This window comes from Ammospiza nelsoni, chromosome Z (genome assembly GCF_027579445.1).
Source record: "Ammospiza nelsoni isolate bAmmNel1 chromosome Z, bAmmNel1.pri, whole genome shotgun sequence".
Lineage (NCBI taxonomy): Eukaryota > Metazoa > Chordata > Aves > Passeriformes > Passerellidae > Ammospiza > Ammospiza nelsoni.
Window position 1 is genome coordinate 71,792,867 of NC_080669.1, and position 72,089 is coordinate 71,864,955.

The following is a 72,089-nucleotide window of genomic DNA, read 5'->3' on the forward strand; positions in this document are numbered from 1 at the left end:
GTCTCTCTTCCACTCACAATGTAAAGCAACCCCACAGAATGAAATACTAAAACCACTAATAATGAGAAAGCCTTCAGCATCCTCAGAAAATTTTCACTCCTGACAGAACAAGGAATCATTATTAAGGTCTATATGCGATGTAAACATCCCTCTACATTTTAGGGAACAAGGCTGCATAGTTCTTACAACTCTAATTTACTCCAACACCTCTTGAAAAACTCCCCAAGCTCTAACATATCTTTAAACTCAATTTCTTCACTTTTTCTATAAAAAATCATACATTTTCTGAGGAATATCCAGAGTTTTCTTATTATGAAATGCTAACAACCAATGAACTAAAATTTCTGTGTAAATCAATATTTCAAGATAGATCAAGCCCAGCTGGTAGGAAAAATCTCATTAGGAAAAAGCTTCTTAAAAGCATGAAAGTATTGCCATACTGGGTTTCATGCTTAGCTTCAGTAAGAAAACTGGCAACCTTTTGTTTCTGGGCTAGAGACATATGCAGTTTAAAAACAAATCCCATTAGAAAAATTACCAGTTAATAAACAGTTTGAATTGCTATATTTGTTCCACGAGTCTGAAGTTCATAGAAGAGGAGAAAGGTGAAACAACTTGCAGTGCACTTATCTGTACTCTCTCTGACTTAAAATAAAAGACTCACAGCACCCCAGTTGCAGATACATCTAATATCTGCTCATAGAAGCAGTACAACAGCCAAGTATAAACTGAACTTTCTTTTGTTTAATTCTTCCAAGCTCTGGCAATTGATTTAAAGACTGCTTGAGCTGGAAGTTGGATCACTGTGGTTTATGGGGATACACAGACTATGCTGAGGGGGTTTGTAAGCCTTTTTTAAACAAAATCCACAATTTAATTAGATGGAGGTTGTTTTGTGATGTCACAGACTTGTTTTATACAAGGATATGGTTAAGATTTTTCTATTACACTAAATGAATCTCTGTTTTACAGAAGGCCCTCAAAGGAATTACATGTCTTTTTTTGGAAGACAGTAAGTTGATAAATTTTGTTACTATTAAGCTTGTGAGTCTCAAAATAATTATTAAGATCAATGTTCTGAAAAAAGAAATAAGATCAAAATAAAAAAAATCAACTTATCTTATTGAATTAGGTGACATCAACTTGCCCCTGGGCTTATATCTATCCTGTGCTTCCACAAGACGTGTCAGGAAAATAACCTGTTCCACCTCAGACTACTTAGAGACCAATACAGGTATCCAGTCATAAATTCACAGACAAGATTATGCAATACATACTTTTATACAATGTTAAATGTCTCTATACTACTAGGGTATTTAGGAGAAATTACTCAATAATTGTCTTATCTCTATTCCCCAAATATCTTTTCCTGCACAGGAGATACTCCTTTGCCACTTTGATTTTTAACATGTATTTCTAGTCTTCAAGAATGTGATGAGACTAGTACTAGCTGAAAGTGGTAGTGTAATAGAAGTTAAATTTTCTTCATAGTTACAGGTGAACCACTGCTTTTCTTTTTCTTTTTTAACCCTTTTACAGAGACTTTAGATGGAATCATGCAGATTTCTCTAGTTTTGGTCCTAGTTTCCCCATGTACAATCTGAAATCTTTGGCTAAGCATATTTGAGATGCAGAGGACAAGATACATGCAAGGTTTACCTGACTCTCATAGGCTTTATACAAAGCTGTGCTTTCAGTGAAATGTTCTTCTTTGGAAAAGGAAAAGATATTAGGGACAAAATTTCAAGCTTTTAAAAAAAGTCAGCTGAATACAAATTGTTTTCCACTATTCTAACAAGTATCCCCAATAAAAACCTGTAATTTTAGCAATTTATTGATACAGACAACACATTTTCACAATGCCTTCAAATGCAAGAAGATATATGCCATGTTTTCTTCTGATGCTCCCATACTGCAGAAAACTGAAGCACATGGGCCTCTTCTATGCGCATGAAGACTTATGACAAACATAGCAAGGTTCTGCTCTTACAGGAGGGTGGTGGGTTTAGGGCCACACTTCTATCCTTCAGTGTTTTCTTATATGTTCTTAAGGCTCCTTATCTGTACATGGGAGGGCCCCTAGGCATTCCTGGCTGCATCCCTGGAAGGCAAGGATTTCCAGGTGGATAGCCTGGCATTCTAGGCCCTCTGGGCCCGGGTGGTCTTGTCACAGCTATGGATGGTGGAGGAAGGTTTCCTCCTCGGCTCTGTGGAGGATAGTGGCCGTTCAGCACAGGGCCAGGATGCTGAGAGGAGCTGGTTTCTTGTGGCTGGCCTGTCTTTGATCCATTGCCATCCTGTCCTTTCTTGTTGTCTGAAATATGTTTGGAGGACAGAATTAACAAATGATCATGCAAATCCGAAGCTCCCTGACAGGGAAATCCAGCAGCTGCCTGACTATCCTAGATTGCAGTAGAAAGTCTGGGCTTCCCCTACCAAACCTGGGCTAATGCTCCTTCATGACCTTTTGCTGTATTTTCCATCCATTTTTTCTGCAAGGCTCCCATGTGGGTATGTGGGCAATTTGTCAAAATGCACTTCATCTATCAATGAAGGCAGTAATTACACCTGGCTCTTCCAAAGACAATCATCTCTCACCTGGGTTTCCCTCCTAGGCTTGACGCTGTTTAGTGGCTGTAGGGCATGTGTGCACGAAGAAGGAAAAGAAACAGCCAGCAAAATCCCTCAGGACAGACTGACACCCACCTGCCCCAGCCAGGCTTTCTGATAAGAGTTGCTTAATATGTTCTTACCACATCTTCTCCAGATGAACCTGGCACTGGTGATAAATACTTTCCTACATAGTTCTGCATCGACAAAACACAACAGAAATGTAGAAGATGTAGACTTTGACTGGTGTGTGATAGATAAGAAGGATCACTGGCACTTAGACCAGGCTTTTTTCAGCAGGATTGTGATTTTCAGTTCAATATAGTTCAACTTTTTACTTTAATGTTGCTAGGTACGGAATAATGTTGCAGTATTTCTTAAACAAGCCAAAGAAAGAAATAGGCTAATACTTGTGATTCAGTATCGTGAAGGTGTTTCAGGAGATTATAGCAAAGGATCACACATGCATGAATTACTCATTATGAGACATTCAGACCAATTCTTACCATTGTTTGGAGTGGACTCATCTTGCTTGTCTCCTTTAGGCTTTGCTGGTGGCGGTTCGGTCTCAAATGGATTTTCCTCTTGTTCATTTGATTTTTGCGCTTTTTGTTTATTTCTTCTTTTATTTTCTTCTGCTTGCTAATGATAGGGAGAGAGATGACATTTTTCAGTGACCCCAACAGTCCCTCTAGTATTTAGTAAAATACAAAGAAATAAGTAATTCTCTATTCTTACACTTTGTAACTTCTTTTTAAGTTCCAAGTTAGCTTCCTTGTAGGATTTGGATGTTGCGTTGAGATAATAAAGGCTCAGGCTAAATTTAAAAAATAATAGTTTCTTGTTAGACAATGATTTAATTAGAAAGACTGAGAACATTCCTTTGGCAACCATTACAGTTGTGATAATATAAGGCCTGTATCTTTTTCTCATTTATTGTGCTTAATCAGTACTAGTATTTTGAAATATAATGAACAATGTGCTTCCTTACATTATTCCTTCTTCAGAAGGCACTGTTATTTCAGGGGGGAAAATGAAAGAAATTATTCAATCCATTAATATTCTACATTTAATCTTACAGTATTTAAGAAATATGTTTCATTAAGTAGTATTTAAGTCTGAAATTAATTCTATAGAATACCTTACAAAAGTTAACTAAGTCTCATGACATACCTTAAAAATTAGTAAATCATATTTATGAAAACTCCTCAACAAATATAGTAAACAATTGGAAATACTGTCAAGAAAACAACCAAAATCACATTCCTTTTGTTTTTTCCAGTTATTACTTGCTTCTTCTTCTAAGGAAAAACATAATATTTTCATTTTTCAGCGTATAGAATTAGTATTGTAACAACTTTATGAAATTAGTAGTTTTCACTATTCTGATTTAATAAGAAAACATCTGCTATGAAATCTTTAATTGACATAAGAAGTAAATAATTAATCAGCACATGCTGTTTCCTCTGCTTTGCCTGATTTTGCCTTGTATTTTTCCTCTTTCTTTTTTTTCTTCAGTTTATTTTTAGTGTCCTTATCCTTTACAGCTAAGGGTTAAAATAGAATATGGCATCAAGTGAACATTTACAAAATTTCATCTCAATATTTTATATTGCTTATATAAAATCCTTTTGTAATTTATATTGTGTTCTGTAATGTCTACATTTACTTGCAGTTCTGCAATGCATAGTTAAATCCCAGTGTATATTTGTATAGAATTAAATTTTAGTTCAGCAGTATGCTAAATACCCAATATAATAACCCTATCAAGCAAGTTAAATGCCATGATAAAATAGAACTCAATAATATCTCCAAGAGCAAATATTCCAGGGCCATTTTCTTTACCAATTACTGAATTATTCACAAAAACCTCTACTAGCCTTGTTTCACAGTCTCCAAAACTCTGTCTCATGTCCCTGTCCTAATAGTACAGAGTACGGTGTTTATCAATTAAAGGCACTGAAGATCAGGTTCGCTGAAAGTTACTGAGAATAACTTTGCTCCATGATGTTCATATTTCTATTGAAATTGCTAAGGATTTACAATGGGCTGTTCTGCATTCTGGACAAGATGATCAATGTCACAGCATTACAAATTCCCTATGGGCCTTTTGCATTTTAATAGTTTTCTATCTTTTGTGGTAGGAACAACATTTTTTAAAAGCATAACTAAACAAAAAAGACGCCATTAAAAAAAAGAGATATCAACCTTTCTGCAAATGCACATTAAGTGTGTTCAAAGAAAAGATTCATGAATTGTTCAAGTCTCTCATCACTGCACAATTAGTGCTGCATTTCTTAGATATTCAGGCAGTGATGATTCAGAGAGAAAGAAACTTATCGGACCTTAGACACAGCAAGCATTGAGTTAATATTCTGTACGTACACCATCAGCAATATAAAGGGTAGGATAAGTCCAGGGTTAGAGGCATAACCAAATACCTTCCCAAACCAGGAAGGAAAGTCGTGCTCCAGAGTTTCTGAAATGACTTCATACATTCTAGTCTTCCCACTATTAAACAGAAAAGTTGACAATATCATATACAATTATTATGGCAACCATGAATATATAAGCTAATCATGTCACATCAAACCTGGAAAAAGGATAATACAAGGTATGTTAACATTATTTAAACTTTACACTCTGGAGGGAATATTGTTTAAAGTAGTACTTATGTATTCTATGGGGTAAAAAAGACACCAAAATTCTTATTGTATGCTAATAGATTTTGCCAGGTTGCCACCCAAATTATTCCTCAGTGAATCAGTGTATGAGTTGTGAACTCCATACCACCAATCAACAAACAAAGCATTATTTGTGCTCTGTGAAGACATGGGGGAAAACATTCAAAACATTCAAATCAGCATATCAGGTGCTAATGCTTATTATAGAGGCACTTTTTCATTACTGCATCATTCACTGTGATGTGTGGAAGCAGGTCATTACAACAATTGCAAAAGATGGAGGTAAAATGCAAAGAACCTGAAAGGACCACAGTCAAAAGATGGTGGGATGGAGACAATGGTGTACACAGCAGGCAGTGTGGAGAGAAAAAGGATGAAAAGCAGCATGGCCATGTAGAAGTTATTGGATCTGGAAGCCTTGAAGACTCGTTCCTGGGGGACATTGCAGCACATCACTGCCCAGCACTGCAGATACATTGATGTGTGGAGGCGGAACACATTGATTGCTGGGAGACATGGAGCATAAAAAGATCCCATCCTAGAAGAGAAGCAAATAAATAAAATAACCACTATTTATAGGACTTCTGTCTTTCCAAGTATGCCACAGATTCCCTCTGTCAATATGCTTTGCACACTGTGCACTTAGAAATTCATATAGCCAACTTTATGGGGTTTTAAAACTGGTCTTTTCTCTTTTTTTAAAAAGGTTGAATGAGTACAAAGAGAATTATCTCTATGAACTTTGTTTCAAAGTTCTCTTTCTCTGCAAATTAAGTGAGGACTTGGTGAAATGTTATTCACTCTTAATTTTTCCAGGTAGTATCTTGCTTGTGTTGTGACAAAAAAGTATAGCCATTTTTTAAAAACTAGGTATGACCAATTCCTACAACTAGGTATAAACAAAATTATTTCATTCATAATTTATTATTTTTATTGATATACCAGCACTTTTTTTTTGAAGGATATTTTTTTGCTTAATTGAAATTTATTTTAGCTGCTGTTGCTGGGTTAATTTAGTGCTTCATGCCAACAATCTGTTTATTGACTCTGTTAAATATGGTTTTTTTCCTTATTATATATGGTTGCATGGTTATGACACCGAAATATTTGACAACTTTTTATTTCATCACACCTTGTTTCTTATGTCATGCTGACTGAAGAGCATCTAAATTAATTTTCCTGGCCAAATAGTACAGAATACAAGAGATTTGGAACCTGCTTCTTCCTTAGTCCTTGCTCTTGTGATGAGGTGACAAGGTGAGCAAGCTAAGCTACTTTGCCCCTGAGTGCCTCAGACATTCTATTTGGAAACAGGAAATATATTTACATTAGGGTTGGAAAGACCTTCTGAGTACAGAAGAATGACAGGTTTTATTATATTAATGTATCCTCTTCCTCTTTTCATGTATCTTAAATGAAAAGATAAAGGGCTTTACTGAAGGGACGGCTTTTACCACACAAAAGTCTGATCAGCCAAGTTATATTAAATGTAAAAAATTAGGCCTTAGCAAGAACTGAGAAGTCAAATGCTTGCAGAGAACAGTTCCTGAGGAAGACTGAGCATGCTACATGAGGACATTACATGCTGGTGTTCTTTACCAGTCAAGTAAAGTCCAAAAATAGAATGAAAATCTACACCTTTCCTCCTCTACATCTGAGGAGCAATGCTGCAGCAGTAGCATTTTTTAGATTCATGTGACTGCAGAGATAAGTATAAATACATTTGCTTTAAGGCCTTTTTGCATAGGAACAGGGGAAAAGAATGGTAAGGTTCACTGAAAGGCTAAATTTCAAGGCAGAATACTACAGCAAGCAGTCAGTGACCAAAAGCATAAATTTAATCTATGCAGATTTTTACTGGTTGGTCTTATCAACTCAGTGCAAAATCCTGATATATGTGGTCCAATAATCTCAGTCCATAACTAGTTTTGAATTGTTCCAACTGATTGCAATGTACCAGAGTTTGGTATATATTCCATATACTTCCATCAGATTAAAGAAATGGGATAGGGTCAGGATTTCAGAAAAATCCTTCACAGATACAGATAAATCCCTCCATTCTGCAGATACAACATGCTTTGCCACACCTACCAGATCATGCCTTGGTTAAAGATCAGTCCCAGCACGTTGCCACTTATATCAAACTCAGAGTATGATGGCTGAAAAAAATTATACAGATGTTTTCATTAGGTTTGCACAAAGTGTTTTGAAATGAGTTAGAGCAGATGAAGACTGTCACTTTGAGGAGTAGCGCCACACTGGCATCATGGTGCAAGGCTTCCTGTTGCATCTTATCAGTGAATCATGAAATAAATTATATAACTCAAGGCTACAAGGTAGTCTCTAATATAGTTTGCAACATTTTACTGAAAATCTTTCCAACATTTGTTCAGAGGCAGGTGTTAATGGAAAATTCAGAATCATTCTGGGTACTGGGTAAATTTTAAAGCAACAATTCAGAAAATTTCCATTGGAGTGGCCTCTGGTTGTCAAAACACTTTGTCCTCCAGTACAGCAGCAGCAGTGAAATTTCATGTGATGAATGTGATTTAATTGATTTAATACCCAATTGAACTCTTGCACTATGTTTTTCTTTTTCATATTCCAGCAATTGCACTTTAGTTTTCCTTTTAACATTGATAGAAGTTGCCAATCATTTTCTTTTATGGATACCTTATTTCTAGTTTGAGTATTTGATTCTAATTCTTCCTTTACGATTCAGAAGTTTAAGAACTTTATGGGGTCTCATTATCTCTTTCTTTGCTGAAGAAAGCCCTGTATCATACATTTTTATTTCCAGTGTGGACACATAAATACCATAAAAATTGTTTAGTCTTTTATTTCTGAACTAATAATTTGACCCTTCATTCTGGTTTCTCAAATCTTTAATCACTTACTAATCTCTTCTTCTACCTTAATTATTTATTTCTTATTTATTAATATTTCCAGCTGTAAACACTGGATACACTGAATTTAAGCAATGATTGAAAGGCAACAGATTTTATTCTGTGTCCATATGCACCAGATCAAAACTTCCTGCTAAGAAATTGATGGGTTTCAATGTTTTGTTTTTACCTGAATGTCTGTTTCAAATATATTTTTTATCTATTTATAAATATTATTTATATATTTATACATGGCAACAGGTGTCTTGCATGATTCATCACAATGATGGACAAAAAGACCATGAATAATACATATATTCCAGTTAATCATTATATTGATAACTGATAGAAGATAAGAGGGGCATGAGATGCAAAAATAACAATTTCCTTACAGCTGAAACAAGACAAAGTCATTCTACTGAAGTCTTCAATTAAAGCCACAATTTTGACTTGCACTGTGCTGTGCTGTTGGAATATCTGAAGTTTCTGCACTTTTTCTGTGTAATTTTATGCATATACACATATATATATGTTTACAGTGAGGTGATATATTTATATCACATGTATTTATGAATCTGCTAACATAAGGGGAACAATTAAAGAGATTACTAATATTACACTTGAAAAGCAGTTGACTAAAGAGATCTTTGTAGGTTAGAATATCAAACAAAACATGGAGATATTAATAAGATCATAGAGAATCAAATAATGTATGACTACTTTTTTTAACATAGGTGCTAGCATTAACATAGGTGCTAGATTAAATAATTTGAAATCCAACTTTTAAACAAATAAAAATAAGGTCTTCCCACACAACATGCAAGTTGATCTCTGGAATTCTTCACCGAAGGACATCTTGATCATCAAAAATATTTTTCTTGTAGCAAAAGGCTTAAAATTAATGGATATATATCCATGGCCACTAACCACAGAGACACAGGTATAGCTACTTCCTAAGGAAGATTTTCAAATGAGCTAGTTTCCAGAAATTAAGTGATTTGCAGTTTCAACTTCAACTTTGCAGTTTCAACTTCAACTTCCAGCTGTTGTTTCAGGCAGCTTACTGGACCTGGGGACCACAATGGACCAGAACATTACAGACATTCCTATATACTGCCAAATAAAAATGCCAATTATAGTAGTCTTTGTATCCATCCCCACACTAGTCCTGCTGGAAGGTAAAACATAAAAATAATGCTGAAATTTCATGGGAGTCAGCAAGAATGACATTGCTGCACCACAAGCAAGAGTTTTTTAACAGAAAACATGACAACTTTCACTTCCTCTGGAAAACTGGGATTTCCCAAGATGCAATTCCTAGCAATGTGAGAAATTTTTACATGTGTGAAAATAAAATTCTGACAAAAGAAGGTGAAAATTACAACTATGACTGCTTATGTAGAGATACCCTTGATAATCTTAAATTATGTAGCCTTTTTCTGTACTTCTCAGTAAGTACAAAACAGGCTCCAGGAGTTTCACAAGCTCTGACAATACCATGACTATTAAAAGATTAAAAACAGCACGAGACCCTGAAAGCATAAGTAGCTGACAAATTTAACTTGGATCAAGTCAGTGTGAGACAGCAAGTCTCAACTCCCATGTGAAGAGTTCTATGCCTGCTTATGTTATGGGCCTTACTAATTTTACATCAGCTAAACTAATTCTAATGAAATACAGATATATCTATGTATCTATATGTATATATATTTATACATATAATAATACTTCTGGAACAGGATCTTTCATATTTTTCTCCACAAGAACTATGTGCTTTAAGACCATATCCAATGAATGAGATTATATCCTGTGAAATATTCAAATAGTATATGTGTGGAAAAATGTGTGTTCTTACAAAGAAAATAAAATTTGCTCTTATAAAATAAAATAAATTACAGAAGTCCTAAAGTTACCAAAGTCTAAAGAAGAAGAAAAATATTAAGACATAAGCAAAATGCAAAAAAATTAACACCACGTAGTTCAGGGATTTTGAAGTTGGTGTATCTAACAAAAGTTAACTCTATAGCATTGAAAGGAAAATGAACTTTGTTACTAAATTGTGAAGTGATGAATAGCAAAGACATTTAAAATCAGATACTTACAAATCCGTACTCCAAATCCCAGCACCAGCAATAATTGAAAAACCTAACAAAGACAGCTCTCAAAAAATCGCCGATTAGAATTGTGATGTATGTTGTCATCATGTCAGAGACTGTCAGGCGCACAAATTCCTGTTAGAGCAATATTCTCTTTTAAGAATACATTTAAGCAATTAATAGTTACAATAATAATTAAATACTGTACTAGATCTTTAATTGTGTTTATCCTGCTCCAACATGGACAACTTTTCTGCATTCACTGATTCTAGCACTGAATGTGCTAGAACTACTGCCCCTCATTTTCTAGAATGCTTAAACTGCTTTTAACCTCTTTGAGAAGATTAAAAATGAAAAATAAAAAAGTGAATGGCTTCTTTCTCAAAGATTTTCTATGTCCAGTGGATATGGAGAGAAAGCAAGAAAATCCAAATGCAAATCCTCATATGATCCTCTACTTTTATTTTAGGCTTTTTATGTTTCACTAAAACTTCCTGTAACAGGCCTTACCCCGACAGCCCAGAAAGCTGTTACTCTCCCTGATATGAAAATAAGGGTAAAATTGTTTCAGTTATGAGCATTTGGTGTTTTAACTTCTTATTCAGCATCATTGAATATAGAGGGGCTGATTTTTCTGCCTTTATGGTCCCTGCTAGAGATTTATTCATTTAGGAGGACAGATTGTCAGAGTGGTAGAGAAATAACAAAATTTATTCAATATTGAGTTTGTTGTCATGGAAAAATCAACAGCAATGTAGTAGGATCAAATAGAGGAAAAGGGTAGGTTAGAAAACTGTTTGGAAACCGCATTTTAGATTAGTGGGTCAATAAGAATGAGTGTCAAACTGAATCCAACAAAATATTTGAGCAGATTTTCCACTAAACTTTTATTGTCCTTTGGCACTATTATATTTGGCTAAAGACATAGATGTCTTCTCAAAAGCATACTGTTGGAAGACCTGTCTTACATAAATGTCCCTTTTGAGTTACTCCTTTTTTTTTCAAAATTAGTAGACAAGCAAGGGCAAAGATGGCATCAGGAAGATGAAAAGAAATTAGGGGATGGAGAGGAGAGGAGAGGAGAGGAGAGGAGAGGAGAGGAGAGGAGAGGAGAGGAGAGGAGAGGAGAGGAGAGGAGAGGAGAGGAGAGGAGAGGAGAGGAGAGGAGAGGAGAGGAGAGGAGAGGAGAGGAGAGGAGAGGAGAGGAGAGGAGAGGAGAGGAGAGGAGAGGAGAGGAGAGGAGAGGAGAGGAGAGGAGAGGAGAGGAGAGGAGAGGAGAGGAGAGGAGAGGAGAGGAGAGGAGAGGAGAGGAGAGGAGAGGAGAGGAGAGGAGAGGAGAGGAGAGGAGAGGAGAGGAGAGGAGAGGAGAGGAGAGGAGAGGAGAGGAGAGGAGAGGAGAGGAGAGGAGAGGAGAGGAGAGGAGAGGAGAGGAGAGGAGAGGAGAGGAGAGGAGAGGAGAGGAGAGGAGAGGAGAGGAGAGGAGAGGAGAGGAGAGGAGAGGAGAGGAGAGGAGAGGAGAGGAGAGGAGAGGAGAGGAGAGGAGAGGAGAGGAGAGGAGAGGAGAGGGAAAAAATAAATGCTTTCCATTCTATCAAATAACAGAAGAAAGAATTTCCTCTTAGAGAGGATTCAAAGAAAATAAAATAATTTTTAAAAAAACTTTTAGATCAATAGAAAGTCCCACATCTGCTTCTCCTCACATTGTCTCACTTGTTAGTCAAAATAAAGAGGATTTAGATATCATATCCTGTAAGAGACTGTATGATCTATTTTCAAATCTGAGCTCCAAGCAGCTACATTACCTGTCCTACCATTGTTTCCCAACATGGTCCTCTGGGGACATCAGCAGGATCCACCTGTATTGGAGGAGCAGTTGAATTCTCTGGAATAGTACCATTGTACAGACTGGCTTCCCATATTGTCATGTTATATTTGACTATTTTTTCTTCTTCCAGCTAAGTAAAGAAATAAATTGGGGGAAAAGAATCAACATGAGCTTGTTACCAACCCTCAAGATTGTCTATCCCCAAATTCCCATTGCTAACTTAGGTAAATGTAATTTGCAGAACAGAAATAAAAGAATGCCTTTCACTGATGTGTCTGTGGCTGACTGGAGTGCTTCAGTGTTGCCCAGCAACCTGTCAAACATAGTGAAGGGAAGAAAATATCTTGCCTTGAGGTTGATTTCATCCATTAGGGCAATAATGAAAGTGTAGAGATTGCCAAGGAAAAGAGCAAAGATTCTTCCCAGCTGCCATCTTAGAGCTATTCGAGGGTGGTAATTTTCCAGAGAACTGATTACATCAAATAATGTTGGACAGAACATTCCTAAAAGTGACATAACTGTGTTCACCTGAGGAGGGGGAAAAAAGTTTACAATGAAATGTTAGAGACAAATTATTCTATTAATTCTGATTTGGGTAAAAAATATATTTCCATTACTACTTTTTATTTAGTATTTGATTTAATAAAAACCAAAATCCTCTCTGAGTATCACAAGTTGATGAAATCCACACACAGTCCCAGTCTGCCTCTTTCCACTAATTCCCTATTCCATGACTCACTAGACAATTGTATCTGAACTGTGTTCTGACAGAACTAGGAACTGCTGATATGGAGAGGGAGATAAAAAAATTTACAACATTAAAGAGAGAAGGGGAGTCAGAGAGAAAAATGTCTTTTCTACAAATTTATCAGCATCCCGCTATTTTGCTGTGAACTTCAGGAACACATGGCAAAAAATATATTTACTCAGGATTTCTCCATCACATATAAACTGTATTCAATTCCTTAATGACTCTAATGTAATGAAATTTTCTACAAAAGCAGATTAATACTTTCATGAAGAATTTAAATTTTTAGAGCTTGCTTCTTCCTTGTACATAGGAACTGCACTTTTTTAAAACTTAAAATTGTACATTAGGTGTTGGGGTTTTTTTCTGATCAAATCCTCAGTTCATATATTAATGATGCAAACATAAGAAAATTCGATCTATAGAACAAGAAAAATGTGTGGATTTCACCCAGAAATGAAATATATTTATGCAATTAAAATATTAATATCCAATCAAGGGCAATATTTTCTACTCACAAATATGTTAATTACCTGTCAATAGGAAAAATTTTTAGCCAAATAATGTCAGTATTGTTTTATCCACTCTGCTTTAGAGACACTGCTCCAGATCTTAGTTCTGTCACCTTAGAAGCATATTTTTATTACAGAAACAAAAGCAAAACTATGAACATAAAGACAAATATTACCTACTTTCCAGATTACAGCATAAACAAATATATAACAGCCTTTGGTAGCCCAGTTGCTGTTAGTACAAATCTGTTACCCCACCTTTAAACTGAGAGAAAGCTGAATTCCTCCAAGCTCTATTGTCTCAGAGCTTGTGTTGCCTTAAATCAAGTTTGTACACAATTTTTTCTTTTCTATCAAAATAAAATGTGATAACAACTAAATTAATCCACTCTCAACAGTCTTATTTCTCTGGATTCCAGAAGTGGATTATTTGATATTTTAATGTTACTTTCGCAGTCAGGCTTTGGTGTTGAAAATTCTGGATTGGTTTTCCTTGTTCCATCATCACCCATCTCACCAGCTTTGTGAGGCTAACACCTTTTTGCCTTACTTTAAGTCAGGAATGCACTTTACACTCCAGCTCAGAAGATAATCTTGAAGTAACAAACTAGTTTTACAACACACACAGTAGCATTTTTGCTAACAAAGTAAAACCTTCCCAGGTTTTCAAACAGCACGCTGCTGTAGCAAATAAAATCACCATCTTCACTATATACCCCTATCAGGCAGGGCGCATCTGCTTTTGAGGAAAGCATTAGGAACAGAAAAAATTTGCATGGGACACTAGGACAGGGCAAGTGGAACTGGAAGGCATTAGCTTCAACCTGTTGCTACACTGCAGAGCTGTATCCATGAAATCCCAAATTACTTTCTCTGTGCCCACAGATCAATCAGTCCATTTGGGCCAGTCTCAGGAGAAAAGCAAGAAGAGAGTGGGCTCCTTGAAGGGACCTCATGAATCCATAAAGTGTCTGGAAGACAATCCTAAGACCATCAAGGAGGAAATATAAAGGCCTCAAATGAGCTAAAGGTAAATACTGAGGGATATTTAAAAGAAGTGAAGTAGAAATTTTATGGAAGCAGAGAGACATAAGCAATTCTTATGTTAGACATTTCCCACCCACAGAGAGTATTTAAACTACTGGGGGAAAAAAGGCAACATGCAAAGCAGAAGAACACAATTTCAAACCACATCTATTATAGAAATAGCACGAACTTCATTTCTTTCCCACCACCCGTAGTTCTCCAGACCTTCCAAGGCAAATTGCTGGGATCTTCTGACAACAAAAAAGATGAGGTAGCCACTTCCAGCAAGTGTGCATAGGGCTAAGAAGTTGGCAAGAACCCTTAAGAATCGAGTCAAATGAATATTTTCTTCTTTTCGGCTCTCCTGCTCCTCCACAATTGCTTCCTGCACTTGTTAGAAAGAAAAGAATACTATCAATACTTTATTGGTCAAGGCCCCACATGGCTTCAGTAGTTAGAAGTCAGTTAAATTAATTACAAATATGCAAATGGACATCTGGTCTTCATGTTTTGAGATGAATGTGTATTGTCTCATAAAATCCTGTTCAGGTTCTGGAGGATTCTGGAGTTTTGCCTGGGTTTCCTTTGCCCCTGTTGTGTGCCCACAATGAGTCTTGTTACACTTGTACTCACACTTTCACATGGTGTCAAAAAACCTAGCACATTCTTTCAGCTTGCAAGGTGAAATGAAGTTGAGTGATACAGCAGGATAAATGTCTGTCAGAAAAGGAAATGTCATGTTTTTGAAATGCACGTTTGTGAGAAAAGAGGAAAATGTTTTACTCTGAAAGTCAGCAACTCAGAAAGAATGAAAAGATGTGGGAATCCCCCAAAAAACTGGACAGTGCAGAGCTTCAGACTGCACAACAAAATGTTTGCCCCACATTTACCCTTGATCATAACTGATAAATATTAAGACTCTAAGGCAACTATAATGTCCAGTTTTTACTCTTGCCAGGTGAAAGAGCTTTTGGTCTGGAGTGTCCTCATGAAAGGAAGTTTTGTTACAGCTTCTGACGTCATTTAGAGATCTGTTGCTCAGAGGGGAAGCTGATTGGCACTGTAATAATTGCCTTTCATGGCCCTGCTCCTTTTACAGCATGTGTTTGTCACATAAATGACAGGAGACTGCAACAGCTTTCAAACGAAACTCCCATGACCTCACCCAAGCCAAGATTTCATCCTTTCTCTCTGAGGTTCCTTGCTTGTTTGCAACAATTACAGTAAATCTTCCTGAGTTTATTTCTCAAAATTAAGCCTTTTTCTCAACAGATTTGTATTCTTTCCCAAATAGCTTTCAGCATCTGCTCTAATTTGGCAGGCAGGCAAGCTCAAGATTCAGCACTTTCAATGAGTATTTCTCCCGAACTTGCTTTCTTGGAATCTTCTCTCGATTGCTTACACTTGAGGGCAGTTCTCTGCTATGCCTGCAGCTGAGGGGGCAGGCAGGGTGAAGGGGATGTGCTGGCTGTGGCACTGCTGTGGACAGGAAGAGTGCAGCTGAGCAGAGCAGCCAGTGCTGCAGTGTCACACTTGTCAGTGCCAGCCTGGCACCTTCTTCAGTGTCTCACAACACTACACCTGTTTTTCCCCGTACATTACATTGAAAATTAAATCTTCTTTTGCATGCTACACTGGTGTGCCCCAGCCACCCCACAGCACAAACACATTCATTAGCATTCAATGTATAGAATATATCCCCTCCACTGTTTTCACAGCCCTGCATCTTACATCTTGCCCCAGATTCCTTACACACCTACTCTTGAAATCAATATACCCTATACACTGGAAAGAGGCCAGTGTATTGCATTGCATATTGGGCTATATTTTATAATTAATTTGAAACTAAGACTTTTTTTACCTAAAAGCAAGTAGAAACTCAAAATTCTGAAGTCAGTTCTTCTGATAAATAGCCCTATACAGATTATTCTATTATTTGTCTTATATCTCTTCTCTGTAACAAGAAAAGTTGACAATGTGAGGTTCCCAAAAGGGGAGCAACATTTTGAAAAAAGTTTCTCAGACAAACACCATAGAAACTGGAAGCCATCAGAGATGAGAAAAAAGAAAATATTATTTTTACAGTAGAATTAATTTTCTAAAACTGGTACCGTCAGCAGAGACAACACAAAAGATGCTGGTGTTGTTTGTTTCACAATTACAAAGAAAAAAATCTGATGGCAAGACATAGAGATCAAGAAGGGTGTACAGATGCCAATTTGAGTATGTTTCTGAGCCTCAGCACACCTTACTCTTGACCTTAATTCCACCTGATTCACACCAGTGTGAAAGCCAAATTGTATTGCCTCTCCTTAGTAAACTCTGTTTTACCTTAAAGCTTGTTGTGATGGAGGCAAACTTATTATCCGCTGTCTCAGGATTGCCAATCAGGTAGTCCCAGCTTGTGAACATTTTCCAGCTGAAATTAAAACTAGTATCATCCCCACCACCATCATCATTTGCATTCTTTGCCATTCTACAGAAAACACAAAGACACAGGAAGACCTTATTAGCACTAGTTCTGCTTTGTGGACATGACTTTTAAATTATTCCTAATTTCTAACTTTTTTTCTTGAAAAACTCTCTGTCATTCTTACTGTCAGTTATGCTTTACTAAATCTTCTTTTCTGAAACAAGTGAGCAATATGGAGATTTTCATGTTTAGACACTTTATGAGCTCACCACAAACATTTTGATGAGAAAGAATGAATGTATTTCATTAACCTCTCAGAGAAACTCTGCTGGATAAGAAGCTTAATAAAAAAACAATATTGAGAACATCTCTTGAATAGAAAGGTGCAGAGCATCCTGAATTGCAATAGACTTTATCAGAGAGTTTGCAAATGGAAAAAGAAGAAAAATGCACTAAGCAAAATATTCTAAAACAAATAAAATCAATGCATGAATAAAGAAAAACATATAACAAAGAATATAAGAAATATTCTAAAATAACAAGACAGAGGAAAAAGTGGTTTTAACATGTAAAATAGCACTCAAGCAATGATCTTCCCTATCATCTCCTATGCATTTATTAAAATATTTATTACAGTGTCCAGAAACATCAGATTATTTCTTCAGAGAAGTATTTCTCAAGATTAAACTTAATCTTGTCTTCAAAGCTCTCTGTTATAAAGGAGTTTCATTAATGTAAAAACCATAGTATTTCTTTGCATACTTTGTCACCTAATTCAAGAAGTTATTAAACACAAGGAAAGAGTGTGCTGATAAGATACACATAACTCAGTCATCAGTATTTCTGGTCAGGAAAATGTAACACTTTTAAATCCTAATAATCCACCTCAGCTATGCTATTAATAATAATGCATTCTATGTACTACATTGTACATATAGTGTGGCATTATTATTATTATTATTATTGTTGTTGTTGTTGTTGATTTGTTAATAATTATTAATTAATTAATAATTAATTCTTTATTATTAATATTAATACTACTATGTATAATAATACTGCTATGTGCTACTGTGCACTAGTGAACTTTTTAAAGTTCAGTAAAATACAGGCTGAGAAATCTAGATTGAGAATAGTAAGTAAATACAGAAAATCTTTCTGAGATGCCAAGAATCAGTACCAAGGTTGGTCTTACCCATAAGAGTCAGACATTACAAAAGGTTCTTGATAAAGTCTGCCCTGCTTCTGATTTACAGGCTACGGCATTTCCTTCTCAAGAGTTTCTAATGAAATTTTGAACATTGTGGTAAGAATATAATTTCTTTGCGATCACAAATGTTTCAGTTTTATGTTATACACTACAAGAGTTGAAGAGAGGAGCCCTACATCTAAATATTTCCCCTAAATAAAATAATAGTGCTTATAGTCCTCACTATCTCTTTCACATAAACTTTTCTCTGTTCTCAGTCAACAGCAGAGAAATGATACCACCTCCTGCTACATTGCTTTTAGTTTCTGTGCTCACTGTGTTTATTTCTGGAGAAACAGAAAAGTTCTTGTCATCACAAAAACTCTCATATGACCAACTAAATATTGGTCATCATTAGTGCCATATGGTCAGATGGAAAATTAGCACATACAACGTATTTTTTTTTCTTAAGGATATTCCTTTGTTTTGATCTACAGGGTTTTCCTGCTATCAGGATTATTTTTTTGTCTGAGTGAGAGTCATTGAAATAAAATTGTCTGAGACTAAGACTTTTCTAATCTTGGTAGTTGTTTTATCAAAAATATTTAAAAACTTATTTTTGAACTAAATCAATTGCTATTTTATTGTACTAGTTTATTTCCTCTCCAAAAATACCTATATATGACTGAAGACATTTTTTTCTCAAATGATTTTTCTCAAAGGAAGCCAATTTGAAAATAGAACATGAATTAACCTAGTGCTCATGCAAGTGAAAAATACTGGCTAGAGAACAAAACAATGGAAGTACACTAACTGCATTTTTGTCTATGTTTAAAAGTGTCTTTAAGTCTTGAACTGCAAGCTTCTTATTTTTTTCACAACAGGCTTTTTATAAAATCTCTGCTAGACGTGTACTACTGTGTTAGGTGGTCATCTTGCTTGAACCAAGGGTATTAAAGATTACATTAACTGGCAGCATTTATTATGGAGTGTGAGCTACATGCAGATTTGCCGTATGCTTCTTCATTGTGTTCTTCCTTCATAAAAGATTTTAAAGTCCCACTGAAGGTAGAATTATGGAATTTCCTGGATTTTAGCTGAAAATCTACTGGATGCCAAGTATTATAAAAAGATGGGCTGACAGATCTCTTCCTCACTTTATGCATTCATTTTTAATTTTGAAGTTCAGGAGAGAACTGTTTTGTTATTTCAGTAGAGATTTATTCACATTTGCACAACACTGGTGCAGAATAGATAAAAAAATAGAGGTTGAACATGTCTTACAGAACTTTGACCTTGCACTTGGTCTAACATTGTCCTGTACTTAGAATTACTGCATTTTTAAAAAAGACAGTCTCCAGGGTCAACAGTGGAATTACCTGCCTTTTTGAATGTACTTTTTTCCAGAGCCAAGGAGAACTTACGTTCGAGTGACAATCATAAAGCTATAGCCGATAGACCCAACTCCAACAAGGAAATATGAAAGAGGCATCCTGAACTTGAGCCACCCGATTGTCCTCTGGTTATTGTAATAACCATAAAAGAGTACAGAATACTGTGCAAAGCCCTGAAAAGTCAGAAAAGAAATTATAATGTTACTTTGTTATACTTTTATATATAATGCATATAATCAGTAAGTGTGTCAATAGCATTATACTAAAACATTCATTTCAGTGAATTCAAATTAGTTGCAAACATCACTATAATAAAGCTCACAGGATAGGAACAGAGTACCTTTATTTTAAAAAGACATAGGATATTTTGTAGCAACTTTAAAATCCTTTAGAACTGGTCATTAACAATCCCTCTACAATTTAATGAGTCAAAACTTCATCATCAACATACTTCTTGTGAAGAAAGAAACACACTGTCTTACAAAAATTGTTTTTCAGGTTACTTGCAGATAAAATCCCATCTTTTTAACTTCATTTTCACCTTTCTAAAATTTATTTGCCTGAATTTGATATGAAAACCTCATATGCCTTCTTTGTCTAATAACAGTTGTCTGCTGTTCATTGGGTGATCATTCAGTATATATGATAACCAATAGGTAGGGGCATTTTATAGGAGATTATTCAGTATGTAATTATTTTGCACATTTAAACTCCATTCTAGGGCTGTAAAAAATGCAATATTAGTTCACTATCTTTCTCTGCAATTCAAAGCCTCTCTTCTTTTCTAAATATCATAATATGAATTTCCCTCTCTTCTATGGGTCAGACAGATGATTTTTCTAAATTTCAACAGTTCATTATTGACTGTAAGAAATTGCTGGTGTCTGCATGGATCAAATAGTTAAATTTTCCTGGTAATTCTCAGGTTAGTGCAAGAACTGATCTCTTAGAAGAAGGCCAAAAGCAGAGCCTTTACCTGGACAGCTCAGCGCATGCACAACAGTGGCAAACCTCCAGCTGGGTGTAAAAATTCCATGTGCAATATGTAGTATTTCACCGCAAAGTTGGGGGATAAACCATGCATAATTTTGACAGTAATACAGTAATAGGATGGGTTGGTGAATTAAAAAAACATTTTCTACCCTTGTTTTTCAGTTGCCTACTTTCCTTAAAATTAGTAACATCTTTCTCTTTTATTTTTTCAAAACATTCACTTGATTTATTGAAGCTTTTCCTATACATGAAATGAGTCTCAGGCTTATTTGAAAATGAGTCTCAGGCTATTTGAAAAACTTAATTCACAATTCTAAGATGAAAACTAAATATTAATATATGGCACACATAAATATTATTCAAAATATCTTGATCCACATATCTCATTTTTCTTCATCTCTGACTAGATTTGAGAGATGTGCTTATGCATGAGGGATAAAAATATGCTTATCTCTAATAAGGCAAGTATTCTAATGGAGCACATTTCTTGCTAAGTACTAGTAAACCATCTACACCAGTCAGGACACATTCAAATTCAATAGTATGTATATTGCATATTTTTGGTCACCTATAGCATCCTATAATTCCATTTTAGCCCAGGTTTCAATACAGCCTAATGCACTCTGGAAAACCTTTTGGATCCCCAAAATCATTAAAATGCCTTTTTAATCTCTGTGCTCTGCAAGACAGGGGTAATTCCTGCACTGTGTATCATTCAGTTTGTCAATTCCACAGCATTTCAATGTAAGATTAGAAATAACTTCAATTCTGTAGAAGTGTGCATGGAAGATGTCTTTCACTCCTTTCTTGAGCCTAACATAAAAGACTACTGGTGGAATGTGTTATTGCAATAAAACTTGAGACTAATATTTTATGACTGGATTATAATCTGAAAACTACGTGTGCAAATTGAATTCCAAGTAGAATATATCACAATCCAAATATGCTTCCCTTTGCCATGTCAGTAATGTGAATCGAGCACAAGAGAAAGCAGAATGGGCATGTTGAGCGCATATTTTCTTGTCTTAGAGAGTGGTTAGGTGTTATGATCCATTTATAAACAGATGTCTCTGCCCAAAATAAGGTGACCATAAGAGACCATACTCTGAATTCAACAGCACAGATTTTAGTTAATGGTAAGTGTGACAGGGAGAGAGACACAGAGAGAGAGAAAGAAATGGGAGGGAGAGGGTGTAAGAGACAGAGAGAGAGAAAGAGGAATGGAGAGACAGAGAGATTGAGTAGAAAGGTAAAGAGATACCACTATCACCACATGGAGTCATGTGCCACCCTGCCAGTCCTTTTTCACCCTGGTCTTCTCAGTGGAGGAGTCCCAAGATATTCTTCTGTGGTATCCCCTTTATACAGTCCAAGTTCCAAGTGTCCACGAGTTTCGCATAACTTGGGATGGCATGTGGATAAGCACTTGCTTCCTTTCTCACTGTTTGCCACAGTGGGAATTTTTGTCCAGATGCTAACCAAACCTTTACCTCCCTTAGGCCTGCAGCATCTGTGCTCATCTCAGGTTCCATTATGTTGGCTTATCTAGTGGGGACAGTGTTTTCTGCTGCATTTTTTTAATACCCTTACGTAGGGCTTGGAGTTCTTGGATTTTGTTGGAGTTTTGTTTAGGAGAAAATATTGATCAGTGATGTGTGTTCATTTATTTCTAAATCACCTGGTAGCATACAAGTGTTGCTAGCAGATGAAAGGTACTATTTCCTGTGCTGTTTAAAGCACAGAGATGACAAGACACAGATGTCATTGTCTTCAGGGAATATTTGACAATCTGACATGCCTCAAGAATGTTTTTTCCCCTCAATCTTTCAGGGGATCCATCTCTTTCATTGCCTAATTCCATGTTTATTATGTTTGCATTTGCTCCTTTTGTTAACTGCTACACTGTTACTTATTGTATTTTCTTCTTCACACCCGTCAGTTCATTTCTGACAATTATTAAAAACGTTTCCTGTCTTTCCACCATGCCTTCATCCATCTTCTTTGGAACACATTTATTTTACAAGCTTTGTTCTGATATTCTGTATAAAGCTCTTCTAGCCTATTCTCTTGGCAAAATCTTCAAGTTGCTGTAATTCCTTTTTTGTCCAATATTTCCGTGATATTTTTCTTTCTCATTTTATAATTTCAGTATCATTATCTAACTCACTAGCCACATGTTTAGATTTATTTTTACTGTCACTCAAAAACACAACCTCTAGTGCACAAGATTAAATGAAGTTTTAAGAAGTAGTCACTGCAAAATGTTATATACATATGTTTTTAAAAAGAGCTTCCAATGCTTTTTTATCCAAGGAGAATCCATCATTGTCATTGTATGCGATCAAAGGGATAAAATATGTGGAGTTCACTATTATTTTTAATATATTTTCTTTTCTTTTTTCCCTAATTCATATTGCATATTAAAATTCAGAATCTTAGTTATATAAAAGCAGAAGACCAAAGTCACACTTCAGAAATGGAAACCCATTACCCCAGAACGACAAACCAGCTTTGAGATATTTCCCCATGTGTCTTTGGATTGCTACATATACTGAGACATGCTTGTGTATATCAAGCTTCATTATGTGTTTTGTCTGAAAGAAACCTCAATACAGAGAGCTTCTGAAAAAAATATGAAAAATAATTTCCTTGTGAATTATCTCCTGAAATACTTCATATTAAATAACTGAGCATTAAATAATGAAGTAATTGAGAATAAAAGTCATGTGGCTATGCAATATTTGAAGATCATGCACTTACACTAAAATCCCAGAGGGTAGCAAAATTCATAGCAGTTGCTTCTTCAGCTCTTGGGACAGTTTTTCTAGGCAAAGAGCCATATGGCTTACCCATCAAAGCCTGAAACCAAAAAATGACAGTCATTTATATTTTAAAGAAAAATAGCAGCAAAGGAAAGGACAGTAAGCTGTCATTTCTTTGAAAGACTGGTTTTATGTTCCTAAACTCCCTAATGAGAAAAACCTACTTCTACAATTCCTTTCACTGCTCCTCACATTACTGATTGCAACTGTGCTTAGCATATGCATTCAGGGATGTGTTCTAAATTTAAGGTTCCACTAGTATCAATGGATTGCTAACAGTGCCTCTTACATTCAAAGGCAAGAGAGAAGTGCATCCATATTTCTCTAATGAGTGGTGTTTATCTTACAAAGACATGGATTTTATTGGGATATTTCAAATGAAAAGTATGGGAAGATGCTAGGGAATCAGTTTTTGGATTCTGAAATTTTCCTTCCTTTTGCCAAGATGCTTGTTCAGGCACAGTATATCTCCTCCCTATAAGGGGTCCTTTCAAGGTTCACCCTGAAAACTATTGGACATTTATTCTGTTTTGGCTTCTAAGGAAGATCACAAAATGATGATGCAAGTATATGCTGAGTTGAAGTGGACCCACAAAGATTATCAAGTCTAACTCCTGGCCCTGCAAAAGATCATCTCAAAGAGTCACATCATGTGCCTGAAAGTATTTTCCAAAAACTTATTGAATCCTGTGTATTGGAGCTGTGACCATTTCTATGGGGAGCCTGTTCCAGTGCCCAGCCATCCTCTGGATGAAGAATCTTTTTCTGATATGTAACCTAAATCTCACCTGACACAACTTCAGGCCATTCCCAAGGGCCCTGTCACTGTCACCACAGAGCAGTGCTGCCCCTCCTCTTCCCCTCATGAGGAAGTCGTAGATTGCGATGAAGTCTCTCCTTAATCTTTTCTTCTTCAGGCTGAGCTCACCAAGTGACTTCAGCTGCTTCTCATACAGCTTCTCCTGGCGCCCTTCGTGATCCTTTGGGTACTCTCCAACAGCTCAATGTCTGTTTTATATTATTGCACCCAAAACTGCCCCCAGCACTCGAGGTGAGGCTGCCCCAGAGCAGAGCAGGACAATCTCCTCCCTTGCCTGGTTGGCCATTCTGTGCCTGATGCCCCCAGGACACGCTTGGCCCTCCTGGCTGCCAGGGCACTGCTGGCTCATGTTCAACTTGTCACTGACCAGGAAACCCAGGTCCCTTTCCATGGTGCTGCTTTCTGGCATCTCATTCCCCAGTCTGACCATGCATGCAGGTTTGCCCCACCCCAGTGCAGAATCCAGCACTTTCCCTTGTTGGACTTCAAATGGTTGGTGATTTCTCGTTTCAGTAATTTGCTGAGATCTCCCTGCAGGGCTTCTCTGCCTTCAAGGGAGTCAACAGGTCTTCTCAGTTTTGGATCATCTGTGAACTTGCTTAGTATCCCTTCTACTCCTAAGTTCATTAAGGAGATGTTGAAGATCAGAGGGCCAAGAATGCAGCCCTGTGGAACCCCACTGGTGACAGGTCACCTGTCTGATGTCCCCCCATTCACTATCACCCTTTGTGTCAAACCCCTGAGCCAGTTGCTCACCCACTCCATGATGTGTTTATCCAGCTGTGTGCTGCACACTTTATCCTAGAGGGAAAGACACTATTGAAAGCTTTTCTGAAGTCCAAAAAGAGTGCATCCACTGGCTTCCCTTGATCACCTGGCTGAGTTACTTTTTCATAAAAGGATCATCATTTTGAAGAGCAGGACTTTCCTCTTATGAAGCCGTGTTGGCATTGAACAGCCACGTTGTTCTTCAGGTGTTTTTCAATACCTCACAGATAAAAACTTCCCCTTAACTTTACCAGGCGCTGAAGTGAGACTGACAGGCCTGTATTTTTCAGGGTTCTCCTTCTTGCCCTTCTTGAAAATCGGAACACTTGCCAGCATTCAGTCAGCTAGGACATCTCCTAATTCCCAAAACCACTCAAAAATCATTGAGAGATGTTTTTGCAATGACATCAGATCATGAATCCCATCAAACCCTATAGATTGGTAGACATCTACCTGGAGGGATCATGCTACTGAAATGCTGGGCCAGGAAGTTGTTGGAAATTCCTATCTCTTTCTTATCTGCCTTCTACAAAATGAGAAAAATAAGAGGAATATGGGATATTAAAATCTGGGAGATGGCACAATAATTTTACTTCCATAAAAGCCCTGCTTTTAGAAGGGCAAAATGATGGTTCAAAGAAACCATCTTTGAATTTCTTTGGAAGTATTACAAAGAATAGGAAGTATTACATTTCATAGAAGTAATTTATGTCTGAGTCCAATATCTGCTCTATGTACCACTCTTAAAAGAGATGTTGCACAGTGTGAAATATGAGAGGTCTCTCATGACTTTATAACCCTGTTGTGCCTTACCAACATGTGAGTGTTACATCTGGAAGGATCCTCTAAGCCTCATGAGGATGCATCTTTCTATTGCAATTCACATTTAGACAAAATAGTCCCCCTCAAGTTTTCTTAGTCTCAGTTCCTCTACTTTGTTATGCACAGAACCACCAAAACCAAACAACCAAACAAAAAAACAAATAAACAAACAAACAAACAAACAAATCCACTTCCCCAGACAGCAAAGAACCCCCATATCTATGTCATCCCAGACTTCAAAAACCATTTCAGAAGACAACTCTAAATATATTTTTACATTTTCCCATCCTGTTTAATTCAAGACATCTCTCTGTAGAGACAACTGTCCACAAAGGAAGCCCTTTTTTACAGGCTTAGTAAAGTCTAATTCTTGCAAATGGAGCATAAAGAGACTAAAAACATTTTAAAAGCTGCAGCCCTATAAAATCTCACTGCAAAGATAGAAAGCCTTATGGCAATCCTTAAAGACAATTTAAAAGACTCCCACCTCAGGCACCATTACAAGACCACAGGTCAATCCAAAGAGAATCATATTTATTCCATACATCCAACGCAAGAATATGAAATAAGATGCTACTGATGAGCCAAAATGACCTGTGAAAACATGAGATGAGATTAAAAGGCAGATAAGCTGGTCTTTTGAAGTTATTTTATCTAAGGATGCACAAAACTTATTAAAAAAAAGTAAAATCGAGAGAGGGTTTTACACATTTGATGGATTCAAATTTAAATTAATTTGAAATTCTAATTAATTCTAAATTTAATTTATTTTAATTTTTTCTTTATTACCATACTTCTAATAAATTTTTGCATATTGCATACTAGATGTCCTGATATGGCTGAAAAAACAAGAACAAAAATATAAAACTATAGTTAAATAGACTTTCTAGGGTCATATAAAAGCTGTGATGCTTGCTATTATTAAGTAATCTCTAGAAGTATCTTTCAGTTTTTATTTTTTTCCTGTCTGATGTGGATTTTAAGCATTCTTGACATGCTAAATCAGAACCAGCCCAGTTTTAATGGGAAGCAGTGCAGAATTAGCCAGCAAGGTAAGTCTTTCCAAGATGATAAAACACTTGTCAGTGCTGTTATAAGAGTGCTGACCAGATTTTTTTCACTAGAGATTAAAAACTTTATCTGCAAGTGTTACTACCCTTTCCTTCTCTTATCTTCTGTTTATGTGCTCCATCTGTAGCCAGGTGTGCAGGCAGTCCCATCTCTAGGTGAAGTATTTGACCTGAGACACCCCTGACCCAGACCTGTGCACAGATTACAGGCTGGGGGGGAAGTACTGAGAACCAAAAGCCTGTTTTTACCCATGCTCTGCAAGTCAGGCCAAATAAAAATAAAAGCTCAGATTCAACCCCAGCTTGCTTTAACACAGTTATGCTGACTACAGGAGAGCTGTCAGTTAGAAAAGTACTAGGTTTCAGTTCCATTACCATTCATTTTCACAGGAAAAATTGACCTTTCAATAGGTTTTTCATACAGTCTAGTTTGGCAGCATGGAGCACACTGATAGCAAATGAAAAGTAAATCTCTCTGTTCAGAAACACTTATTTATATCATTATTTCCAAACTCTTTTTCAGACATGTAACACATCCTTTCAGTCTGTAATATGAAATTAATATATCTTGTGTTAATTGGGATGCATATATTCATATATGCTTATATTACTTTAACAGCTCAGTTGGTAGACAATTTAATACACTTAAATAGGTACAATCCCAAAATATAAAAAGAGGCTAACTAAGAGACATTTATCACAGCTGTAGGAAGGAGCAAGCCATTCTGTCAAGGATTTCAGTATTTTGAATCTGCTTTATTCACGGTTCAGAATTAAACCATCATATTGTAATTTTGTGTGAAGTGGCCAATCTCAGCAGTGACCAACATATTGGGAAGTCTGGGGAAAGGTATAAATCAAGAGACTTTGAGATAGCCTATCTGGTTGTGAGATGCAGATTACCCAATTATAACCAAACTATAGCCCTTGGGGTATATTATTGACTCAAAAAATACAGTGCAGGAAATGATGGAAATTTCTGATTTCAGGTTACTTTTGTAGACCTCTCCATGCCCCATTATTTCTTGCGCTCAAATCCTAATATCTCTATTGTATTGGGAATACCTTCTTTTCATGCACTGAGTTACAGTACTTGTATCAGTTACCCTGATGAAACCTCTGCTATGCATCCATTTGGAACATTTACAGTGAGGTAATGGGTTGGAGTACCTGCATCAGTATAGTTACTGCGAGCCAATGCAGAGACCACTCGTGTGCTTTATTCTTTTTCACCAATCAGGCAAGAAAAGACACCGCTGGTAAGTAAAAAGCTTAACTATGGATGAGGACAATTTAGCCATGACTGCCCTCAGCTGCATTTTCAGAGCGGGCAGGTCCCAACAGGGGCCTGCAACAGGGAACACAGAAAATATCACAAATGGACTGCACTAGCTGTGAACAAAACCAGCCCAAGTTTCACCAGTATTTTTAATCCACTCTAAGGTGCAAGATGTTCTGTGTATGAACGAAATAGTTCTAAGTAGTCTTTAGCCATCATTTTCTGCACCCACAGTCTCACCACACAAGGAATTGGCATGAAGATTGGTGTGCATTTTATAAATTTCATCAGTGGAATAGGAGTTGCCCTGTCCCAACAGCCTGTCCCAACACAGGTCTGTGTGATTCCCATAAAGTCCTTTTGCACAGATAATACTGAATATCTGTTCTGTAAAGAAAAGAAGCATTTGTATTTTTTAAATATAAATATTTCATACATGAATCAACTTCTCCTCTAAACATCAAAGCTGCAGCATCAGATTCACCTATTGTCCGCATAAGGATACAGCACAGCTTGATGCCCTTGGTTCTGAAACCAGTCTCCCTGTTCTAGAAGGGACTTGCATCTTGAAGAAGGGAGCCTACCATTCATCACTGGAACTTCAACACAAAACTGAATCGTGACAGACCCCTACTCTCAAATACACCCATAGTACTAACTAGACTGCCTCATCCATATATGAGGCATCCAAGACCAATATTGCACTCTCTGTGTTTTATTATGTGCCTTACAATGAGAGAAAGACAACTTACATGAAGCTCAAGATAATGAAAAAAAGCAGCAGAAATAATTGAAATATTTGCAGTATAGCCTATATAGTATAATTTGTAAAAAATAAATACAAACAAAATTAAGTGAAGGTGAATAAAGTGAATGGCTAAATCCCAATTAAACTTTTCTAGGATTAATTTCAACACTGGCTCTTTAACTGCTACCTATATAGTGACAATTTTAATCTGTAAACTGACACCCTCTGAAGAGAATTTTCAACTAGTTATACTATCAAGCTTAATAAATATTAGTGAAAAAATAAATACTCATTGATTTTAGACTATACATTGAATACAGATGCATATACTAAAAAAAATTATCATTTGGCAGACATCAGAAATATCATGCTAGATCCTATTCTTACTTACTTACTTTCAATCTCCTTAATTTTCATTTCCCAGGGTATGCAGGCTGTCTTAAAATTTTCAAAATCTCTTTGAAATTTCATCCATTTCTGGAAAGAGTCACAGGGAAAAAAAAAAAAAAAAAAAAAAAAAAAAAAAAAAAAAAAAAAAAAAACCAACAAAAACAGAAACCTCAGCATCATCTCAGTGGCCAGATGCTTGGTTCTTCTTGAGCTAATGTAACCCCTTAATCATCCACAAAATCCATTGGCAGAATCCACAAAGTAATTGTTTGTGAAGAGCCATCTCCTTTTGTTTATTTTAATGGCTTCTACTGGATTTGTGTGAAGCTCCTATTTCTACCACAAGAAGAATTATTACCTAATCACTTCCTTTCATGCCAATTTTTTCTTTTTCTTTTTCTTTTTCTTTTTCTTTTTCTTTTTCTTTTTCTTTTTCTTTTTCTTTTTCTTTTTCTTTTTCTTTTTCTTTTTCTTTTTCTTTTTCTTTTTCTTTTTCTTTTTCTTTTTCTTTTTCTTTTTTTCTTTTTCTTTTTTTCTTTTATTTTCTCTTTTTTTCTTCTCTTTCTCTTTTTCTTTGTCTTTTACAGAGGGCTGTCTCAAGGGAAAAACTGAACTTTGGATTCAGTCCACACAAATACCCAATCCACACCAAGACAAATTAGCTTTCACAAGATACAGAACCCTTGCAAACTCCTGTAAAACAGCTGATTTTTGTTTTGATGACAAGTTTCAAAAATCAAACCATAAGCTTTCATTAGAAATATTTTCATGCAAGAGCAGTGAAAATAAAAGTTAAAAATACATAGAGAGACAAGGAATGCTACTGTGGAAGATGACTACCCATGGCAATAATCTCCAGAAGGCTTCCCATCAGCTTTACAGGAAGTTAGTAAAACAATCAGTGTACCTTCATCATCATCACTTTGTATGCATAGAATTTTTTTCCTTTTCCTTTTCCAAGCGCACCTTCAAACTTCTCAACAAAAAGCTGTGCTTCCCTGGAAAATGAAGGCAAAAGAGAGATATAGATTATGTTATAGTAAATTTTATATTGTCTCTATCATATTAATGTTATCCTTTTGCTCCTCATAAAATCTTGTTAACTTAGTAAAGTTTGAAGCTAAAAACTCTGCATTTTTGTATTTTGCAGCAGACTCTATATGTAATGTATATGTAATGCAAAAATACAAGCAACTTCATTCACTTGATCTGATACAAACATATTTGGAGCTCTCAGATTTGCCTATGTCCAGTCACGGTTACCAAATATGTTTAATCACAGTAAGTCAGTAAACTGGCTTTTGCAGTTCAGCTACTGCCCATTTATGTGATGCACAAACAGTTATTCCTGTTATTCTGACAGTTATTTCAAAAGAAGAAAGAAGCATCTTCATAAGACACTGTGGATCCTTGGCTGTGATCACCTTTCTTGCTTTCTGAAATCCTTTGCTTTTTCCTGCTCTTCTAATTTCTTCCTTGTTCTCTTCTTTGATAGTGAATAAAAGTCCATAATCATTTTAATTACCAACATTCTATCTCTTTTGTGTCTTAGTCATACTCTGGATACCTCTGACCCTCTCCCCTCTGTTTTCTCAGCTTAGGATGCATTCCCAGGGAGACAGATGTGTACACTAGAGTTTTGGTTCCCTTTGCCCACCCTTCTCAGTACTACATTTGATTTAGCCCTTCTGAATTTCTGTATGTATCTTCTCTAGCTGTACCATTCCCAGAGTAATTGCTTTCAAACAGAGCTTCACTGGTCCCCAAAGGGCTAAAATTTTGCCTATGGAGATATAATTTAAATAATATAAAGATGAAAGGAAGAATTTTAAACTCTTTTTAAAATGCATAAAGTCCATGGATTAAAACAATAAAGAGATGAGTTTCAGTGCATTTTAATGTTTCCTCTACTTAATCCAATTTCCATGTATGACTTTCCACTATGTTTCTCCTGAGAAAATATGCTCTAAAGGCTAAATGTCCCAAACCACTGGAAAACAGACTAAGGATTCTTAACTCTCAGTGTACACACAATGCTGTAAACTGTTTTGTTGTCACACTGTATAACTTCAAAGCTTTCTATATTATGTTTATTATTATTATATTGTATTGTACAAAGCATCTAGAAGAAGGTAGACTATTGGGAAAATACTAATTGTAATGCATATTGATGTTGATGCACTTTTCTTTCTTTCCAGAACTGCTACCTATAAGCTTACCAAGTGAAATTAATTATCATGCTTATATTTTCTGCTCATATATTTTGTACAAGGAAGGAAAAACATAGTTTTAAACAGCAAAATCTGGCAGCGTTAATGACAGTATAGCAGTGTAGTTGAGATACAAGAGAAATAAAATTATGTGAGAAGAAGGCCATTAGCCATGACATAACTTTTCTAATTCAATGGTTAAAAATCTCAACATCTCTAAAAGTAGCTGTGTGCTTTTAGTAACTGCAAATGCTTAGGGTAACCTTCAGTCTGAAGATCTATCAAAGATTTTCACAACTTAGACATCCACTGCAACACAGTTGCTTTAACTTGCAGTACCAAAGCTAAGCACACATAAGTGCAAAATTGAGTTATTGAATTTAATTTTCAGTTATTGAGAGCTGTCCTTATTAGAGAGTCCTCTGAGAACTCTCCCCTTCCAAGTGCTTTCACCCAAACCCTTTTGGTGAAACATCAGGGCCAGTATAAGTTCACCTGGCCTTCTCAGGACTACTGCATGCATTTTCCAACATTTGAAATTATGAATGCTAATCTAACCACCTTTTTTTTTTTTCTCTCTATAGCAAAAGTAAAGCAAAGATTCAGATTGGAAAAGATAAAAATACACAGCCACCCCCACAGCCACAGAGCCCACCTATCGATCACATCAAACATGTTTCTTGAGGATCAAGTCAGTATACTTTTGAGGGTGTCGATCCTTTATTTCCAATCCTGTTGTTCTAGATCACATTTGCATTCTGGATTGTTAAATCTGATCTTTCTGTATTTACCTAGTACTGACACTGATTGAGGATTCTTTATTTTCCAAGCCACTCTGAGTCCTTTACAACATACTGCTTACATATCATTTTTTCATTTTGATTCTCAGAAAAATAATTACATTTCAGCCCTTCCAAGTGAGTAGCAGAAAACAGATTAATTCTGCTTCAGGAAACCTGTGTCCAAGGGTCACCTTTAAAACCAAGCCTCAGGATCCGAAATCTTAATGCTTTGTCAACAGATATAAGGGCATCCTGACAGCAGATGGCAGTTTCCTCCTAAATTCAGTAGACAGGGCAGGAACAGTGCCATAAAAGCAGGAAGACTCAGTAAACTGCATACCTACCAATCTCCCTGGCCAGCATACTATATTCTACTATCACTTCTATCACTGCGTAATTCAGGTTTGTTCATGAAAATTTTCTGAAATCAAAACATACAGAGTAGAAAACTTGTGTTTTCAGTCACTAATTATGTTATGTTGCAGAATATGAAATTTTCAAATTTTAAGTCGGGTTTTTTTTCAGAGTGAAGCAATAAGTTAGAAATTTAAGAACATAATGTGAAAACGGCAATAAATACATTTAAAAATCCTTGATAGCGATAGCATATATGAGTACTTTTTACATCTATAGGTGAAACACTCAAGCTCTCCACAAACTTGTTCTGATATAAAATAAAGCTAAGGCAAAAGGAAGGAATTTTCCACTATCAAATTCCTAAAAACAAAATTCTCTTAAACCCCTTTTTGAATTGTTTTAAATTAATTCTGTAAGATTTTCTACTAGAACTAGTTTTTCTTATCCTCATCTGCCTCCTGGACCCCTATCAAACAATCTTTCAAGTGTAATCAGTATTTAAGCTTTTTCTTCAGGACAAACCAAGAAATTGCTTTTTGGAGGTGGTGATCTGGACTATAGATCTTACGCTGATGATGCTCTTGAATGCTTCCCTGGATTCTGCTTTGCCAGTGGCTGAAACTTCGTCTCTTCTTGCACCCCATCATTCCTAAGTGTTTTATAACATTATTTTCACTGATTTTCATTTGGTTTCTCTGCATTGGATTTAGTTCATCATTGCATCACAAACAACCATTTCTTACTGAGTGGTTTCAAGTGCAGTCAACTAAGTTGCACAAGAAAGACTGGACCAAGAAAACTGTTGGATGTGCATGTGCACAATATTTATGAAGATATTTTCATGTTTCATCATGGAAGCATGAAGCAACTTTCACTTTCACTTTCTTAGTAAATTGCTTTCCCATAGTAAAAAGTTTATTGTATAATTGCTAAGTCCAAATGGTGGACTTGCAGTAGCATTTTCATTTTCATTTACTCTGGTCTACTAACAACACACTTTAATTATTTTTTTTAATTAATAGTATTGCTGGCATTAATGCATTGACCATTAATGCACACAGATCATGACAAGAAGATATTTCAAACATGCATTTAAAATGGCAGCAAAAATGTTTCCAATTCTTGTGAAGTAATGGCCAAAATCATCACATAGTTAATAATCACCACATAATTAATAAAAGAGTAGCACATGCTATATGGCCAAAAGAGAACAGAGTGAAAAGAGTTAAATCCATCTGTCATCCAGTTGCAGCAGTGTTCCCCAGGGCTCAGTACTGAGGACAATCCTGCTCTATTGATGGTCCAGAGGAGGGGATCAAGGGCACCCTCAGCCAGTTTCTCTCCTCAAAGGAGGTTGTGGTGAAGAGGGAATCAGTCTTTTCTTCCAGATACAAGAAACAGGACAAGAAACAATCTCGAATGGTTTCAGAGGATGTTTAGATTGGATATATATAAGTTTCTTCACCAAAAGTTGTCAAGCATTGAAACAGGCTGCCCAGGTAAGTGGTTGAATCACCATCCCTGGAGGTTTTGAAAAAATGTGTAAATGTCATGGTGAGGGACTTGGACTAGAGATGGACTTGACAGTGCTGTCTGTGTTAATGGCTAGGCTTGATAGTCATAAGGCTCTTTTCCAATCTAAATTGTTTTGTATTATTGTTATGAAATTGAAAAAATACTTTAAAAAAATAGAAATTACTTTGTAAAAGAATAGTGGAAGTATTTTTTTCACTGTTGGAATAAAAGAAATCAAGTTACCTTTGATATCTTACAAGCATATCTTACATTTTCGTAGTTTTACCAATAACATTCTAAATAATATTTTCATATTGCTTATGATGCTGGAGCCATCAAACAGAATACACATTCATTCTCTCCTCAGCTTTTCTTCCCCCACCAGTTCTCCAGCAGATTAGTAGAAACTAATTACTCCACTGAGTACTTACTCCTGACTTCTGTTTGTAAGTTACTTAAACCTCCTGACCTTAAAAGTTCAGCATCAACTTGGCACCATTCAGTCAGGGACCAGGCTTGCCATATCCTTTCCATGTCTGTGATACATGTTCTTGTTAAATATAGTTCAACAGATTACTTAACTAAGGTTTCTACGTTGATGTCTAATACCTCTATTTGCACAACCCTGTGGATTTCTGTCGAATTTTGTCCTTTCCTCCATTTCTTTTGTGCTATAAATAACAGGAAGTATAGGCAAGTCTTAGAAATACTTTAGAAACCACAATAAAAACCAAAAGCACATGTATACATATTCATGCTCAATTGGAAGTATTGTGATTTAACAAACATGAGGATGTGTCAAAAACAACGCAGACCAACAAAACCAAGCTTTGTAATCACTGGTATCATGTGTTAGAGGTAAATTATCTGTATCACAAGATAGGGCAAAGTGTCCCCCACTAGCTAACTGTGAATTTAAAGAAGCTTTAGAGAAAGCTTATTAATTGAATTACAGATGCAAGAACTAATAAATGTTTCAGGGGGCCAGGCATTATTGTCCCAGAGAAGCCTGAGTTAATTATTAATACAAGGTGTGGAGTTACAGCTCCCAAAGTGATAGGTGTACAGCACCTCTGGCACTTCTGTGCTGCAGAGGGGATGCATTACAGCTCTTAGAGCTTGTTGCTAATGAATACCATTTGAGTGGATTAATCACATTTTTCAGTAACAGTTCAGGAAAGTTTCAGACTCTAAGAACTAAAAGCGCAATAAAAAGAAATGTTGACCGTCCAGGACTTTTGTAAGTCTTAGAAGTTTGGCTGAAAACAGACTTCAAAACAAATGCTGGGCACAGATCACTTGAAAAGCAGCTCAGCAATAATAGTGGGCAAATTATATTGTTATTTGATACCCAGCTGGCCTCCAAGACAGCCAGTCTGGCCTCCAGGACTGTCAATATATCCACAGTAAGAGAGATTAAATACTGATTGATGGGATTACAAAGAATCCAACAAAAGATGAAAAATTTCCACCATCTCACACATGTATCTCATATATCTTTGGGTTTGTAGGCTTATAAAATTTCTTATTTCCAATTCATTTATCTTGATAGGCAGTTTAAGTCCTGTAATAAAATGAATTATGCTAGAAAAATACTGAAAAATCACCATAATGTATTCTGTCCTGATCTGCTATGTGATCTGCTATGATGCAGTGACCACATCAGTGGAAAAGGAAAGCACATCAATGTGTTGGAGCTAGTCCAAAGGAGAACCACCAGGTTGCTCTTAGAGTAACTTGGTTAGAAGGATGGAGCCAGCTTCCTATGAGGAAAGTCTGAGAGAACTGGGTTTGCAGAGCCTGAAAAACAAAATGTTTCAAGGTGACCAAATTACAGCCTTCTAGTACCTGAAGAGGACTTGCAAAAAAGGGGAGGGACTTCTTATGAGAGGCTGTAGTGATGGGTCATGGGGGAAAGTCTTCCAACTGAGTTAGAATAAGTTTGTATTAGATATTAGGAAGAAATTCTTTATTGTGAAGATGGTAAAGTGTTGTCACAGGTTGTCTAGAGAAGTTATGGATGCCCTATTCCTGGAAGTATTTGTGAGCAGGCTGGATGGGGCTCAGAGCAACCTAGTCTAGGGAAAGGTGTCCCTTCCAATGGCAGGTGGGTTGGAGTAAGTTTAATTTTAATGGCCCTTCCAACTCAAACTGTTCTATTATTCTGAGCAAAGAACAGATTCTGCACTGCACTGGTTTTTCTAGGGGAAAAAATATAGTTCTCCCATCTTTCTTTATGACATGTGCTTAATTGGAAGCCCTTCAAAAAGCCTAAACTTGATGTTTTACTATTTTTTTTTATGTAACTTGTTATTTCACTTGTTTTGATAGTGTACTAACTGTCTTGTGGTGTAACTTTAGAGAACAAGTTGGCACATCTCTGGGTTCAAGTGCTCAGTTCTCTAATTATATGTTACCATAATAAGCATTGCTGTTGGATACAAACTGTTCAGTTACTAATGGAATTTGTGCTTTTGTAGCACAGAATTTTGTCTATCTAAAGCGCCATGAGCACTAATAAGGGAAGTGAGATGAGTATACCAGAGGCAAGCAAGTATTTAAGCACTTCCCTTTTCTTCATATTGGTGCAAAACTCCATCAGAAAAATGTACAAACAAGCATGAGGTTCCCAAAATCCAGACTTAATCTGTGATAGCTTTCCCTGAAGGGTTTTCCAGATTGCAACAGCTGAAGCTCTGGCCCATTAGTTTGTTTGGGTTTTTTTTCAGTGCCTTCTTCTAATCAAAAAACCACAGAATCATAGAATGGTCAAGGTCGGGAGAGACCTTTAAGGGACTTTAAGTGCAACCGTCAACCCAGCACTATCACTGTAAACCCAAAACCACTAAACCGCATCACCAAACACCAGTTCCAGATGCCTCTTGAACATTTCCAGGGATGGTGACTCCACCACCTCCCTGGCACGTCCTATTCCAAAGCATGACCACCCTAACAGCAAAAAAGCTTTTTCTAGTATCTAATCTGGCTCTCCCTTGTCTCAGCCTGAGGCCATTTCCTCTTGTCCTCTCATTGCAGGCACTGTAGCAGATTCAGGCCCCGACTCACCTCAGCCCCTTACGTGGAGCTGCAAAAAGCAATGAGGTCCCCCCTGAGCCTCCTCTTCTTGAGACTAAACAACCCCAGCTCCCTCAGCTGTCCCTCATCAGAGATGTTCTCCAGTCCTTTCGGGAGCCTCGTTGCCCTTGGCTGGACAGGCCCCAGCCCCTCAGTGTCACTTTTAAAGTGAGGGGCCCAGAACTGAGCACAGCCTTGAGGTGAGGCCTCCCCAGTGCCCGGTGCCGGGGCTCGATCCCTGCCCTCGTCCCGCCGGCCGCGCTGTTCTGGGCACAGGCCAGGGTGGCACCAGCCTCCTTGGCCACTGGGCACACTCTGGCTCATGTTCAAACAGCAGCCCCCAGGTTCCTTCCCGAAGATCAGCTCTCGAGCTGCCTCACCCCAAGACTGTAGCACTGCACAGGGGCTGCTGCAACCCCAGTGCAAGACACAGCACTTGGCCTTGTTGAACTTCCTGCAGTTGTCCTCAGCCCACTGATTGAGCCTGTCCCTCTGCAGAGCCTTCCTGCCCTCAAGCAGACCAACACCCCCACTCAACTTGATATCATCTGCAAATTTAATGAGGGTACAGTCAATTCCCATGCCCAGATCATCAATAAAAATGTTAGACAATAGTGACCCCAAAACACAGCTGTGGGGAGCACCATTAGTGACCGGCCATCAGTTGGATTTAGCTCCACTCACCACCACTCTCAGGGCCCAGAAAACCAGCTAGTTTTTACCCTAGTGCACACATCCAAGCCAGTTTTTCTGGAAGGATGCTTTGGGAGACTTTGCCAAATGCTTTATTGAAGCCTAGATAGATTACATCCTTCATATAGTAAGAGGGTCACTTTTTCATAGAAAGTGATCAGTTTGGCCAGCCACAACCCGCCTTTTCATCAATCCATGCCATCTGGGCTTGATCTCCTGGTTGTCCTGCATAACAGCACTCAGGAAAATGTTTTCCATAAATTGCCAGGAACTGAGGTTAGGCTGACAGGCCTGTAGTTCCCTAGATCATCCTTCTGATCCTTCTTGTAGACTAGTGTTACATGTGCTAATTTCTAGTCAGCTGAAACTTCTTCAATTAACCAGGACTGCTGGCAGGTGACTGAATGTGTTTTGGTTCTGTCACTAGTTGTCTTATTCCTGTGGAGTGGATCCCACCAGAACACATAGACTTGTGCACATCTAATTGGCATAGCAGGACACTAACCATCTCCTCCTGGATTGTTGCAGTGTCACTCATTTCCCCATCACCAACTTCCTGCTCAAGGAGTTGGCTATCATAAGGAAAACTGGTTTTGATACTAATGACTGAGACAAAGGCATTAAGTACCTCTGCCTTCCTCTCACTCCCTGTCAGTACACTACCCTTCACATTCAACAAGCAATGGAGATACTCTTTGACCTTCCATTTACTTCAAATCTTTATAGAAAATTTTTATTGTCTTTAAAAGTAGAGGCCAATCAGATCCTAGTAAGGCTTTTGCTGTTCTCCCTACATGAACTTGTGGCATCCTGGTAGACCTCCCAGGTTATTTGTCCCTCCTTCCAGAAAAAATAGATTCTCTTTTTTTTCCTGAGATCAGGCCTAATATTAACCAGGCTGGCCTTTTCCCTAATGACTTGTCTTCCTGCATATGGGGACAGCCTGTTCCTGAATATTTAACAATTTCATTTTTAAAGCATATCCATGCTTCCTGGACTCCTTTGCCATTTAGGACTGACTCCCAAGGGTCTCTGTCAATCAGTCAACCAATTAGTTCACTCCTCTCTAAATTTCAGTCTCACAAGTAATAATTAATGATAATTTTCACCTGGTGGTTCTTCAGGTAATTTTAAGCTGACCTGAGTAGGCAATGTCAAGAAGAAATGTCACAAGTTCTCGTCTCCCATAGAAAAGTTAGAGCAACAATACTCACAAACCATGTAAATCAGTAGAAGGAAAATACTAGAACAAGAAAACTCTTCTGAAGGTGAATATTTGTCTTAGAAATGACAAAATGTCTGGACTCTAGGCACACTCTATACTCAGCAGCACAGACCAGTGTGTCCCCAGCCCACAAGTCTATTGCTTAGGGCCTAGGAGAGTGGGGATGCTGTTGTAACATCTTTTCACTCCTCTGCATGTGTTTATCCTCTCTTTTTTCACATCTCCAGACAAGTAAAGATCTGACCACGATGTGTCAAGGTGAGCTTAGAGTCTGACGGTATCAATACAGCTCAACTTGAAACTGCAGAGGGACACTGTATCAGAGCAGTATCCTCATCAAGTCACCGTTCTTCAGGGAATAATCATGGGCTGTTTGAAATGCATCTTTTTAGACACAGGGATGTAAATTAGAAGTTAGAGTTGGTCTAAATTGCCAGTGTAGTTCTATTAAGAATGCCATTTCTGCAATGAGCACGCAACCATTTTTCAACAGAAAGCATCCTCTGCAGAGTAACTAGTTCTACATCTGTGCTCTAAAATGATTGTTCATTCATGCATTTTTCCAAAGAATGAAGGTAAACATTTAACATTTTCCAAAGTAATCACTAGAGTTAATCATAAATCATCTTTCCCACCATATACAGTTTAAGCCATGAAAAATTTTTCCTTTGAAAACGCTTAAACAACATTTTTAATTGTAAAAAATGCCTTGTTCTCTTATAACCACAAATTTCATTGGAAATTAAATCTTTCTCCCAAAATTGTTTGTTTTGACAACACTTCTTTAAAAAAAAATATTTAAAATTAAAAGTCCCAACTGATGTTAATATTAACCATTCAAAATAATATAAAAAAGTATTTTTTGGTCTTGTTTTGTCATGTACAGGAGTATTACTGGATAGCACTTTTCTTCCACTTTTGAAAATAAAGATGTTAATATGGAACAAACATGGACGTGGGGGTTGACTTATACAATTACATAACATTTATCATAAGGCTGAGAAGAAACCTCCAATGAAGCATCTCTCAATTGTGAAAGCTGGAAGATTTCCAGAAATAGGGCAATTTGCTCTTCTACCTATAAGGAGATAGTTTGGTTTTTTCACCACAAATCACACAATATTCTAAATCCTTCACAGAGAAAGAAGCAGATGACAGGAGGAAATGCTTACTACTAACAATGTTTCACCAAGAGTTTCAAGAGCCAGAAACACTAACACAAGGTTATTCAAAAGTCACATAATTGTTTTAAAAGTTTAAGGCACTTACAGTCAGCATGTGTCCATTTTTCTTACATACAAGAACAAAGCCAATAATGCCAATCTATTTAGACTAATGATTCTGTTATGAATCTTAAATTACTTGCTACATAGATTCATTAAAATATGCTGATACTGTTGTAACTGTAATCATAATAGAGTGCCCATTTATAAGATAAAAATTTTGCTTCAAGTAGCATAAAAACTCCAGGTCTTGTCTTGCAACTCAGTTGAACTTAGGCTCCAAATAAACGATTACAAAAGCAGGAGGTCTAGAAAATACACTCTATAACTGTATTTTGGTATGTATATCCTGGGATCAGAAAATAATTAAATGGTTTAGGCTGTAAGGAATCATAGATCACGTATTTCCAGACCCTCTGCCGTGAGCAGAAAACCTCTTACTAGGCCAGGTTGAGCAGAGCTCCATCCAGCTTGTCCTTGGACACTTCCCAAATGGGGGATCCACAGCTTCTCTGGGCAGCTTCATCCAGTGTCCCTCCACCCTCACTATAGAGAATATCTTCCCTAGAGAATATTTTCCATATATATAGTCTGAAACTAAATTCTGTAAGTTTTTATTACCATTTTTCTTTAAGGTTTTATTCTTTCTTGTCCAATTACCACATCTTATAAAAATCTGTTCCCATCTTTCTTAAAATCCTCCTTTAAGTATGGAAAGGCTGCTGTAAGCTGTCTCCAGGGCCTTCTCTTCTCCAGGCTGAACAACCCAACCCTCATAGCTGTGTTCATAGGAAAGATGTTCCAGTCTCCTGACTATTTCTGTGGCCCTCCTCTGGACCTGTTCAAGCAGGTTCATGCCTTTCCTGTACTGAGGACCCCACATTCCAGGTGGGGTCTCATTAGAGTGGTTTAGAGGAGCAGAACCCCTTCCCTCATCCTTCTGGCCACACTGCTTTGGGTTTGGTTTGCTGGGCTGCAAACCCATGTTGTAGGCTTTCCTTTGACTTTCCATGCACCAGCACACCCAAGTCCTCCAAAGGGCTGTCCAAGCAGACATTGACCACCAACTCCCTAGGTGTGACCTAGGGAGCTGGTCAGACAAATTCAGACAATTTCTTAGAAACCTTACAGTCCACACATTTAATCCATATCTTTAAAATTTAGGGAGAGGGATTTTGTGGAGTATTCTGTCAAAGACCTTACAGAAGTGTAGTAGCTGAATGACATCCACACCCCCTCCTTTGTCCACTGATGTAGTAACTTCATCACAGAAGGTTTGCTGGTTTGTTCAGGCAGTTCCTTCCCTGGTGAAGAGGTGTTTATTGTCTCAAATCACCTCCCCATCCTCCAAGAGCCTTAGCAGAGTTTCTAGGAGGATTTTTTTCTGTGAATTATTGTATTAATAGAGTGTTTCCTCCAATATCAGTGCTCACAACCAGAAGTATAGAGGAAAAAATTACTTCTGTGCCAACTTTCCTTACTAGATATCCCAAGGCCCAGAAGCGTCTCTTGATCATCCTTGAGTTACATGTTGCAGCATCATCACTGCCCACATGGAAAAGCAATAATGGACAATAGTCTCAGGGACATACCAAGTCATGAAGTTTCCTTGGAATTGCTATGAATTATGGGATAGAAGAATGACTGTAAAAATAGAAGCTTTCTCCATAGGAAGACTATAAACAAATGTTAAGTTTATGTACATGGGGATCCTTCAGTGTAGACTGTCCAAAACCTAATCTGCTCATTTATATTTTGTGAAAATTCTCTTACCTTCACAATTCTACTCTACATCTCCTCGATACTGTTTCCTTTTACCTAGTTTGATTCTTTTCACTACCTCTTTGCAAGTTTATCCTTTTCAAAATTACCTTACCTTCTAAAAGGATAAATCTATAGACTTTCCACACCATATTTCACATCTGTGATTTCTCTTAATATTAAAAACTCTCTGCAGGACAGACCATCCTTTCTCTGCTAGATATGTTTTGTTGGTGTCTTGGTATTGCTGCAGCAAATTAGTTATCAGAAACAGGGGAGCATAGCATTTTTGTGAAAAGAATAAAATTCTCTCTATTTACTCAGTTCCTGTGCTTGGTGGAAATTTAAATGTAAAGAAATACTTCATTATTCCCTTCCAAGTAAATATAGTGATAGGTATGCTAGGGCAAAATACAGTTTTCTATGTGGCATAAATAAAAATACATGAAAGTACAAGTTCTGCTTCCAAAGAGTTTGCTTTTCCATTAGGTAAATTTTTTTCCTTTCTTTAAAGTCAGATTAGGGATAAAAATCCTCTCCTTTCTCTCTAGCAATCTTGAGGTAATCCTGCAGTTTCATAATTTTTCTGAGAGATATTAATGAGCTATTAATCTCACCAATGGAAGAATTCATCAACATCAACCTAACTGAAAAAAAAGGAAAAGATTTGCACTGGGTTGTAATGGAAATTCTGAAAACAAAAAGCTTAGCTTTCCATATTTGATTTCGGTTCTACTGGGACAAGAAAGCAGTGATCTGCAGCACCATTTACCTCCACTTACAGTGAGCATACCTCCTAGGGAAGAGAGATTAGATGTGGTCTGAAGTTAATTTTGCGAGTAGGTACAGAACTAAAGTGAAAATTCAGAAAAACAGTGCAGAACAAGACAAAAAACATTCCTTATGGAAATCAAACCGTACTTCAAGACAGACAATTTCTTTTTCATCTTCCATGGCTTGTTTCGTAGCGTGGCAATCAGTTTCTTTTTTTCTTCTACTTCTTCTTTCAGCTTGGCCAATTCCTCCTCTGTAATTGGCTCCTCCTCAGATTCAGAATCAGAGCTTCAAACAAAAGCAGGAACAAAAAACATCACCAAAACTCAGGCAGGACAGATGTTTTCACAGAAAAACATACTTTTTGTTAATTTCTGTTAAATCTGAGGCTATAATAATGCTTTCACACTTGCACAGAAGGGAGGACACCCTTCCTTTAGACTTGTTATTAGTTTTAATATGAAAGGCACAGCCTGCATACAAAATGCAGAGCTGGGGGACAGTGAGCAGCACTCTTGAGGTAAAATCTGACAGTCACTTATTGTTTCTCATGGTCAAGTGAGAATGCTCTAACTACAGCCATAAAAGCAAACTCCTTCACCTCAGTATGTCACAGTAGAGATAAATGACAGCCCATGCACTGACCAAGATGATAATATTTCATAGATGGGAAAAAATTCAAAGCCGCATTTCAGCAAGCATTCAAGGAAAGGAGGTGCAATTGTAATGGCATCTCTAGGTATGTTGTGTCTGTGATCTGAACTTATTATCCATATATCAGTTTGTTGTATCTTTGCAAAGAATTGCTGATTAAAACAATATTCACATGTCTAAATTCTGCATAGATACCCTTTCTTTGAGCAATCTTGCATCTCATCTAATGGCATTTAGCAATTCATTGGCAACAAGTGTTTCCTCTTTTTGTGCAAGTGAACAGAAAAATTATAAAAAGGAAATAAATAGACTAAATTTCTGTCCTAAAAACCTGACAGTGACAACTACCACTAAGTGATCTCTTGATGACAGCACTTTGATGCATTTCTGTCTGTTCTTGTTGTGCTTTCTTTAGCTTCTTTTGTTGATTTGCTTGCCTGTTTCTTTGACTTATGAATGTTTAAAACTGTACTGAAGATTTTTTGGGGGTTTTTTTAATGGTTTTTTGGCTTGATTGGAAAAAAATTAATTCTGACTTTGTCAAACAAGTAGTTTTCAGGCTCTTTTGCTCATACTTCACCTTTCTGAGAATTTGATATCCAAGATATGAGAACTGAATTATTCATTACCTAATGTATAGGTTCTATCTCCTGAAAAATTTAACAATTATAAAACTTTTCCTCTACCAAAACAGGTAACACAAGGTCTTTTAGAGATCTAAATGGCATAAATGACTCAAGAGTTTACCAGCAAGAATACTTGAAGGATTCAAAATAAACAAATAAAATCAAAATACTTTTTGAAACACAGAAAAATACAAGTTTGTTATTGGTCATCTGCCTATGGTCTTCATTAATTTTACTTAATTATAGGTAAAGATTAGGGGATGAGCTGAAAACTTTCAGACACACAGAAGTTAGCAAAGGAAAGAAAGAGGCTTCCACAGCTATGGGTCACCTTGCCCTTAAAGGTTAAAATCCTATTGATTATCGTAGAGCCATAGAATGACAGAATGGTTTGGGTTGGAAGGAACCTCAAAAATTCTCTCTCTCTAACCCTCTCTGCCATTTGCAAGTATGCCCACTAGATGAGGTTGCTCGGGACCCCATCCAGTCTGGCCTTGAACACTCCCCAGCTGTGGAGCACCCACGGCTTCTCTGAGCAACTTGATCCAGTGCTACACCACACTCTGAGTAAAGAATTTCTTCCTAACATCTAATATAAATATGTTCCCTTTCAGTTTAAAACCTTTGACCCCTGTTCTGTCACTGTCTGGCCATATTAAATTTCTTTCTCCCTCTTTTTCATTAGCTCCCCTAAGGCAGATCTCCCCAGAACCTTCTCTTCTCTAGGGTGAACAATTGCAATTCTCTCAGCCTGTCCTGTAGGAGAGGTACTCTAACCCTCTGAGCATCATTGTGGCTCGTACAGAATAGACTGTCACCTTAGAAAGTTGTACCCATCAGTCTTACCATGTTGGGCTTTACACGGCAAAAGACAGTATCACAGAAAGCTTGAAGCTACATGAAGAAAAACTGCTACTGAGAACCACAGCTATTTACTGGCATACCAGTATTGTGAAGAGCAAGTTAAGAATGGCAAGAAAACTGAAGTCAAATGGAAAAGGGTTAAAAAGTGATTTATGCATAAAATTTTGAGAGAAAATGCAAAGAGAGTCATGTTTTCATGAAGAACAGAGGGGTTAAAAGTCGGATTTGAGAGAGCTCAGAATCCATTGTCAAAATCAGCTGTTCTCCATTTTACTAAGCGGAGTGATGTGCCTGACATTAAACATGTCCTTTGATGGAAGATTGCTGGGTTATGCAAAGCTGGAATTTGCTGGTTTACAACGCTGCAGTGAGAGAGTGGGAAACATGAAGGCTTTGTGCTAATGTAGTGAGCTTACTGAGAAAAGGAAGCTTAACAGAACACAAGAGGTCAAGTCAGGATAACGTAGGCTTTGTGCCCTTTGCCAGCTACTGCTTTGTTTGTCTTTACAAACATGTCTCATCTTCCATTCTTCACTTTCCTTTGGAACCAGAAAAATAATTAAAAAATCCAAATTCCAGAGTTTCTTTAAGAAATCAGTATTTTCTAGTGTGTTTACATAATGCAGCCAAACTTGGTGGAGTAACAGCAGAGTTTTCCTTCAGCTCAAGTGGTGGAACACCATGTTATTCAAGTCAAGAAACCAAAATTTTGTCTTCAGCATTAAAAAGTCTTAGCCTTTCATGAAAGGTTTTTATTCACGTGTTTGAAGGTCAGAAGAGTTCATTGTGACCTGCAGGCTAACATAAAGCATCAAGTGTCAATAAATATCTTGACATAAAGACCCCATCCTCCTTGGCTCCAATTCAATATGCCAATTCAATACACATCTAAGTAGAGTTCTTGAAATCAAGTGCTTCTTCTAAGCTGAACACACAACAAATTTCTTCATTCTAGTTTGGTTTTATGGCCTTATTGTACATCTCTATTTTGGTTTTAGTTTTATCTCCTCTTTATGGATGTAATCTACTTTTCTCATGATTTCTGTGTATAGCATTAAAAATTAGGATGAAAATGTTTTCTTTGAGTTAGGATGTTACATGATAAGACTGGTAAGACTTTGAGAGTATAGCATGACAATTTAATAAATTTTACTAAATTTGAAATCTTTCTAGTTTTTTTGTGTAAATTCTATTTATACAGATAATCCCGATAGCATTGCCTGTCAGTTAATACTATTCAGTTAGTAAAAAGAAGTAGTGTCTTGATCTTCCATGTACCTCCAAGCTTTTGCAGAAGTTTTATACTCTCAAGTGAACTTAATAAAAGTCAATTTACTCACAGACAGAGCTATGCAGTAGGAAGAATATGATCCCATTCTGTTTTTTTTTTTTTATGTGACAGCACAAAGTTTCTAAAATCAATCAGAGAAAATGAAACAAAGCAGTAAAGAACTAAACCATTTTTTAACCCATGAATATCTCCAACCCTCACAGTGACATTAAAGGAACAAGTTATCATTGATATTTTGGTGTTGATGATTACAAACAGGGTAAAGCAGGCTCTCCTCACACCCTCAATAACAGGCAACAATCAGCCTCATCAACAACCATTAACATCTAAGAACAGAAGATTTAAAACTCACTGAGAAAGAACTCCTTTGATCATGGCATTACCCTGGGAAACTCACTACCACAAATTAACCAAGACTGGAATATTTAAGTTTTGAAAAAACAAAACAACTAAACCAGAAAACCAATGCACAGTTCTTCTAGAAGTCCCTTATGTCCTTTATGTAGAATAAGCAGTGCATGAAGAGGTTTTCCTGATTTAAATGAAAAGTACAGAGGGGCAAAAGGGCAACTGCAGCAGATTCTGTTGACTTGTACTGTGATCTCACCAAAATGGGGCATGTTGCTAGAGTTTAGCAAAAGCCACCATGACGGTGGTAAATACCATATTATCTCTCTGCCAGATAGTTCCACTTTTCATTTAGGGAAAATTTTCTTGTGTTTTCTTTTTCAACTCCTGATTTCACTGTTTTCCTGCTATTTCATGCTGAAACACTTTGGCAATTAAAAAACTGCATCAGCAAGGTCTATGCTTAAGCAGTATAGAGAATTTGTTAATTAAAAAACTGCATCAGCAAGGTTAGGCTTAAGCAGTATAGAGAATTTGTTGTGATAGGTCCTCCCAGACTTGCTAGAGTGGCTGTATTTCTTCTGTACTGCCAACCTTACTTTCCATTCTGCAGTCTTACAAACCCTTTATCTCAATCACAGCCAAACTGATCACCAGCCTGCTATCCTTCATTCTTACACTATTCTGTTTTTTTCTTTTGAAAATATTTTAAAATATTCTTATTATTCTTCAATCTTTTCAGAAGCTCCTGTAAGTCTAAAAATACAATACTCTTGAGTTATCTTTGAGAGCGTCCTCAGTATTTCCTCAAATGTTGTTAGGCTTAATAATTTAAGATCAAGGCAGCAATTTCAAGTTATTTAGCCCAAAATGATGTATTTTAATATTTAAAACTTTGGAAGACAATGAAAAACATTGTGCCATTGCTCAGTTTTCTATTTTCAGTGGCCTTTTTAAATTAACACTGAGTAAATGTTTACAATGAAGACAAAAATAAGCAAAGGAACATAGGTTTACACAGTCAGAGCTGCTGCTCTGTGAGTACAGAAAACTGCACACAGGAGTATAATTGCCATCACAGTGAAGAGCCAGCAGAAAGAAAAATTTTAGGGCTTCTCATTCTCATTGGGAAGGGAAATTAAGTAGAAAGGTATGGAAATGGGATCACGGACAAATTAATACAACAGCATATCTTACTGTATATTTTCCTTTTAGTCCTGCTGTGCTCTCCAGTGATGCCTCTGGGAACAGAAACAGCTGTAACAAGTGATGACTGAGGAATGGGAGTTTCTCTCCCCCATCATTGAGACAGCTCCATTTGCTCCCTTATATGTGACTCCCGGGGTTGCTTCCTTTCAAAAGCACAAGGGACAAGGAGCAAGGGAATGCTAGGATGGCAGAGAAATAGAAATGTTTTTCTGAAGGGCTCCCTGTCACTGGAGTCTTATAAAGACCCCAAGTTGCATTAGATACTTTGGAAAATTGAAAAGTGACATTTCAGAGGAAGTGAGTGGGAGACAGATTGGAAAATCCCATTTTAGTTTTTGGTTCCAGGTTCTTGAAATTTGGGCACTGATCTCAAAGAGCTGGCTCAAAACTGGCTGGGAAACAAAAATATGATCTTCTGAGAAGTATCAAGATTTTAGTTCTATACTAGAAATAAAACTTGGCTTTCTGGGAAGGTAATCAGCTTGGAGTTTGTGGCATTTTAGTTTTGCAAAAGAAAAAAGCGGGGCAGATCTCACCACTTTCTACCACCTCTACCACTTTCTCTTCTCCTCTGACATTTTCACTCCCTTTCTCTAGAAAGCAGCTCATATACTTGGAATATAACTAGATATGACTTTCCAGAAAGTTTCCATTTCACTCAGCTGTCATTTCTTCATTGCAGGACAAAATATTTCTGTCCAGCTCCAATTTGACTGTCACAAGTGAGGGAGTCATATTGACTCTTGGTATTTCTCAGCTATAAGAGAAAACAGGTTTTATGTAGGACAACTATAGTTTTATTATAAGGAAAACAAAATTAATTACCCTGATCCTGACTTCTTTTTGTCTTTTTTCTTCTTGTTGGCCTTCTCTTTTTTCCCTTTTTTATCAGACTTTTTGTCCCCTTTCTTCTCATTTTTACCTTTCCCACTTTTACCCCCTTTCTCATCTTCATCTTCGTCATCATCTTCCTTGGATTTCTGATTTGCTTGATTCTTCTTGGCTTTTGCAGGTTCCATATCAGAATCACTGGCCTCATTTCCAGCTGCTCGTCCTCGTCTACGGCTTCTGTGCCGGCGAGGCCCAGCTCTCCTCATCCCACCTTCATCATCATCATCATCTTCATCACCATGCCTGTCTCTCCCTCTGGCATGTGCTCTTCTGGGTCTTGGTGTTGCTCTCTTCTTCCCTTTATCTGTGATTGATTAAAAAACATAAAAGCACATGGGAGGAGGGTGTATGTTAGAAGGAGACCTTTCCTCCTCCTTCATTCTTAGTAATAATCAGAAAACATCTGTGTCCAGCCTCAAAGTAATCCAGGTCACTGACCTGTTCCTTTGGCATTTTCTTCATTCTCAACTGCACTGCCTTCTTGATTGTCATCACTGCCATCTGTCAAGTGAAAAAAAGAAGGCCAGTGGATATGAAGGGTAGATCAATCATTAGAAATTCAGGGGTTTCAAGAAATTCTTGGCAACTACTGTTTTGTACCTCTTTACAATATTTTATGAACCCAGCCTTTCGGAAATATGGCAAACAATTTTCAAGAGGTAAGATGAAGACAGAAAAACCAGTTACACTTCCCTTCAGCACTCAAATAAGTACACCTCAAAGGGACACTGGGAAGAACTCTTGCTGAAATTAAAGAACTTGCTGAAATTGAAAAATACTAAAAGAATAATTTTCTGATTTGACTGGAGGGCATGAAGCTCCAGACTTGCAGCATAGCTGAAGAGTCCGTTCCTAAAGAAAGAGGAGGTTCCAGCAATCAAATCTCTAAGTACAGGGAGAAAATTTGGTCAGCTCATTTCTACGTTCTACCACATACAAGTTCTATTCTACCACTCTACCACACAAGGTGTTTTTAACATTGAAGGCTTTAGAGGGATAGTCTATTTTTAGAAAATTGTATTGTTTCTCCTTAAAAACATCTTGCTTAATTTTTCATTCTCAATCATTCTCCATAAGCTCTAAGCTCAATGAGAGACAATGTCGATGCTACCTGTCAATAAGCAGAAAATTATCCACTTCATTTTCCTGGTACACTTTGAAGCTGTGATCATGGATTTATAGAGAATAAACTTAATAATAAAAATACTCTCATATGTACTATATCCATCACAATATCTAATTAATATCTAAATAATGTTCTTTGAATACATTGGTATGAATATATCACTTAACTTGTAAGTAATCTGAAACTGCTTCTGAAACTGCTACTGATATTCCCTAGGAAAGATTCTTCAGAAGAAACATCTGAGAAGGCAAGTTCTAATGAGTCCTTCTGAGGTATTTTTGAGCTTGTGTGTGTGGCTAAACACTTTAGACACTTTGGTGGTATTTAAAGAAATAGGTGGTAGTAGGAAATTACTGAGAAGACTAACAGTGATTACCATGAAACAGTAGAAGTAGCTAGTAGTTGTCCCACTCCTATATAATCTGTATGTTCCATGTATATATTGTCCAGTTTCCCCTCTGGAGAGGTGATAGGTGCTGATCCTTATGGTAGCGTTTTTTAGGTAAGAAACTGCAGTATCTTCCTTTTTCAATCATCTCTAACATCTCTGAATTTTTCTTTATATTCTTTCTTCACACATTCCCTGGTCGCCCAGTTTCTCTTATAAAATTTAGTAAACCACTACCAATTAATTGAAAATTTATACACAAATTGATTTATTTAGGGACTGCTGTGGCTAACTTCTTGACTTTGCCTAGTATCAAAGAAAAGGAGTAAAATTAAGAGTATGTCAGGCTGCAAACAAGAAGGAGTCCAGGGTCTTCTTTCGCTATATGCAGTAACAGGCAAAGTTTTTTTAACCTGAATTTAAATGGCATATTAAAACTGAGACTAACTTCCCTACACAAAATATCTAATTTTAATTAACACTTTCTATCAGTCTAACAGCATCTGCACCATAATTTTTAAGTTTATGCAAAAATATTGTCATTGGATATCATCATTGGAATGTGACTATAAGTGCTCCTTTGTTCTGCCTGGACACATGCCTTCTGCTGCTGACAGTAACAGGATCTCTGTTGATAAAGACCATTGTGCTGCTATTGAAAGCTTGCAAAGATGAGGACAAGCACCTCTAAAGAGATACTTCACATGAAACGGTAGGGCACTGCCTATTATCAAAACAGATGCTGTGGCTGATCTCCTACGGCAAAACAAGAATTCCCAGGAAAGAAATTTATTGGTTGCACAGTGGCCTCAGTGCACCCTGACGAGCCCATACAACAAGCAAACAAATGGAAGTTTATCATATATACTGAAAAATGCATCAGCAGTGAAGCCTACCAAGCTTGAGTAGTTGTCATATTGACATAACGATGAAAGTGACAAGGAATTGTGAGACACAGAGACTTAAACTTAAGTCTCTTAACTTCTGCTTAAAGGTAGAAGATATTGCTGGAATCTGTTTAATTCTAGTAGCATAAGGATAGCAAATTCACTACACTGAAAATTTGAGATAAAATTCTAAGGTAATTTACAGATTTCAGAGTGCTTGGAAAAAGCATTGAAAACACTGCTATGGGTGAGTGTATCTGAATATGAAGTTTTCTATGCTAATAGGTTTTATTCATCTGAATTATCAGGCACTTGAGTAATAAAGGATAATTTTTTTAAAAATAAGGAAAAAGCCAAAAAATCAAACAGAAACAGATATTGCCATAAAACAAACCTAGAAAGCATGACCAGTGATTACATGGGGCTATCAGCTAGAAATGGGTATTATAGACATGCCCAGCAAGCACTAGTGCACCTTCAAAATTTCTGTCTGCAAAGATTTAAAATTATATCTCCAAATTGGACTTCATATGGAAACGAAGCATGTCAGCATGAAGACTGTTCAAGGTGTACCCTTCTCACTCTGGCACATCTTTAAAAAAAGACACCTCTTCCAGGTCATAGGTACACACAGAGAGCATTTTGCTGAAGCTCAGGGTAGAACTAAGAGTTATTGTGACAGCGCTGATAGCAGTTGGTGCTGTGTAGAAGAGAAAAATATCTCTGAGGAGAAGGAATGGAAGAGCTTTGTCAGCCCTGAGAACTGTGCTGAACCACATATATGTATGGGTTCATGAAAGCTACACAGCCACCCCTCGCTGCTCCCACATTGCAGCTACCCCATGTACTTCAGACAAGCTGCATGAACAGCTTTTGTGTCTGATTGTTTTGTACTTATTATTGAAAGACCAGTGTTGATAATTAGCTGGGTACTTGAGTAATAAGGTAAAAACTATTATTGTTATTGTTGTTGTTGTTACTGTTGTTATTGTTATTATTAGTAGTAGTAGTAGTATTATTAGTATTATTAGTATTATTAGTATTATTATTATTATACTATGTCAGGTCATAAACTCCATTATACTTTTCAAAGAGGAAAGGAACAGGCTACGCAGCTCACAATGCAGCAATTGTACACAACTAGTGTTTGTGTAAAAGCCTGTTCAAATGAATTACCAGAGAAGCATTTCTACAATGTTCAAACACAGATAACGCTTTTGATGACACTATGTCTAAATGCAGTTTAGTACTTAATTTAGATGTGCTGCTGTAAGCCACAACATAGACAAACAGTAGAGTTCATTCCTCAGGCACTGTCTTTTGATCCTATGGGGAGTCAAAATGCTTTTTTTTTATACTTCGCTTTGTAAAATTGCAGTATTCGTTGCAGGAAAAAAATCCTCACTATATGAGAAATTTGTAAACTAATCTTGAGAATTTTTAAACAGATCATGTGATCCCACTTATGAAAAGTTCAGTGAGTCCTCTTGTAAAAACAACTAAGTGTCACAAAAGCACTGTCTAGAATTACCAATTTTTCCAGAAAAGGGTTGATAGAACTCCTTATCTTCACAGTGTTAATATTCATAGGCTAATAGCAGGCTTTGACTCAGCTAACTTGAGTTAGTCTGACTCAGAGCAAAAGCTCAACTGCTACACCTTTCAGGATACATCATCTTGTCCTAAAGACTGTATACTTGCATATGGATCTTTAAGTATATTTGAAGATATAGTCCATAACTCCTTGTAATCCAATCACATTTTTATTTTTTTTCCAAGTAGTTTAAGGGAAACTTTCTCATCTTTCTAGATTAAGGGCAGTGATAGTGTAATCTAAGTAAGCTATCGTTTTACCTCAAGTCTTATTTAGACTATAGCCATAAATAAGACTGCAAGACTTAAAGAAGGTGTCCTGAATATGGGCTCAGACCAACCTGCAAGTCACAGACACAAGGCAGAATATCAGACAGCTCAGGGAGAGGGCTCTAAACATTGACACGTTGGCTGCTGAGGAAAGTAAGGGCAGGAAAAAATGCGTAACACTTGAATCTTTGTTCTATGGTGTCTGTTTAGCAGATCATGAGAATAGTTTTCCCCTTACCTTGATTTCCCAAGTTGTTTTTATACCTTCTATCAGAAGCTATTACCCAGATTTCATGCTTTGAATTTTTTTAAACTTATTCTACACTGACATTGTTTTATGGACTTTTCACTGTGAGAGGGATAATAATTCTTGAAACTAACTCATAGAACATGGCCCACTCTTGTAATATCTGTGCTCCCACTACTACTGCGTAAAGCTGACTGCTGCTAAGCAATTCTGCATTTTGGTGCTGCAAAAAACTCAGTGGAATGCAAAGTAACATGTATATCAAAAATGCTGCCTGACTTTTTTTGTATATATTATAAAAACATATTTCTACTTAATTAAGTGTCAAGACAATGAAATAGATCATCTGCCAACAGAGACCTGTAAGCAACTACTGCGTTTGTCTCTGAACTGGACCATGTCCTTTAAGTGCTGGAAAGACATCAGCCTATGTAGATGGTAAACTTAGTGTTCAACAACAGGAAATGTCAGAAATTCAAGACTGCATTAGACAACAAATGCCTGGCAAGTACTAGTCAAAAAAGGGTAGTGTTATGTAACACTCATTTCTATATATTTACATACATTTCTATATCATTCTTTCTAATCATGCTTATATGAGAGTATCTCACAACAAATATCACTGCAAGTAACAATAAATATCACTGGAAGTAACACCTGTGAAATACACCAGAAATAATATATCACTATCACAGGAAGTCTATTGGAAAAGTGAATTAGGGAAGGCTTCAACATGTAAGATTTGTGACCATAACACTAGAGACCCCATCCTCTTAGTGTCTTTCCAGACTTTGGGAAGAACACCTTGGCTCACTTGGGCACAAAAGAGAGATTGAAACACAGAAATCTCAAATAAGAATTACATTTATAGAGCAACCATAACACTCAGTATTTCAGACTATGCTTTATTTCTCCTCTGTTTTTTCCCAGTGTCACAAATTTTACTTCCAATGAACAAACATAACAATCACACAACACAACTCAAAAAATGCATCCTGACCAGCAATAGCTATGAATTTGTAAAGTAAAATAATAATCATTATTCAGTCACACACAAACTGGCTAATATATTGCCTGTTTTTTCCATCAAAATTGGCAATATCATAAACACCAAAGTAGGTAGAATATTTATGCTTCAATGTCATAAGAACACCAGAGTCTTGGAAGACTTACTGGTCTTAATGTACAATGTTGTGCCCTGCAGGCCTATATACCTGAATTGTTTCCAGAAATTTTCTCTGGGACAATGAGCTTTCCCTCTGCAGGAAAGAAAATTTGTCCACCTAATATTTGAAATGTTTTAAATCAGTGTTTGAAAACTACAACTGGAGACCACAGGGAGCAAATGAAATCCATTCAATTCACATCCATAAATAGCTCATTTCTTCTCCATTTGTAAGAAAAAATTACTGATTTTCTACTGAAAGGCCAGAGACTGAGCTCACATAGGTCATGTTGACGCTGTAGCTAGTACAGTATACATCACCTGATTGCGCTCTCTTTCTTCCCAGCTTCCTGCTGGGCTGTACTTTCACATGGCAAGGTTTGATAGCTGTCTCTCAGTCTGAGGGTCAGGACTTCTTCTAGGCTAATCCTCCCCTCGGGGTTAAACGAGTTGTTTATTGCATTATTTCAGTGCAAGGATTCTAAAATCTGATATTATTGTTATAAAGACAGATTAATGAGAAGCCCCTCAGTATTTCACCCCCTTCAGGGATGTGTGTAAAAGTTTCCAGGCTTCTGTATCTCACTTCATCTCTGTGTTCTCCAGGCCTCTGTACCTCACTTCATCTCTGTGTTCTCCTATCTGTGCCCTACAAAGGTCTAACCTTGGGCTGCTTCTCCTTATCCAAGGCTAACGAGCTGACCAGCTCACCAGCTTGCAGGACACATTGGCTACTGTAGTAAAACAAGACACAGCATTTGCACTTGGTCTTCATCACACAAAGAGGCAGTGGTGGGCAATTTTCCATTTTCCTTCCAGGCTTTACTGCAAGAATTAGGATCAGAATATTAAGTGTTCAGTGCACCCTGAGGAAAAAAGACTGAGACTCCAATAAACCGTACCAATCTGGCCTTTTCCGGTTCTGAAATGGGATTTATTTAGCTCATTGTCATTCACTTATAGTGCTCTTAAAATGGGAAGAACACATATGTATATGGAGAAAAGAGTTTATATGCAAGTTACAAATGAAGGGTTCTTAGTGGATATGAAGTCAATTGTATTTTTTATTATTCATGAGAAGAAAAGTCTTTTAAGGTTGATAACTAGAGCTGACCAGCTCACAACATATACTTTTTACTATATTTAGAGGGTAATAGGTACTTTCCAACTGCTCCCTTTTGAAAATCCACTATGAAGATTTTTGACCTAGGTTGTCTTTTCCTGTATGAGATGCCAGGAACAATGAATTCACATTCATTATCTCATCATAATGAGTTCATGAATATGAGTTCATGAGTTCAATCATAATAATAATACATATCCTACTATCTTAGATTTTACAGCAGACATGCTGTGAAACATGGAGAATTACCAAATCAAGAATGGTTTCACTAGAGATAAAGATACCATAAAGCAAAAATGCATTATTTGAAACTGTTGCAAGAATATTCCTTGAGACTCTCTGCAGTGATGACATAAAACCTCCTATAAAGAAACTGCAACTAGATCAGCTCCTGAGCTCTGTGCTGTATAGCTCCAGCCCCTGGACTTTTTAACTTAGGAGTGGAGTGAGAACTACACTCTGGAAGTGTCTCATGGTTACTTTTAATGGAGGTTCAGCTTTTCATATGTTCTGAAATCATAATACAGTCCTAAGCTTACCCACATGATCTCATCTCCAAATACACACACAACTGTCATTGCTAGGTTTTACTGTACATTATATGTACAAGATAAATTTCCATGGAAAATCAAGAAGTGTCAAGGAGTGATCATGATTCAGCAATAAAAATCTTCAACTTCTCCAGATAAAAAGTGTGCAGTATTGGCTTGCTATGGGAATGATACCCTCTATAATTCAAATGAATAATACAATCACCAAATCAATACAAGCCAATTCAATCAGGTATTTTCAAGTAAAATGCAGTTCTTTATGGCAAACTTAGAGACTTGTTAGTCATAAAATTTGTTCATTATAAATTCTTATAAAAATGTGTATGTTCTATGGTCACGCTCGTAAGGTTTCTTATGGAGATAAACATTCTTTTTAAGCCATTAAGCATTTTGCCTATGGTGCATTAAATTCTGTGATTCTCTCATGTTAAAATGAGTTCCATTAGCATATACTGCTTGAAAATTAAATTGGTCAGTAAAGGGTGCTGTAGAAAAAAAAATGAGGTGGAGAAAAATAAGAGGATCTCAGACAATAAAAGGAAAGCAAATAAGATGAAATTTTAAAATGAACTGCTTTCTATACGCTGTCAAAATGCTCAGCAGTCCCTTCTGATGTTTTCTATTGATGCAGAATGTATTTTATTAATATTGAGTGTTACAATTATGGATTAAAAATCTAGGAAGCACTGTTTAGTAATAACAGCTCTGGTACTTAGCAAGACCTAAAGAATAAGTCCCTTATTTTCACCCATGCTGAAGACAAGAAACAAATTTCTCCATGCTGAAGACAAGAAACATCATGTATACAATAGAGAACCTTGCTTTAGAAAGAGTAGCACTGCTCATGAGAACTGAGAACATTTTCTCATATTAGATTTGCCTTGCACATCACCAGAACAAGACATTAGGCATTATTATCCTACAAAAGACATTTTTTAGATCCAGAATAGTGCAGTATTAATATAGAAATACTGTTAATCTGACTCTGTAGAATGTTTGACGTTTCATAATAAATATAGAAAACAGTAAGAAAAAGAGGCAATTTTTATGCACCTTACAGAAGCCACAAAGTAACACTGTTTTCTTAGTATTTCCTACAAACTACATGTTAGTATAAGACAAGTAACAGGGCTGTAGTCACAATCTTTTGATTTACTAATTAGTGGAAAGAAACACTATCATGCTACAACTAGTCAACTTTCAAATAAAACACATTTCTGAACAAAAGATAATGAATTGTGACTAACAAGATTTTATATTAAAAAGAAGTAGAAGAAAACAGAATTTTCACACTATTGAGCTACATGCAGAAAATGAATATGTTCTTAAGTTGCATAATGATATTTGCAATTACCGTTTCCTTCTGCTGACTTGTCCTGTTTAGTCATTGTGATGTTTCACAGGGCTGCTGCAGGTGCTGGATATACAGAAGAGAGTCTGAAGGTTGGGTGGTTCAAGATGAAGCATTCCACATCATCATCCTGCCTGTCATTGAACGGGTGGCGCTGGTGAAGTTTCACTCACTGAAATATAAGAAGATAATTTCGTAAGTGATAAATCTTTCATGAGTGTTTAGTTTACTATTTAGGTTTGGCATACTAGGATTAAAAGAGTCAAAGAAGTTATTAATTTTCTTTATTCTTATTGCTGAAAAAGCTCTTCTGCAATGTACTTACCTATGACAAACACAGGTTTAAGTGCTTAAGTGCCTTACTGAGGAAGGAGGTTGCACAGTGTCCACATGAATATGCTCTCATGCTCTATTCAGATCTACAGTTCTGTGCATGGAGAAAATTACATAGAATATTCTTCTGTCACAAAAGTCAGATTTTAACAAAGACGTGCTTAAATTGAATAGCTTTAATAGAATAGCCTGACACTGATTTAAAAAATCTTAGCAAAATGAGGTAGATTCTGACTTATCTGCTGGTTTGCATTTGCACCTCCTTGCACTTCTGTTAGGACTCTTGTTTCTGCCTTTATATCCAGATATTACACACTGAGATTACCAGTTTTATGCCGATTGGCCTTTGATCTAAATAAACAGTGGAAAAAACCCAAAATGTAGTTTACAAGTCAAGTCAGGTTTGGAAATAAAAATCTGAAAGAATATGTTACAAATAAAAACAACACTAAATACAATTTTTGCATTAAGTATTTGTATTTAACTACATAATTCTATCATAACTCTTTAGCTGAAATTCTTTCAGTGTGACCCAGCTGAAAAAGAGTGCGAGCACCTGCAGAATAGCCTACCTTCTCAGATGCTCCTGACTGGTGTCTGGATCCTCTTACATACAGGACTGTGAAAGCCATTTTTTTTCTTTGGAGCTGTCATTCGGGTGTCTGAAGGAAGTTTATCTGGAAATTAATCCAGTGAGGCTGACGACCTTACCTTTTCATTTTCTTTTAGCATGGAGCTGCATGGGTTATTTGTTTTGTTTTGAAACATGTTGCTATTTCTCTTAGAGTATTAACATTGTATGTTTGAAATATTCCCCAAGAGATTAAGCCTGCCTTTACAGTTGTAAGAGTCCTTGTCTTATACAACATTTTTTCTGAACTAGTATCTTACCCTTTTGCTGCATTCTTATATTAGTCATTTCATAATATCCTAGATCTTGTGGTTTTATTTACTTGGGAAAGACTTCTAATAAAAACCAAGAAATTTAGGAAAATATTAAAATAATCTCTGAATATTCCTAGTTAGACTATGTTTCAAGTATTCAGAAAGTAATAATCATGTTCTAAAAATTCAGTCAGTAGACTTCTGTACTTCTTTTATAACAGAAAAAATAATATCTTGGGAAGATTGATGAGCATGGATTTGCAAGTACTTGCAAAAAGAAGCAGTCAAAAAATTCTAACAAGGTATTTTGCATTTGCAGTCAAAATGAGACCAGAGTGCTGGTCCTATAAGTTTTCTTCAGAATTTAAAGTTAATAATACCTCACTTACATCTATTAGCCACATTGGAAAATATTTTACTGGATATATGAAAAGGAAAGGGAAAAATATTGAAGGCTGATGTATCAATTTTACCCAAAATAATTGCAAAACATGAAAATCAGAGATGCAAAGCAATATTTTAAAAGATACATAAATAAAAGAGTTAAATATGCAGTTTGATGTTGTCTGTGGGTGAATTATTTGCTATAATGTACATGAATTCTGAACATTTAGTTGTTTCTTGTCTCCTGACTCAGTCAGCAACTAGATTTCATTAAATCCTTTTATCACAGCATAGCTTGTTAGTGTTTCCAGTCTCATTTGTAGTTTATATTTGTATCTGTACAGTTAAATGTTTTTTCAAGTTCCTCTGCTTGCTGCCCTCATCAGTATGTCACTGTGGGGCTGCGGTGCAGACTGGATCACTAATCAAAGAAATAGTCAGTTTCTTAAGTCAGCTTAGTGCAGTGATCCCATCCACAGCACAGTCCCCAAACAATTGCATTAGCACAAGAAGAAGTAGTCAAATTTTGACATGATGTGGGAAAGGGCAGCCGGGGTCAGGAGACAGGAGACAGGAAGAGGCTGCAAACCTTTGAAGGGAGACTTGTCACTGGAGCTAACATAGCAAGGAGATATGTGCTAGATTTCCCTTTGCCCTGGGCGTTCAAATACTAATCAGAGATTGAGAACAAACAGTTTTCATTTACACTAGGTTCTCTTTACAGCATATGAGGCTTGAAAGACAAAAACCACAAACTCAAAAAAAACCCCAAAACCAAATAAACAAACTAAAACCCAAACAAACAAAAAACCCAAACTACTTTAATTTAGCTGTATACAATAGCAATGAAATCAGAACATATAGAATGCTATTGATAATTAAAAATATATTAAAATAGTCTCAGACAAGTTTGGAGAACTGGTCTTAGTCCTGGTGGAATTTGTTGAACACTGCAGAAGTGTCCATGTTGGCAAACATGTCACATTTTATTCCCTTTGTTCAAATCTCCATCTCTTTGTCAGAAAACAGTTACTATACATTCTGAATATATAGTATGCATGCTGAAGCATGTATAGTAGGCAAAAGCTGAGGATGGCAACACACAATTATCCCTACCTCAGCTGAAAACCCATAATGAAGAAGAAGTGGAAAGAACTGGTCTGCATACCCTTCTGCACACTGCTGAAGTGATAGCCATCGACCAGACAGATAAATCCAGCCAGGGAAAAGAGCAATGACACCAAAGAATGATGACTTAACCATGTTTTGTATAAACATTAATGCCTCAGTAAATTTGCAAGCATCGATTTTGCTTGTAAACAGCTTTTAAGTTACAGTGTCACAATCTGTGCATAAAGAACCTCTGTAATTTCCTTCTTCACACTTCTAGAGAGCAGCTGAAAACCTTCTGCAACCATGAAGTGCACTGAATGTTGTTTTTTACATATTTCAAGGTGAGTTTTTCCTCTGTTTCTAAACTTAATGCAAAACATAGGGCAATAATTTTTTTCTGACAGACTTTGCTAAAGGTTACTCTTTTCAGGATGGGATTTTATAATGCCATTTTGTCTAGAGGCATGCAAAATGTATATTCTGCCTGTCAAAGGACATGATAAAATCAGGGAGTTCTGGAAGTAGATACAAAAACAGTCTGAAAGCATGGCACTATCACCTTGCTGGAAGAAACACCTTTTTCATCCTAATGTACTACTTAATGTCAATCTTTCCCTAACTCTGCGTTCAAATGACTCAGATGAGTCTGAACAGCATTAACTGGTAAGTCTGTGTCTACTACTCTCATTATCCCACATCTTTTCACAGCTGAGCGGATGATTTTGCCAATCAGTCTGGGAGCAGCAGGAGACTGCAGCAGGAAGAAGCTGAGGTGGGATGGGGGTCAAAATTTCCCCTAGGGGCACCAGCCTGCAGCAGTGCTAGCAGAGCAGGGAGGTGACGCTGGCACTGGGGGGACCCTGGCAAGGGTGAAAGCCACCATCAGATGACAAATCAGATCGATTCATTTCATGCCAGAAACTTCCAAAAGCTGACTTGTGTTCTTTTCAAATATTAATTCCCAAGTCAATGTGCTCAGCTGCTGAACATTTATTAGGGAATGCCATAAACAGAAGCACAAGTAAGATTGCTCTGATGCCTCCCTGGTATTGACTGAGAAAGGAGTTACAGCTTAAATCTACTTGTAGAAAGAGCTTTATTTGTGTAGAGATCTCTGAGCCCCTTGTGGAAAGGAAATCTAACAACCAAGTCAAAAAAACTACAGAGAATGCCACAACACTTTTACAATTACTGTTTTTAAAATCACTTGTAATTTCTCTGACATTTCTGAAATACTATACTTCAAGTTTTTCTAAAAATCTGGCATTTAAATCAAAAGTACAGCAGGATGCAATCTTCATTAGATTCTCATGGTAGACAAAAGAACTGGGTTGAAAGAAAAAACATCAAAGGCCTCACAAAGAAGTAATTAAAAAAAATTCTAATCAATTTATGTGAATAAATATACTTGGGTGGTATGATTTAGAGGAATTTGTCCAAATTGGTCTTGGTCAATGAATCTATCTTGCTCTATTAGCAATTGGAATGCCTTATTATAGCCTCAAAACCCACTTTAAAATCCTTTAAAACCCACCTTAAAATACTAAATATTCACTAAAACTCTCTATTTTTTTTAATTAGAAAAGGATATATTTAGAAGAGTTTCTACTGATCCATATATTCTGTTCTTTGCACCACTTCTGAAAATTTTTAGCTGGAAATGTTCAGGAATTTCCTGTGAAGATATGCATATTTATATTTCCTCTAATGATAATACTACTTAGAATTTAATAATTCTACTAAGTATCATATGACCTTTCTTCTAGCCAAAATTAATGGATGAATGAATGGTCATTAATAGACCTTTCTTTATTGATATCCAGCAGTACACAATGGCAGCAGAGACTGCTTGTGTGACTGCTCCTAGCACCTGCTGTGCTGACAAATTGGCACACTGCTCAAATAATTGCATTTACTACTTAGTTTTGGCTGCACCTGGTGGAGTAACTCCAGATTTATTTCCATGACTGGAAAAATACTGCCATGCTCAAACCCTGGATACACAGACTGGATACACATTGAAATGCATGCTTAAAACCATAAAATCACATTCTCCTAAAAATCAAAGCTATAAAGTTAAGTACTCTTGAAAGAATTATTTGTAATGTAAAAGATTCTTTGAGAAAAAAAAAAAAAAACCTTAAATGTAATAGACACTAAAACCTGTCTTAAAGTTACTATGATTTGGACAAAATTCAGATCATCAGCTAATATTCTAAAAATCTTACAGAAAATGACACCATTATGACATGCTACTGAGTTTTTTTCACATAATCTTTGGAATTTACTGGAAAACAAAGGCAACTTTGCAAGACTTTTTCAGAATACCCTTGTCTCCTTGTCTTAACAAAACACCATTGCATCATCATTTAGCGACACAAGATCCTTGGGAAAAATGCCACCTCATATTTCTGAGCACAAAGATTTCCATCATTATAGTGACAAAATGCCTCAATCAACATTTTAAATCTATGGTGTTCCTGGTCCTCCAAGCCCTCTCTCAGCCTTCTAATTATCCCCAAGAGGAGGTGAGACAGCTGAGTATGAGCCATGAAAAGAACTTTCTTTTCTTCCTAAAGTTTCTTAATGTCTCAGAGGTTTCAGTACCCATTTTCTGTGGATAACATGCCATGTTGCACAGTCCTGGCCTCTCAGCCAAATTCTGGGAAAAAATTTTACTGTTAGCACACACTTCATTATGTGATGCAATACTTACTGATTAATTGCAATTTTACACAAACACATGTTCATGTCCGCCAAATTATATTAATTGACTTAATGCTCCTCATTTACGCAGAAGTGGAAAAAATTATTATTTTATTATTTCCATCACTCTTTGGCCGTACATACATACATACATACTTACATACATACATACAACAGAGAGTCACACAGAAATTTGGATTTCTGGGAAAATCTCCAGTGGACAGGCACTGGAGCAGCAGGGTAACACCAGACATTGGTGGGGACACCAGTGGGGACCTGCAGGGCTCCATCCTCGGCCCCGTGCTCTTCAGGGTCTTCATTAACAACCTGGATGCAGGACTCAAAGGAACACTTGCAGATGACACTTAATTGAAAGAACCGTCAACTCCTTCAAGGGCAGAAAGACCTTGACAAACAAGAGAGCTGAGCAGTTACCAACCACATGAAGTTTAACTAGGACAGTGCCCTGGCAGCCAGGAGGGCCAAGCGTGTCCTGGGGGGCATCAGGCCCAGCATCACCAGCCAGGCAAGGGAGGGGATTGCCCTGCTCTGCTCTGGGGCAGCCTCACCTTGAGGGCTGGGGGCAGTTTTGGGTGCCACAGGATAAAGCAGACATTGAGCTGCTAGAGAGCATCCAAAGAAGGGCAAGGAGAATGGCGAAGGAGGGGAAGCCATATGAGGAGTGGCTGAGGTGCTTTGTCTCTTCTGTCCTCTTTGTCTCTTCAGTCTCCTCCTCCTGGGGAAGAGAAGGGTGAGGGGAGATCTCATAGTGCTCTTCAACAGCCTCACAAGAAGAAGTGAAAGGGCAGGCACTGATCTCTGCACTCTTGCGACTACTGAGAGGACTCAAGAAAACAGCACAAAGCTGTGTCAGGGGAGGTTTTGGTTGGATATCAGGAAAAAAATTTTTGCCCAGAAGGCTGCTGAGCACTGGAACAGGCACCCCAGGGAAACAGCATCAAGCCTGACAGAGTTCAAGGAGTGTTGGGGCAATGCTATCAGGCCCACAGCATGATTCTTAGGATGGCTTGTGCAGGACCAGGAGTTGGACTAAATTATCTGGATGGGGTTCTTCCAACTCAACTCATTCTGTGATTCTGTCTTTCTATGACCTCTCCTGTGGATCTGCAGCTTCAGCTATCAGCAGATATCAACACGTGCCAACCAGCTGCACCTTAATGCAGGAGCTCCCCACACAGCAAAACCAGCATCAAAGCAAAATCATGATCTCATTACTTAGGAAGGCAGTGGACCACTCAACAGAGGTTTTGCTAAAAGGAAGCAAAAGAGAGAGCATGAAATTAAACTTCATTAATCTTGCATTGTGTAAGTTATGTCTGTTCTTCCAATGGCTTGTTACATCTAAATTAATCAACTGTTTGGATGGTAGAGATAAAATACCATTCTTGGTCAATCTGTCAGTGATATTAAACAATGCACTCTTTTGTTTCACTATATCGGAATAACTTCAAAGCAACACCCAGAGAGCAGCTAACTATGGGAGAAAAAAGCTCTGGAAACAATCGACTTCTGGTATGACATGCAAACATCACTTTTTGGCTGGTGTTTCTAACAGTAAATGGATGCTAATGTGCACAAATTGTACCACTCAACAAAGCAAAGAATAACTACATAGAAAAGCAAGGATAGCTATATGCTTTATTCCATCTCTTCTTCTATCCAGGAGAAAAAAGTAAAAAATTAATTCTATCTCCATGTATTCAAAAGGCACACAAATCAAAACCTAAATGTGACTGTAAAACGTAAACATCTGCAAATAATTTTGTGAACATATCACTACAAGAACAACATATACCAACAGAGAAGACAGACATAACTACAGAGAGAAGTGGACACATGTAAATAAATGTTTTCAAATATACTGACCTTGCCATTCACCTGTCCCCTCTTTTTAAATAAAGTCCAGTTTTCCTCTAATGATCAGTCATATAAATTTATTTATATGGCTACATCCTCCCTTCAGAACTATGGCTATTACTCCCATCCTTACTATCACATTAAGTCTGTAAATATATATAAGGAAAATGCAGGAGAAGGTAGGACTGGGTTTTGGGCCAGTCCTAGAAAAAACACATCATTAGCAAAAGCAAAGTATGGTGAGATTAATCCTGTAACTGGGGTGCTTTGCTGGAGGGTTACAGCCCCCTTCAGGAGGCATAGGTAGAGCAGGTAAGGTGAAGGGGTTGTGTTTTTTATGTACTGGATGGTCTGGAATGTATGGCTCTTGCAGCTGGAGGTTAACACTGTGGAGACCCTTTGTGTAAGAACGAAGGGGAAATAAAATAAAGAGGATACAGGGAGAACAGACTTCAGGGTGCACAAGCAGCTACTTATAAAGTCCTCTGAGGATCTGCTTTTGAATTTACTTGTGTCCATGAATGCTGGTTGCTTTTTTGTCAACTCTTATGAGTGACAATTTCATAGGAGCAGGCAATTTCAAAATGTCAGAAGTCAAGCTAACAGGGCAGAACACCAGCTTGGCTGAGCAGGGATTTGCTTCCAGAACTTAGGCAGAAAATGAAGGTGTACTGACATTGAAAATGGGGACAAACAACACAGGGCAGCTACAGCAAGGCAGTTCCCTTTTGTAAGGGAAACTGTGTTTCTCCTGCATGCAAAGTTCGATCGGAGTTCAGGCTGCTTAGCACTGTGAAGGACAACAAAAAGGGCTTTACAAGTGTTTGAAAAGCTAAAGGAGGATCAGACATAACACTGGTCCACTGCTTGACAAGGCTGGTCATAAACAGGGACATGGACAAAGCAAAACCTAAAGCCTTTTTCAGCTCTTGTCTTCAGCACCAGTAGTGGGCCCTGGTGCCCTCAGAGTCCAGTGTTAGAAGACCATGACTGAGGGCAAGATACACTCTCTGTCAACTCCAAACTTGTTCCTAACTTGCTTCCTCACCTGGATGCACATAAATCACTCCAAGGAGGCTCGTTCCAGGGTAGTGAGAGAGCTGGCTGATAGTATCCCTTGAGTTCTCTCCATTATTTTCAACATCTTGGGAGTCTGGAGATGTCCCAGGGGACTGGAAACTAGCAAATGTTTCCTGAGTTTTCAAGAAGGGAAAGATGGAAGGCTGCTAATTACAGATCTGTCAGCCTCACAGTGCCTGCTGAAATTATGGAGAAGGTTAATCTTCAAGCTACTGAAAAACTCTTGAGAGGCAACAAAATCATTGGTCACAGCCAGTCCAGGCTAACAAAGGAAATGTGCTGCTTAACTACATTAATTTCCTTTTATGACACAGTCATACTAGTAGTTGACTAATGAATGCCAAAAAAACGTGTGTGGTTTTTAATATTAGCAAAGACTTTAGTAATGTCTCTCACAGTATCCTTACTGATAAACTGGCCAGCAAGTTGGACAAGTCAATGATACTTTGGGTGAGCAGTTGTCTGACGGGCTGGGCTCAAAGGATTTTATTAATTGGGATTAGAACAGGTTGGAATTTAGGGCCAGTGCTCTTTAATGTTTTTTATAAATTATCTGGACACAGGAATCAAATGTAAATTCACTTAATAATTTTGCCTGCCATACTAAACTGGGAGTAACTGTGAACTCCTTTGAGGGTAGAGAGGTTTAGACAGAGATCTGGATGGACTAGAGAACTGAGCAATCATGAACATATGAAAATGAAAAAAAGAGCAAGTGCTGGATTCTGCATCTAAGATGGAAAAATCCTGGGGGTTTGTACAAACTGGGAGATAAGAGGCAGGGAAGCCGCCCAGCAAAAGAGACTTAGGGATTTGAGTTGGTGGCAAGTTGAACATGAGTCAGCAGTGTCCCATGGCAGCCAAAAGGGCCAACCATTCCCAGGAGTACATCAAGCACAGAATCTCTGGCTGGTCAAGGGATGTGATTGTCCCACTCTACACTGCACTGGGGTGGCCTCACCTTGAATCCTGTGCTAGTTCTGGGCACCTTAAATATATGAACATCAAACTCTGGAGTATATTCAGAGGAGGGTGACCAAGCTGAGGATGAAAGGACTCAAAGGCAAGATTTAAGAGGAGCATTGAGGTCATTTGTCTTGTGCATCTTGGAGAAATGAATCCTTGGGGGGACCCCCTTGAAGTGTAGCAGTAGAGGGGTGACTGCTGACTTCCTTCCTCTGGGAATCAGAGCTACTTTAGAGGAGCGAAGCTGCTTAAGAGGAAGTTCAGATTGGTCTTTAGAAAAAGATTCTTCACTGAAAGAACTGCCACTGAAACTGAAACATGTTCTCTTGGGACAGCACCAAGTTTATCAGAGGTCAAGGAGATAGATTATGGATAATGCTCTAGTTGTATGGTTAGTCCTGAGAGGAGCAGGGAGATGCACTCAATGATATGGCTATCTTCTGATCTGAAATATTCCACGTTTCTGTGACACTGTGATTAACGGTTTTGCTGTTACTTGCACGTACAGTGTTTGTATGTTTCAGTGGAGGGACTTGAGCTTCTCTCCCGAGATACCTTCAAAGGCAGCAGAAATGGTAAGGAGTGGGAAGAACTAGGATGCTGAGCTATGTATAGGGTTGGCCTGAATACCAGCATGAGGACTTTGAAGGTCTCTGAGGGTCTGGGTCCTGACGCAGAGGGAGAAGTGAGGCTGCATCCTCTTCGGGATGCAACTTATAGTCCTGGATGAAGTAACGCACGCAAGGCTGGCACTTTTATCTAATTATTGCAGAGGAAAGGAGCCAGTAGATGGCACTCCAGCACACGAAACACTCTTCTTGGGGTTGAAAAGGAATGTAACACCTGCTGTTTTACTTGCCTACGGGAAGATACGTGCTACTTATCATCCGCAAAGGAGAATCTGAATCTCTTAGTGACGTGGCAAATGCACGTGCAGGAAAGAGGCATCTCCCTGGCAGTCAGCATAAGTGTTCCTGGAAGTCTCCACAGTCCCCAGGGTGCTCATGGACGCTGTGGCTTCTACACTGAACCACAGAATTTTCTTCAGCTGGACGAGCTACAGAAATCAGTTAGTCAAGATGTTCACAGGAACTAGAGTAATCTAGGACTTAACAGAGGAAAGTGTTTCAGAAAAGTGACAAGAGGATACCTGTACTGTGAATGCACAGAACATTCTTGTCTTCTGAGAGGATCCAGCATTTTGCAGAGTTTCCTTAAGGAGTGTTGTTTGCCAACATCAATGAACTCAAAATTGCAGCTGGTCGTTTTTATTTTCTCCAGTGGAGCAGTACTGGTGGGGCTGTACTCAAGTAGTTAAATGGTCAGAAGCAATGCACTTCAGATTCAGCCTGCTGTGCCTGTGCCTAGCCAAAGGAGGAGAGCTGGCACTGGAACATCCTCAGGCTTCACTAAACCTTTTCAATGAGCTCTGATACCTTTAATGAAGAAACTGACATTAAAATGCTGACATTGAATTTTGTGCTTTGTGTAGTGAATCAATTAAAAAATTGTGGAGGCAATGAATTTTTTTGTCAAGTATAATGTTTCTTCCAGACTCTTTAACACAACATATTATGTCTTATCGTTTTTGTTTTTTTTGGTTTTTTTTTTTATTTTAATAATGAGGTCCTGCTGAAGGCTTATATCCTCTTTAAACTTTTTTTCTTTTTCTAATTCTAAAGAATATTTTTCATTGTCTTCATTCAAACAGAAGTTATCAATTTAAGACAAAGAAACAAAGCAGTGGAGTGGAGAGCACTGCTCAGAGTGGTGTTTCTTTAAACTAAAGTTGCCAGAAGAGGGGAACCTCAATCCATCCCATTCCTACCAGTCTTGTGTCAGAGCCAGCAACAGATGCTCCCTGTCTAGAGAGGGATCACAGGTCAGCAGGAGAGCTGAGACAGTTCAAAAGAATTCCAGCCACCGCAGTTAGTAAGTCAGCTTCATAGGAGTCATATCTAAATGCCTCCATGAAAATGCACACAACATGGGGAATAAACAAGAGGGATTAGAGATATGCACATGCCTGCAGGACTGTGATCTTACTGGAATCACAGAGATGTAGTGGGATGACTCCTGTGATTCATTCCAGTGTTGGAATGGATGGACACAGGCTGTGCAGGAAGGACAGGCAGTGGAGATGGGGAGGGGGTGTCTCTCTTCATGTCAATGACCTGATGGACTATATGGAGCTCTGTTTGGGGATGGATGAGGGACCAACTGAGAGCTCATGGGTCAGGACTAAAGGGAGGGCAGGGACAGATGATGTAATGTGGGTCTGCTACAGACGAGGCCTATTGCTCCTATTGACAGTGAGGAGCAGCCCCACATTCTTCTGAATGTCAAGTCCGGGTCCTCATGGGGGACTCCAATCACCCTGACATCTGTTGTAGGGACAACAGGGCAATCCAGGAGGCTCCCAGCATACAGTGATGACCATTCCTTCTCCAAGTGAGAGCAATCAGAGGTGCTGTGCTGAAATTTGTCCTCACCAACAAGGAAAGTGAAGCTCAAGGGCAGCCTGGGCTAAGTGACCATGAAATGGTGCAGTTCAAGATCCTTGCAGCAGTGAGGATGACAGGAAGCAAGCTCACTGCCCTGGACTTTAGGAGTGATGTATCCTTCCAAAAGGAAGTCTGGCAAAAATTCCAGGAGTTGTGTGTATATGAGCAAGAAGCTCCTGAAAAAACTCAAACACAAAAAGGAAACCTACAGAGGATAGAAACAGGGATAGATAACCTGGGGAAAATAAAGGTTGGGAAATCTACAGCCATGATAGAATTAAACCTTGACAGGGACGTCAAGACCAAAAAGAAAAATTCCTACAACCACGCTGGTGGTAAAAGGAAGAGTAGGAAAAATAGTGGAGTCACTCAAGAAGGAAATTGGAGATTTCCTGGAAAATCCCTGATTAGCTGGGATATGAAGAAGACTGAGGCACTAAACAAAGTTCTGCCTTAATCTTCCCTGTCAAGTACATCAGCCACATCATCTGAGATGCAGAAGGAAAGGGCAGGGGCTGGGAGAACAAAGAGCTGCAGAAAATCAAGTTCAAGTCCATCTAAGGAAGCTGAAGGTGCACATATCCATGGTACCCCATGACATGCATCCACAGATCCTAAGGAAACTGGCAGATGAAATGTCTAAGCCACCATTTGTCAGGTTTGAATGGCTAAGCAGGGCATAGCCTGGTGAAGACCCCACTCACTGATAGAGGGGTATAAGGTCTCTTTTTAAAAAGGGAAAAAGAAGATCCAAGAACCATAGACCTTCGAGTCCCACCTTTATGTCCAGCAAGACCATGAAGCAGATTCTCCCACATGTTCAAAGAGGTAATAATTGACAGTCAACAATATTTCTCTAAGGGCAAATCATTTGTGTTGGGTTGGGCTGAGCTGGAGCTCCTTGTCTCATAGCAGCTCTCACAGAGCTGTTCCCTGCATTGGTTGGACGGTGGTTGATAACACAGCAGTGTTTTGGTGCTGCTGAGCAGGGCTGGCACAGCAAGAGCACTCCCTCTCCAACGTTCTCTCCCATCAAACAGCTGGAGTGAGCAAGATCCTTGGAGGACACACAATTAAGCCACCTGATCAAAACTTAACCAAAGGGATGTTCCATACCAAATGATATCATCTCTGACATAAGAGCAAAGGAAAGGGGAAGGAAGGCAGGCATTCATTATTTACAATATTTGCCTTCTGGAGCAACTGCTACATATGCTGAAGCCCTGCTTCCTGGGAAGTGGCTGAACATTGCTTGCTGATGGGAAGTACATAATAAACCTTTCTTTTTCCTCTTTCTTGTGCGTGCACAAACTTTCACTTTGCTTCAGTAAATTACCTTATCTCAGCCTATGACTCATTTTCTTATTTTCTCTACCATGTCTAGCTGGGGAGGGGAACAATAGAACAGCTTGGTGGGTGCATGGCATCCAGCCAAGGTCAACAATCCTTTTTGATTCCCCATGAGGGCCTTGAGGGTTTCGAGACAATGGCAGATTTGATTGTGATGTACTAGATGGAACTTACATTCAGCTAGTGGTATTCAGCTGGAAATGAGCAGACTCCTGTGCTCGCCATGGGGCTGTATTTCCTGACTGAATATTAGAGTCTAGAGCTTGCTTTTGCTGCTGCTGTAGTGCTCATCGCCTTCCTGTGTTCTGCCTGGGAACTCCTTGGTTATGACCATGGTGAAGCGTCTGTGCTGCCTGTGCCAGCGTGGTGCTGCTGCTTTCCATGCTGGGACACTGGACAGGATGGAGCTCCAGTGGGAAGAACTGAAGGGACTGTGGTGTCAATGAGACCACAATGGAGCAGAGATCACCTGCAGCCCACGGAAGACTAGGATGTGGACTGTGCTACTGGTGGACTCTGGAAGGAACCCCTCATTGTTAGCCAAGCTGAAAACTAGGGGAGGGGTTTGTTGCAGGTTTAAACCAGACAACCTGGTCTAAAAGGAACAGGGGTGGAGAATGTAATGGAGCTTTAAATTATTGTAAGTCATGAGTTGGGTTGCATGTTTCAGGACTTATGATAAGAGAAATTTCACAAAACAATGGAGGAGAAGCCTTACAAGAAGCAGTTGCAGTGCAGCAGTGACCCAGCCTGATGCAGCATTGGTGCTCAGTAAGTACATCCAACAGACCACCTCTCCTGTCCTGAGAAACTACCACAACAGATGGACCCCAAAATCATGAACTAATTTAATTCAACAGTTATTTGGTGGACATTTTATGCACATTTTTCAGGGGTGGTCCATAGACTAAGAGAGAAATAGTGTGTATATCTCATAAAAGAATAGGAAGTGGGGTGGTCATTACTGGGGTTGTGTGGGACTTGATGCCAATCTTATTTACTCTAAAGATCATACTCTAGTAAATTGTGCAAATCAATACCTTGAGATATTCTGACAGGACACTACATCTGTACAAGCTAAGTTCTGTATTCAAGCTGTAGTCAGCATTCCTTATCCAGCGATTTTCCAGCCTGGTTGTACTGGTGAGTAAGAAAATTTTGCAATTCTTTTGTTTCTTCTTTTATTTCTATTTCCATATCTTCTATTATCATTTCATGGTGTTTTTCTAGAAATTACCCGAAGAATGCAATAATGTAATTTTTTCTGAGATTCTGTGAGCATAAAATGAAAGTGTACCAAGCTTCTCCAGGACTAAAAAGAGTCACTGTTGACTGGAGCCAGCAGACTGCAGCAGAGGTTGTCCAGATGACTAGTGGAGATCCTAGCCCAGATGTGCATCGAAGCACATGCTCATGTGAGGCACTTCAGCAGCTTCATCCGTGAAAAAAATTGGTCATCAGATGTTTAAAAGACTAATCATGTTTCTTCTTATCAAATGGCATAAACATTCAGCGTTTGCTTCTCAGTAAAGCCTGAGGCAAAACCCCCATCAAGAATAGACCATGTCAAGGCCAGTGACTAGAGAGCAACCCAACCATT

General features: G+C 37.7%; 1 protein-coding gene across 1 annotated transcript; it reads right to left on the reverse strand.

Annotated features, from left to right (window-relative positions):
* Positions 1-2,057: 2,057 nt before the first annotated feature.
* TMC1 (transmembrane channel like 1) lies at positions 2,058-57,327 on the reverse strand. The gene is made up of 20 exons (XM_059492670.1): positions 57,294-57,327; positions 49,028-49,090; positions 48,524-48,893; positions 42,854-42,994; positions 29,999-30,089; positions 29,097-29,178; positions 26,092-26,198; positions 23,133-23,231; positions 19,410-19,552; positions 16,718-16,862; positions 14,577-14,771; positions 12,449-12,628; positions 12,078-12,230; positions 10,282-10,410; positions 7,386-7,453; positions 5,593-5,832; positions 4,996-5,121; positions 3,349-3,427; positions 3,117-3,252; positions 2,058-2,314 (listed from the first exon to the last, which is right to left on the reverse strand). The coding sequence occupies exons 1-20, from the start codon at positions 57,325-57,327 to the stop codon at positions 2,058-2,060; spliced, it is 2,838 nt and encodes a 945-aa protein (XP_059348653.1).
* Positions 57,328-72,089: the final 14,762 nt, after the last annotated feature.

Bases quoted from the DNA above. Each gene is read 5' to 3' on its own strand.
- TMC1 (XM_059492670.1), bottom strand. From the start codon at position 57,327: ATGACTAAACAGGACAAGTCAGCAGAAGGAAACG. The intron at 48,894-49,027 runs GTCAGTGACCTG...AATCAATCACAG, and splicing joins AGAAAATGCCAAAGGAACAG to ATAAAGGGAAGAAGAGAGCA. The intron at 42,995-48,523 runs GTAATTAATTTT...TTTTGTTTGAAG, and splicing joins AAAAAGAAGTCAGGATCAGG to CTCTGATTCTGAATCTGAGG.